This window comes from Biomphalaria glabrata, chromosome 9 (genome assembly GCF_947242115.1).
Source record: "Biomphalaria glabrata chromosome 9, xgBioGlab47.1, whole genome shotgun sequence".
In the NCBI taxonomy this organism is placed as follows: domain Eukaryota; kingdom Metazoa; phylum Mollusca; class Gastropoda; family Planorbidae; genus Biomphalaria; species Biomphalaria glabrata.
Genome location: NC_074719.1, coordinates 12,537,924 through 12,610,012, shown reverse-complemented (window position 1 = coordinate 12,610,012; position 72,089 = coordinate 12,537,924). Strand labels below are relative to the sequence as shown.

The 72,089-nt window shown below is 37.8% G+C and overlaps 4 protein-coding genes and 1 long non-coding RNA gene across 5 annotated transcripts in view; all 5 read right to left on the bottom strand.

Annotated features, from left to right (window-relative positions):
• LOC106074028 (uncharacterized) overlaps positions 1-5,042 on the bottom strand; it is a 6,919-nt gene extending 1,877 nt beyond the window's left edge. The window contains exons 1-4 of the mRNA XM_056041782.1: positions 4,884-5,042; positions 3,604-3,708; positions 1,146-1,324; positions 397-504 (exon numbers count right to left, since the gene is read on the bottom strand). Coding sequence (XP_055897757.1) covers positions 397-504; positions 1,146-1,324; positions 3,604-3,682 — 366 coding nt within the window. The 5' untranslated portion in view covers positions 3,683-3,708; positions 4,884-5,042. The remainder of the gene's footprint in view (positions 1-396; positions 505-1,145; positions 1,325-3,603; positions 3,709-4,883) is intronic.
• Positions 5,043-14,136: 9,094 nt separating this feature from the next.
• Positions 14,137-22,103, bottom strand: LOC129928293 (uncharacterized). Its single transcript, XR_008779883.1, has 2 exons — positions 19,872-22,103; positions 14,137-14,621 (listed from the first exon to the last, which is right to left on the bottom strand). It is a non-coding gene; the product is annotated as an uncharacterized LOC129928293 (long non-coding RNA).
• A 16,252-nt stretch (positions 22,104-38,355) lies between these two features.
• On the bottom strand, positions 38,356-39,489 carry LOC106052493 (uncharacterized). The gene has a single exon (XM_013207888.2). The coding sequence runs from the start codon at positions 39,487-39,489 to the stop codon at positions 38,356-38,358; it is 1,134 nt and encodes a 377-aa protein (XP_013063342.2).
• Positions 39,490-48,115: 8,626 nt separating this feature from the next.
• LOC106051794 (uncharacterized) lies at positions 48,116-49,249 on the bottom strand. The gene has a single exon (XM_013206997.2). It carries the CDS (start codon positions 49,247-49,249, stop codon positions 48,116-48,118), a length of 1,134 nt encoding a protein of 377 aa, XP_013062451.2.
• A 6,948-nt stretch (positions 49,250-56,197) lies between these two features.
• Positions 56,198-57,888, bottom strand: LOC106051795 (uncharacterized). Its single transcript, XM_056041201.1, has 2 exons — positions 56,839-57,888; positions 56,198-56,362 (listed from the first exon to the last, which is right to left on the bottom strand). Exons 1-2 carry the CDS (start codon positions 57,886-57,888, stop codon positions 56,198-56,200), a joined length of 1,215 nt encoding a protein of 404 aa, XP_055897176.1.
• Between the last annotated feature and the right edge of the window lie 14,201 nt (positions 57,889-72,089).

Below are 72,089 nucleotides of genomic sequence, written 5' to 3'. Positions count from 1 at the left end.
GGGGGGGGGGGGGGGGGGGGCTAGCGCTGTGGCTCAACGGTTAAGCGCTTCGCTTCTTAAACTGGAGTACTGGGCTTGAATCTCAGTGAAGACTAGGGTTTTCAATTTCGTGATTTTTAGGGCGCCCCTGAGTCCGCCTAACTCTAATCGGTACCTGACTTTTGTTGGGGAAATTCAGGATGGCTGTTGTTGTGCTGGCAACATGACACCCTGCTCGTTAACCTCTGGCCAGAGAATCAGATGACCTTAACATCGTCTGCCCTATAGATCGCAAGGTCTGAAAGGAGATCTTACTCAACTAATGGACTAAGGCAAATAAGAGGAAGTCAACCTTAGTGACCAACTGACCCCTGGATATCGTTCTAGGGGTGACGATGATATAATCTGTGTACTTACTGCAGTCATGACGTTTCCTTCTACTGATCTTGTGACTGTCCACTTGAGGTCCTTATCACCGTAGTAGTAGGACTCGACTGATTTGCCGTCTTCGACTGTCAATGTCAACTGCAAGGAAGGAGATCGAATAGAGATCAAGTTTTAATCCAATAATGGGAAGTGACTCTTTGTCTACATATTATGCGGTTGTCTCTCTTTGCAGTTCTCTTCTTTCATTTATTTTCATTTATTGAATTCATTTTAAGTTTTTCCTTTTAATTTGACAAGGCGTTATGATTAGAAAATATAATATTCAATTGACTTCAGAACTCGATCAGATCCAAAAAGCTTTCGAATAAAATGTGTAAATGAATTAGATTACAATCTACATAGTGATTGAAGGCATAGACTTCTTACTACCAAAAACTTTACGATAAGCTTTTTGTAAATGTATTTCTATACAGGCTAGTTATAATAAATCAGAATGTTCAGATTGTGTTATTCAACTGTGAAATAATGCTAATGCCCGTCAAGATTGTACGATCTAACTTACTTGTTAATGACCTATGTTTGTCTTTCCAGTTTGTGCGATGTACCAGTAACGAGCTAATAACCTATCTCTCTGTGAAGAATTTTTATTGACCTGTATCGAGCTAATGACCTAGTTCTGTCTGTCCAAATTGTGCAATGCACCTTTATCGATCCACTGACATAGTCTGTCTGACCAGATTGTGTAATGAACAAGTAACTGTCTAACACTCTTAACTTACTTTGGCTGTGTATCCATCGATTGATTTGTAATCGACCTCTTGACCCAACTGAAGCTCATACACGGCGTTGGGGGCTTTGCCTTTGAAGTCGATCTCAATTTTGTAGGTGTCTCCATCTTTGCTGATGGTGAAGGAGTAGACCAACTCTCTGTACAGGGCAATCTTCTCCTCAGAGAAACCTAGACATGAGAACATTTAGGTTTTAAAACAATATTCTCATCAGAGAAACCTAGACATGAGAACATTTAGGTTTAAAAACAATCTTTTCCTCAGAGAAACCTAGACATGAGAACATTTAGGTTTTAAAACAATCTTCTCCTCAGAGAAACCTAGACATGAGAACATTTAGGTTTTAAAACAATCTTCTCCTCAGAGAAAATTGTTGCATGAAAGTGCTTATAGTACATAACTATAGTTCTCCTCATTGAGAAATAGACATGGAAACATTTACATTTTAAAATAACCTTCTCATCGGATAAAGTGTCATTGGAAAGCGTGTTATGTGTAAAAATAAAATTTATCACATAATTCTTAACATGAAAACATTTACGTTTTAGAAAAGGTACACAAAGTGGCGCTAAAATTGTAAGTGAAAAACATTTTTCTTTTTAACATTAGAGTCAAAGGTTGTTGTTCTACTGGGTTACATAATACCGTGGGTAACCTCAGATTAAAACAAAAAAACAACAACACGAAATTAACATAATATGCACACCATTGATTTCTAGAACTGTAAAACGGAGCTTGAGCTTCCTACCGGTTCTGAATTGGTAAATCTCAATTTCTTGATAGAAACATTGTCGTTCTGGGACTAAATTTGTGATGACAGGATGCCATGGAATTGATGAATTGTTTCCTCCCCTTCAACTAAAGATACCGAGTACAGTGTGCACGTGCGAGTGGTGAATGACGGCACTCCTCAATCCTTGCACAAAATAAACTGTTTTTTTTTTACATGCGTTGTTCCTTTTTTTATTGAAACACGCTAGAACAGCTCATCTCATACCTTCATTGATTATTCCTCAACTATAAAGTTTGCTTGTTTATTTGGTCAATGTTCTTGTTTCTTACTTTTGATTAATATAGTGTCACCCAATGCGGTCCGCACCTCCCCCCCCCCAGTAATGCCACTGTCACTTTTTGAGGTGGGCTTGGGGGGGGGTGTGAGCTTGTATAATATTGAAACTCCTATTTAAACTGTAGAACGCAAACGAATGCCTTCTAATCCTCAAACCCAAGCGATACATCAACTTATTATCATCGTCAGATAAATTAATGAACAAGCCATTGTCTTTAATCTCGCGGAGTCAGATAAAACCAGCTCCTGATAAAGACGACCTTTGTTCCAAGTGTCACTGCACTTATCAGCTCTACTCCAAGCACAAAAAAAATATAATAAATTATCACATTGGTTCTATCAATGACCTATTTGAAGATAAGCCTACAGTAACCCTATACTATACCACTGTCTATCAGTTATCACTTGGAAATGATAGGCCTACTCATGGGAAAAGAATAAATTTTTAATTATAAGTTAATTTTTTATAGTTCTATTTAAATAGTTCAAAATAATCTTTAAAGTTTTTAGCATCACAATCCTTTGGCATTCTACTGTCTTTCACCTTTATAATAACTGTAATCTGTGGCATAAATAATGTAAATGTGTATTATCTATGTTGTGCGGCCTCGGAAATAAAAATAAAAGTAAACTTTTGACTACACAAAGGGATTGGTTGCGGATGTGCACATATATAGCATTGTGGCGTAATTACTTTAATTCATTACTAGTCCTTTACACCCCCCCCCCCACCAAAAAAAAAATGCTATGAATCATGAGATATAAACGCTTATCTTTTCTCCCATGAGTCGTGCTATCTATATAGAAGAAACAAACACTGTTGCATGCAAATAGTGAAAAATGGCCCACGTTAACACCTCCCCCCTCCCCAGCAGATAACAATAGAATTATGAGAGAGCCTGTAGTAAAAGTAAACATAATTTCAATATCGGAGGGACAGAATTATCTGCCCTGGATTACATAAAGTTCTTCCAAGTGTCCTTCGCTAGTTTCAACGTCTTAAATAAATAAATATTTCGTTTGTCTTACTGTCACATTTCGGTAGAAACTTGAACACGACTTTGATTTCTTTGGTGAAATACATTAAATTGGTAAAAATAATTTTAAAACATCATCATCATACATAATAATAGGTAGATAGGAGATCAACCAATCTCGACAGGCACCACTAACAGCTATCTCTACTACTGTAATGGTCCGAAATAGTGAGTGTGTGGGCATGTTGATGTGGTCATTATATTTCGGTTTCATAATTAGAGGCTACCCAACGCTGTAGCGTCCATCCCTGTCACTGTTACTGTTCAATAACAGTGAATGTAATCTCGTCTCATTAAAAAAAATGCAAGCCAAAGGTTCAGAAACTTCAATTTCAGTACTCACCCATTACTTTGCCGAACTCCTCCAGACCAGTGGTCTGGTCCTTGTCCACTTCCCATGTTCCAAAGAATGAAGAGTCCATTGTGTCTGATGGTTTGGCTGAGGAGACTGTGTCACAGGGGAGGCAAACAAAACAAGATAAAACAACGAAACAAAACAGAATTCACTTCAATCTCATTACCATTTGTATATCTCTACTGTTTCTATCTACTGTCTACTGTTTATATCCACTGTCTACTGTTTATATCCACTGTCTACTGTTAATGTCTACTGTTTATATGCACTGTCTACTGTTAATGTCTACTGCTGTTTATATGCACTGTCTACTGTTAATGTCTACTGTTTATATGCACTGTCTACTTTTAATGTCTACTGTTTATATGCACTGTCTACTGTTAATGTCTACTGTTTATATGCACTGTCTACTGTTAATGTCAACTGTTTATATGCACTGTCTACTGTTAATGTCTACTGTTTATATGCACTGTCTACTGTTAATGTCTACTGTTTATATGCACTGTCTACTGTTAATGTCTACTGTTTATATGCACTGTCTACTGTTAATGTCTACTGTTAATGTGAACTTTATCGAGATGATTTGTAACTTTTATTTGATTTGTTATTTATATTTCTTTTTTTTCCCCAAATAAATTGACAGTTAAAACACAATTGTGCAAAGAATTTATTACCCCCAAGTAAAAAGATGTGTCTATTGTGAAGTAAAAAAAACAAAGTTCTATAAATATTGAGACCTAACATGCGTTAAAATTTGATAACATCTCTTCTTGCACACAACAGTGCAGGGGAACAAACTTGCCAACATGGCCTCGATCTAGTTACTTCCGTAGCCTTGACATTTGGTCTCTTCTAATTTTAGAATTACAGTCATCCCAAAATATGGATGAGAAAATGCAACGAAAATTTTGCTCGTCATTTACGCTTGTGGACATGACGTCTCTAATGTTTTTGTTTAACATGTTTCGGATTTTCCTTCAGATTAGAGTTGATTACATCCTATCCCAAACCTCCCACAGGAGGGCGGTGGATGGCAGAGGGCAGGGTTTGAACCCGGGACTATCGTGACCATCAGATGACAGTCCAGAGCGCAAACCACACGACTAGGTAGCACTATCAAATGATACGTCATCAAATGAAAGTAATACATTATTCCAATATGGTACAAAACTAATTAGCTCCAAATTACATCACATTGTACTCCCTGGTCATGGGTTGTGACATGAAACCAATCACCAAACTATCACAAAAGATAAACCACAACTTACCCCGCTGTCACAAAAAGTTTCACAAAAAAAAGGCGACTTCCCTTTGGCGCAGGCCGACTTTATACTTCTAAGATATGGACCACAGGACCAAAGCGATACAGGCGCTGATAATAACTGGGGGTTAAAGTCATCAGGAGACGATCCCATTGAAAACTAAGCTAAATAGTTGACAAAAAAATACTTGCGATAGCGTCAGATACGCATAATCGATTCCGTTTCATTATCACCGACTAATACAATACTAGGCTACACGTTTCATGTAGGCTGCTTTGAATGAAAAGCATTGACCTGGTCCCACTTTGATTTCGTAATTGTTAGAGTAGGTCAGTGTTTCCCAAACTTTTGACTAAAATGTACCCCTTTCTAATTTTGGTAATGCTGAGAACCCCTCGCCTTGCATCAATCAGAAGAATGAACTTAAGAAATGGGTATTTTAAAAAATCAGCATAGTTAATGATGTACAACGCGTATCCCCCTCCAAAGTCTTCCCGTATCCATGGGGGTACGCTTACCCCACTTTAGGAAACACTGATGTAGGATGTAGGTCAGTGTAGGAGCCTACTTAAATTGAAAGGGAGACTAACGAGAGTATCCTGCTGTTGTTCTTTTTTAAATACATAATATAGACCTTTTACTACACTTTAGTAGCACTGTTGTGTACCGGAACTGTGTGATGAGCACTCTGCTATACGGAAGTGAAACATGGTCAACCTACTCAGGGCAGGAAAAAAAAGCTAAATATCTTCCTCCTCCGATGCCTAAGGCGGATCTTTAAAATAAGGTGGCAAGATAACAATAATATAACGATAAAAGATCAAATAACAAATTAGGAAGCGCCACGAAGAGCAGTGTGCTAAGACATCCGATCTGTTATCAGCAGCAGACGCCTTTGCTGGCTTGGTCACGTTCGTAGAATGCCAGTAGGTCAACTTCCATAAGACATTCTGTATGGCGATTTAACAGAAGGCAGGGGAGCCGCTGTTCGTCCACTTCTAATGTATACGGATGTATGCAAACGCGACATGAAGCTCTTCAAAATCGACACTAGCATCTGAGAAAAAATGGCACTGGATAAATCCACATGGAGAGAGAGCATGAAGGAAGGGTCTCGGATTGCAGATGCCATACACAACAGTAGTAGAAAGAAGGGTGAAAATGCAGTGGCGCCTTGTGATTACAGATGTCCAACCTGCGATCGCAGCTGTGTATCAAGGATTGGCCTCTTTAGTCACACTCTTGTTGTCTCATTAGTTTAACCTTACAGTTTAGTTATGGAGTTCAGGCTTGCAATTTAGCCTTGAAGTTTAGCCTTGAATTTTAGTCTTGCAGTTTTATGGAGTCCAGGCTTGCAATTTAGCCTTATTTTTAGCCTTGAAGTTTAGCCTTGCAGTTTAGTTATGGAGTTCAGGCTTGCAATTTAGCCTTATGTTTAGCCTTGAAGTTTAGCCTTGCAGTTTACTTATGGAGTTCAGGCTTGCAATTTAGCCTTGTGTTTAGCCTTGAAGTTTAGCCTTGCAGTTTAACCTTGCATGAGGATGACATCACACTATTTAACCATGGCAAACACTGCTCAAGAGTTTACAGCTCAGTAGTAAGGCTAGTAGGAAGAAGAAGAAGAAATATTCATAAAAAGTATTATGTAGTAGAGTTACAGGGGCGTATCCAGGCTAAAGGGTTTCATGTTAAGGGAAGTTTTTTAAAAGGTAGCTATGTTTCAATGTACATAGTTAGACTGTATTTTGAACATTGATAATTTTATCATATTTAAGATAGCGATTTTAGTTTATCACACCTGATAGAGACTCCACTACGACATACTAACTTTTGGTTATCAAAATACCAATGAAATGAATCATTAGGTTTTTGTGATGCGACATTCCTTTGTTGACGTGCACTACTTTCAGCTTCTGAAGTTGTGAGACACTTCTGACACCACTTTTTTTTAAAATATAAGTTTTCCATAAAGAAAAAAATGCAACGGCACATTTAGCTCGCTCATGTTCTAATAAATTTTTAATTACAGTAACGTAAATGCGATAAGTCACTGTGCTGGTCATAAAATTCCCTAGTAAACTAATGGCCACCACTGAACGCTGCTAGATTATTCGTCATCATTGGAACTTGATTGAGTGACTCCTAGTTTTACATTTCTGTTCGGTTTGCGGAAAGATAACAGCAGGCAGGAGGTGTAGACACTATGTGGCTTACTCCCGCCTCGTGGGTGTTAGAGAATCTTTACACTTAGTTTGTCTTACAGTTCAATTTTGACATCGCCATCTTCACAGGACGTCATTCTCACCATCTTCACCGGACGTCACTCTCACCATCTTCACCGGACGTCACTCTCGCCATCTTCACCGGACGTCACTCTCACCATCTTCACCGGGCGTCACTCTCACCATCTTCACCGGACGTCACTCTCGCCATCTTCACCGGACGTCACTCTCACCATCTTCACCGGACGTCACTCTCGCCATCTTCACCGGACGTCACTCTCGCCATCTTCACCGGACGTCACTCTCGCCATCTTCACCGGACGTCACTCTCACCATCTTCACCGGACGTCACTCTCACCATCTTCACCGGACGTCACTCTCGCCATCTTCACCGGACGTCACTCTCGCCATCTTCACCGGACGTCACTCTCGCCATCTTCACCGGACGTCACTCTCGCCATCTTCACAGGACGTCACTCTCACCATCTTCACCGGACGTCACTCTCGCCATCTTCACCGGACGCCACTCTCGCCATCTTCACCGGACGTCACTCTCACCATCTTCACCGGACGTCACTCTCACCATCTTCACCGGACGTCACTCTCACCATCTTCACCGGACGTCACTCTCGCCATCTTCACCGGACGTCACTCTCACCATCTTCACGGGACGTCACTCTCACCATCTTCTCGGGACGACACTCTCACCATCTTCACCGGACGTCACTCTCGCCATCTTCACCGGACGTCACTCTCGCCATCTTCACGGGACGTCACTCTCACCATCTTCTCGGGACGACACTCTCACCATCTTCACCGGACGTCACTCTCACCATCTTCACCACCGGACGTCACTCTCACCATCAGCTTTTGTATTTCAAGAAATGACGTTAACAACAAGAGCTTTTTCCAGTAAAAATTAAAAAAAAATATATATATATTTCTGCTCTTCTCTCTTTGTGTGTGTGTGTGTGAGTGTGTGTGCATTTTTTGAAGGAGTTTTGGAGTAGACCAAGGATTCCCAAACTACTGACCGCGGATTTTATTCAGTGATAAAAGTTATACGGCGCCTTGGAACTCCTTCCCAAAGCGCATGCGCAGAGTAAAGTGGAACGGTTCTATCGCACTCGATGTTTTTTTCTTACATATGCGGCACGTGTCCTAAGCTTAATGGAACTTAAAAAAAAATAATTGGGGACCACTGGAGTAGACAATGGCGAAGATCTAAACCTTTATCATAACTTTTTAACATTTTTTTTAAATTTTTGTTTCAATGTCTCAGTATGAAGTCAAGAGAAGTAACTCGTATGGGAGAGTTACCAAGTGGGTGTACCAGACACCGGACAAAGAACTCTTCAAGTTGTAAAGGATGGTGCATACACTGTACAGGATGATAAAGTGACATCAGACGAGAACATATCGTAACATGTAGAAGACACTTGACTCAATCACACAGACATCATCAACACGTGTACTAAAACGTCTCGGTAACGTGGTGTCCTCTAGCCAGCAATGTAATGCTTTCAATAGTATTTAGACTAGGTAATTACGTCAAAACGATAAAGTAAAGACTCATCAATAAAAGGCAATTAAAAAGAACATTCAGAACAATTTAGAAAAAAAAACAACTTAAATTCGTTAAAATAAAACTTTCTAGGACAGTTCTCAATGAAAACTGTATAAATCCAGATTTAGGTGGAAAGAACAAACTTGGTATAAATCTGTTCAAACAATGCCATCATTCTTTGCTTAGAAAAGCTTTAAAAATGATGAAGGTTTTTAAGCTTTATAAATATTGTCAACCTAAATACCGATTACATTTTGAGTGCTATTAGCATTATGGCTAAAGAAATATTACAATATTGGTGTCGATTATTAAACAAAAAAGAAATTTTCAGGCTTCCAAATATGTAAGTCAAAACCTGTCATTTGGCTAGAGAAGGGTGGCTGTTTGTCGTATAAGCTTTGTATTGTCGTCGAAATAATCCTGAGGTCTAGTCTTGCCCACCGCTTGAGATCAAGTCCTGCCCACTGCCTGAGGTTTAGTCCTGCCCATTGCCTGTGGTCTAGTCCTGCCCACTGCCTGAGGTCTACTCCTGACTACTTCCTGAGGTCTACTTCTGACTGCTTCCTGAGGTCTAGTGCTGCCTACTGCCACGAAGTTTAAACTGAATGAATGAAAGAAGTTTTTTTTTTATATAGTACAGACGTTACATCAACAGAAATATAAATATATATATATTTTAAAATTCACAGAGTTGTCTTTTCTTTAACTATTATTTTAACAGAAAAACAAAGGCCAATCATGTTTCCTATTGCAGACCAACTTATGCACACTGTGTCTATCTCTCCACTTGCCTCTACCTGTCTCTAAAGATATCCGGACAAGAGATTGCCCTATCAGTATGAGTCAGGGTTAGAACATGTAAGGTGATGCAACGTAAAGAAGCGGCCAATGTAGTCGTTCTCTCAGATTCAATCAGCCCCCCTTTTTGTTCTCATAGAAAGCAGATCAACTTGACACGATATAAGTTGAATTTTCATCCAGTTTTGATTGCCAAAGTTGAAGTTTAATTTGGACGAACGGATCTTCTCATACAAATCGAGGCATAATGTATTTGTATCCTTGCATTGTAACATTGAAGTATTTAAAGTGACAAAGATGTCTCTCAGGTCGACTATTTTCTGTAGTTTTGCTTTCTGATAAAAAAAAATTTCTTCACAACGATGATCCTTGCCTCTAGACAACCAAATCGTGGTCACATCAGTGTGAAATAGGAGAACATGTTAAACGAATCAAACTCACTACAAAGAAGTTACTAACACAGAAAAAAACAATCAGCCTACCTTCAAACAATGATGTTACACTCACTCAAAGTGCTAATCTGTATCCTCTTTACACTCACTCAAAGTGCTAATCTGTATCCTCTTTACACTCACTCAAAGTGCTAATCTGTATCCTCTTTACACTCACTCAAAGTGCTAATCTGTATCCTCTTTACACTCACTCAAAGTGCTAATCTGTATCCTCTTTACACTCACTCAAAGTGCTAATCTGTATCCTCTTTACACTCACTCAAAGTGCTAATCTGTATCCTCTTTACACTCACTCAAAGCGCCAATCTGTATCCTCTTTACACTCACTCAAAGCGCCAATCTGTATCCTCTTTACACTCACTCAAAGCGCCAATCTGTATCCTCTTTACACTCACTCAAAGCGCCAATCTGTATCCTCTTTACACTCACTCAAAGCGCCAATCTGTATCCTCTTTACACTCACTCAAAGCGCCAATCTGTATCCTCTTTACACTCACTCAAAGCGCCAATCTGTATCCTCTTTACACTCAAAGCGCCAATCTGTATCCTCTTTACACTCACTCAAAGCGCCAATCTGTATCCTCTTTACACTCACTCAAAGCGCCAATCTGTATCCTCTTTACACTCACTCAAAGCGCCAATCTGTATCCTCTTTACACTCACTCAAAGCGCCAATCTGTATCCTCTTTACACTCACTCAAAGCGCCAATCTGTATCCTCTAGCAAAATATTCGTCTTCCTTCACTGTTTTCTTTTTTATTAACTTTATTTTTGACAATCGATTCATAATTTATCAAATGAAAACTAATCTGAGTAATATGAGTATAATGATGTTCCTTTGTTGTGTTATCATAAATAAAACAGTATGGTACAAATCTGCTTGTTAGAAACCACAAAACAAACAAAAAATTACATGATAAATAGACTAAAAACCCTAATTTTTCCGACAGGCAAGAGTAATAAATTATAAATGGTCATTCAACCCCTAAAAGGGGTCACCATCCACAGGTTGAAAACCTCTGATTTAGTAATCCTATACTCTTAAGCGAGCAATTCTTGTATGTATGTATGTATATATATTTATATGTATATAAATTTTATTTCGAAAACGGCTCTAACGATTTTCTTTAAAATTTCACGGTATGTGCATAATAGTGAGAAAAAAATTCTCAACTCATTGGCCACATCGGGAAAACTCGAGTTCGACCGTTATATCATTTTGAAAATGGCTCATTATCGAAAAATTAATTTTGGCTAGAATGTTTTATGAATGAAATTTTCTACATGACGTCAATGGGAAAAAAACTTGACACCGCTTACGTCACTAGGCTCACAGCAGTACACTAAGACATTTCTTCGCAAACAAGAACAAGTTTTAATGATTCAATTGGCGTAATTAAACATTTGCGCACCATCTTATTGTACATTGATCCATTATGAAACTATGGAAGAAAAATAATGAAATTAAATATCTTTTTGTATGATTAGTTATTGTGTTTTAAAGGCTTTATAAATTGTTTACACTTTAATTACGTACACCCGTAGGTAGCTTTTACTTTGTTATTATTTTGCTGGTGAATTATTGCAATGTGTTTAAGCTTCGAAGTCTACTGTCCCATACCAAAACATAGGCAATGGTCATAACAAAGCTTATCTATGCCTTACTTGCACAACCAGGGCCGGCCCTAACATTTGCGGGGCCCTATGTGAAATGGATTTCGCGCGGACCAGTAAGGGTAGGGATAAGGATAATAAGTAAAAATGTAGATTTTGTATTAGAAAATAAATTCGTATTTGCATTACATTTTTATTAAATGAAAGCTAACAATGCCGTTTTTTTTTATATCACGCGTAGGACTGGCGTTTACCATATTGACACGCGTAGGACTGGCGTTTACCATATTGATTGACACCCCAAAATGACTATTTTGTCTTTTTAAGGACATTTTTATGAGTTTCAGGAGATTTCCAGGAGCTCCTTGAAAACAAGGAGACCACAGGAACCCTATTATAAATCATAATTATTTAATTTAATAATTTACACCTAGAATTAGCGCGGGGCTTTTGAATCTTCGGGGTCCACTTCTGCAGCATAGGCCTAAGGCTGGCCCTAATGATATCGAGCTCGCGTCAACGAATTTTCATCACGCTGCTGCTTTTTTTGGTTAACCTATAAACCTCGGTAAAACAGAAGTCATGTTCCAGAAGTCACCCAATAAAACTTACTCAGCCCAAAGATCAACGCGCATAATCCCTTAAAGTGGTAGATAGTTTCACATTATCTGGGAAGCATAGTATCAAATGACACATTGCTTAAAAGAGAGGTTGATATGTGATCATGGATAGTCGTGCTTTTGGACGCCTCCAAGCGAGAGTGTGGCGAAATAAATCGCTCCGCCTGTCTACAAAAATCAGTGTCAACCAGTGATTCTCTCTACCCCTCAATGTGGATCTGAGACATGAGAATTCTTGAACGACTTCACCAAAGACCGCAATACAAACAGCGATATTCTTGTAAAATGGTATGAACTTCTTATAATCCGCTTTGAAGGGCACTTATTCCGTATGGGGGACGAACATATTTTTGGCAATCTTTTTTTTTAGTAAGCTGAAAGGTTGTCGGAGTAAAAGAGATGCCTCACAATAACGCTTCTTTAATAATACTAACGTGATGTTTTTAAGTCTCTTAGGAAAAAATGCGCGATTTTACTTTTATACTAGGTGCACGTTTTACACTAAAACGTAGAGATTTTGCATTACTTGATGATTCTTACTAAAGCCATAATAATAAGGCTTGTCTTCGAGTTCGATTTTCTTTTGGTCTCAAATGTGTATCCCGCGGCCTTCGTGAGTGACCTCCAGCTGTCTCGTTCGGAGGCCGCATACAACCAGGTGCTCTCTTCTATGTCAGCCAAGGAAAGTTGACGCCTAAGATGGTCTTTGAAGCGTTTCCGTAGGGCGCCTCTGTTACGTCGACCACCTTTTAGCTCACCAAAAAAAGACTGCCTTTGGCAAACGTTCGTCTCCCATACGGGATACAAGCCCTACCCAGTGCAACTGTCGGACCATAAGAAATTTCTCTATACTGTCCATACCGGCGTTGGAAAGGACATGGCTGTTTGTAGTGCAGTCCTGCCACCGTATGTCCATGATGGAGTGCATGCATCTTTGGTGAAAGCACTCAAGAAGTCTTAGTTGTTTTCTGTAAAGTGTCCATGTCTCAGAGCCATAATGAATATATTAATTGCAATATTAAATGTCAGAAAGTAACCATTTTAGAAGTAACACTGCAAAGACTTTCTTCCAAGCCTATTATAGCCCAATAGTTTTACGCGAAAGAAGCAACTCTTCGGATTGATAGTCTTTACCCGATCGTTCATTTTCGTAATTACAACAATATTTCCAGAATGACTTCGGGTATATACCCTTAACTAATTATTCATCCGAGCGAGGCTCGGTCACCTGATATTGCTTATTAAACGTGTCAATAAATATAGTTTTAAAAAAATTAGTGAACAACTAAACCAGTTTAAAATCAATATTCACTCATTCATTCATGCATTTTTTTATTTTCTGTATTGCCGAAGCGCTATCTGATTCTGATGACAAGTTAACTTCTGGAAATGTTATATTTTTAGGTTAATCACTTTTCAATTGTCTATGATTTAATACTTGTGAATTATGAGAACTTACAAATAAAAACCTATTTAAAAAAAAGCCCACAAAAGAGGCAATATGGCCCATAAAAGAGGTACATAAAGCCCAAAAAAAGAGGCAAAGAAAAAGAGGCCTAAGGCCCAAGGATTCCTGTGATGATAAAGCTAAAATTGAATAGCACAAATTCTGAGGTTTCCTTTAAAAAAAATAACTTCTGGAAATGCTCCTATATCTGCGACTATGACTTCAGAATTGATGAATTCCAGCGGTTATATTACAATGAACAGAGTATTTGATCATGAACTATATACAAGTTTTCAATAACCTTGACTGCTCAACTACTGTTGAAATCTGAATGAACGTCTGATAATTCTAAAACAAAAGTAGTTTTTTTTATATAGTATAGTGTGATGTTGCTAGTTCAGGCTGTCTTGAAGTCAACCAATTACTCTGCAGTCGTTTGGGTGTAATTGTTCGGGTGTATTACGTGCAGTTGAACAACAAGTCAAACAAGAACTGGCACATCGATTATAACTAGTGAAGAGATGTAGTCAACACTGATGAACACTTGTACATGGGTTTATTATGATAAAAGGCCACAGTAGAAGTCTCTGTCACTAAACACTTCGTTACCCTGGAATGTTCTAACGCTAACTGATTTTTCAGTCTCTAACCCAACATATCCCAAACGTCACTAGTCCCGTTCAATATGCGTCTTCTATGGTGCGTCGCTAAATAACTAACCTATATAAATAAGGTGTCTAACAGATTCCTCCCCCCCTTGAAAAAAAAAATATGTCAATATTTTTCCACTACTGTCAAGTCTTACAAGGGCATTTTCAATTTAAGGGGAAGACCACAAACATAAAATCTTGATCTATTCATCTTGACATCTTCATCTTGACAGTTCCTCATATTCATGTCAATGTTCATAACAGTTCATAACATTCCAGAATCATCTTCATTGGTACATAGTTCATCATGGAGGAAAATGTGGCATCTTATGGGTACGTCCTACACATCTCAAATGTTCTTTACTGGTAGTAATCTGATAAAATACAATATTTCAAAAAAACAATTATAAACTTTATTTACACATTCAATAAATTTTTTCTTACCACCCTTTTATACGCTTTTGTCCATTTTTCTTTTATACTCACCCTTTTCCATAGAACTAACTTTCGTCAATGATATATGAAATGATTCACACAAAAAAAAAAATATCCATACTTACTTTTAAATGCTTAACATCAACTTTACTTATCTCCCTTTTTCATAACATATAAATGGTGTCAATATATTAATATATATTACATAATCAATATAATCATAGTTTATTTACAAACTTATTTCATTCCAATGTCATTCTAGACAATAGATCAGCTACAATATTCGCAGATCCACTAATAGCTTTCACTTCAAATTTATACTCCTTTAGTGCTAAGAACCATCTATAAACACGACTGTTTTTCATGCTCTTTTGCTGTATATACTGAATAGGTTTATGATCAGTTAATAAAATAAATTTCCTTCCTATTAAATAGCTCTCTAGCTTAGTAATTACCCATATTACAGCTAAGGCTTCTCTTTCAATGACACTATATTTTTTTTCTGCCTCTGACAATTTTCTGCTTACATATAATATAGGATGTAAGTTATCATAGTTCTGCATTAAACAACCACCAATAGCATTACCAGATGCATCAGTTGTGACATAAAATATTTTGTCTTTATCAGGTAGTCTTAATATTAGTTCATGACTAAAAACATCTTTAATTCTGTCAATAGCTTTCACACATTCCTCATTACAAACTACTTTTTGAGGTTTTCCTTTTTTAAGTAAGTCATTTAATGGATTCACTATTTCTGCTAAGTTCTTTATAAACTTTCTGTAATAATTTACTATTCCTAATATGCTTTTAATTTGTCTTTTTGTTGTAGGTATTTCAATATTAAGTACTTTCTTTATGTTATCTTCAATAGGGCTAATCATGTTGTTATTTACTTTATGTCCTAAGAAAATTATTTCCTCCAATCCTATTTCTACTTTTTCTGCTTGAATTGTAAGTCCACTTTCTTTTATTATTTTGAATACTTCTTTTACATCTATCAAATGTTCCTCCCAACTATTATTAAAAATACATATGTCATCCAAATAGCAAATAACATTTTCTTTGTTTCCAATTATCATGTTCATCATTCTATTAAATGTGGCGGGTGCATTTACTAATCCAAAACTCATATAATTCCATTGAAAAATACCATATGGTGTTACAAATGCTGTGTAAGGTTTTGCATTTTCTGTTAAAGGTATTTGCCAATAACCTTTAGTTAAATCCAATTTAGTAAAAAATTTTGCTCCATTTAATTTATGTAAAATATCCTCTATATTTGGCATTGGATATGGGTCAAATTCTGTGATGTTATTAAGTTTCCTATAATCAATACATAACCTTATATCTCCATTCTTCTTTTTGGCTATCACAATTGGTGAAGCATAAGGAGATGTTGATGGTTCAATTATACCTGATTCTAGTAAATTGTCTATTTCTTTCTTTACTTTGTCTTGTAAATGTAGCGGTATTCTATATGGCTTAAGCTTGATAGGTTTTGTGTCTGTTACTTTAATGTCATGTTTAATAATATTAGTTTTTCCTGGTATGCTGGAAAAAATTTCTTTGTATTCCTGTATTATTTTAGTTATATCTTTTGACTTTTCCTTAGTTAGATTATTAAGATTAATCTTTTGCCAAGTTTGATTCTCTTTTGTTTCTATTACAGGTATTTCCTTAATATCATTTTCATTGTGATTTTCATTTGTTATTATCATCAAGCATTCTTCTCTTTCTGAAAATGTATTTTCTATTTCCTCCTGAATGTTTTGTATCAACTCATCTTCTCTATCATGATATAGTTTCAAATTATTTATGTGATATGTTTTAACTTTCCCATTTATTTCAATTTGATAATTCACATCACTAATTTGTTTTATCACCTTAAATAGACCTTTCCATTGTTTACCAATTTTATTTTTCAGGTCATTTATTAATATTAATACATTGTTTCCTACTTCTAGTGTTTTCAATTGTCTTTTCTTATTTAGATTCTCATGAGCACTTTGTTTGTACTTCTTATTGTTGTTATATGCTTGAGTCCATATTTCTTTCAATTCTGTTGTGATTGTTGTTTCACTGTCATTATTTAATTTATTCTCATTGTCTATTAGATTTTCTTTAAAAACATCTAATTCATCTCTGGGTTTTCTTCCATGTATTATTTCATATGGTGAAAATTGTGTTGCTTCATGGATATTGTTTCTATGAGCAAATAGTACATAGTTAATGTAATGATCCCACTTGTTCTGATTATTTTGAATTATTTTTGTTAGTGATCTTTTTAATGAACCACCATATCGTTCACATAAACCGTTACTGTCTGACGAGTATATGTGTTGTATATTATATTGTTTAGTCCATTTTTTAAATTGTTCTGACTTGAACTGAGATCTCTGATCACTCAATATAATTTTAGGTATACCATGTCTTGTAATTACTTTTTGAGTTATGGCATTAATGATATTTTCTGCACTTGTATTTGATAATGGGATTGCCTCTGGGTATCTACTAAACATGTCTATTACTGTTAGAATGTATTTGTTATTATTTTCAGTTTGAATTAAAGGACCTATTAAATCAATAGATACTTTCTGAAATGGTGCTGTAGGTTCATCCATTTCTTGAATAGGTGCTTTATTCACTAGACTTTTGTTAGATCTCTTTTGACATATGTCACATGAGTTTATGTATTTGTTTATTGTTGCTTTCATTTTGGGCCAAAATACTTGTTTTGACAAATTCCTATAACATTTCTTTACTCCCCTATGTGCTGCTAAATTATTATCATGTGTCATGATTAAAACATCTTTCCAATATTTCTGTGGTAAGACAAGTTGTTTTATTTTCTTGTTATCATTACTTGTTTGTCTAAATAATATTTTATTCTCTATACAAAATTTCTCCATTGGATTATTATTGTTTTTATCTGATATTCTTGAATAAATTTTCCCAATAATATTGTCATTCATTTGTTCTAATGCAAATGTGGGTATTGTTTCTTTTTCACTTTGAGATATTTGTGTTTCAAGATTATTTTGTGTTTCATTTTCTATCTCTCTTTCCTTAACATCTGTATTTTCTATTTGTATTACATTACTGGTTTCTTTTTCTTTATCATTACTTATTACATTTATTGTATTTTCCTGTTTCTCATCTTGTTTATCCATTGATCTTGTTATTACCATACTTGTTATATTTTGTGTTTCTATGTTTTCATGATTTTGTCTTATGTTTTTGTATTTGTTTTGCCAGTCTTCTAATTCTTTTCTTGAACATTCTTTAACTCCTTTTATGTTCCCTACTAACATATCATATCTCATTTCTGGTATTGCAATGCCATCACAATAACCAGTGAAAAATGGAGTTTCAATGTATACTCTTATAGCTTTAAATTCCCTTACTGTGCCATCTGCTAATTCTACTTTCCTAGTAAACCCTTTATACCAATGAGGTTTGACAAATTTAGTTTTTACTGCCAAAGTGTTACAACCTGAATCCCTGATTAATTCCACCGGAATTCTATCTACAAACCCTGGGTACACTGCAATATTGTTCCTATTTCCTTCCATGAAATATACCCTATCTGTACCTTTATTTTTGTATTCCCTACTGTAACTCCTATTTCTATAATTTCCCCTGTCATTCCAATCTCTACTCCTATATCTACTGTTATTTTGTTCATTGTATCTATTTCTACTTCCAGACCTACTATTCCCTCTTCTACAGTTAGCTGCTATATGACCTTTTCCTTGACATTTAAAACAGGTTATTTCACTATATTTTCTATTTCCACTATTTGATCTGTTTCTATTTCTACTTCTATCAACATTTTCTTTGGTGTATCCTATTAAATCTACTTTGCTCTTATCTCTATCAGAAAATGGTTTATTTGGATAGGCATTTTTGTATACTCTCATTATCTCTGTTATTTCATCTATAGTTTTTGGGTTTCTTTCTCTAATAAAAGATTGTAATTGAGGATCACATTTATTTACAAAGTTGTCCACTAGAATAAAATTTTTTAATCCCTCATAAGAGCTATTCACTTTTTCTAATTTTACCCACTTATTGAAAAAATCCTTTTCCATATTAATGGTAGTTTGGGGTTCTATTCCTAATGATGGTATATTGTCAAAGTATTTCTTTCTAAAAGTTGTAGCATTATGACCATATGCATTCAATAATTCTCTTTTTAAAACCTGATAGCTATCATCAATATGATGGTCATGATTTTGACATATTGTTAGAGCTTGACCATGAACAAAGTCTATCAGTATTTCAGACCATTCTTCTTCAGGCATATTAAATGTAGACATTTTTGCCTCATATCTTTTCAGGAAATCACCAATGTCATCCTTCTGTTCATCAAAACTTTGTATCTTTCTCTTTAGCCATGTTTGCGAATTAGGGTTGTCTCTTTGTGTGGTATAATTATTTGAGTTATTTCCTTGTTCAGTTTGAGCTCTGGCTTGTGCTGCATCCAATCTCATCTTCTCCATTTTAGCTTCATGTTCTCTAATTTTTTCTCTTTCTTTGTCTTGCCTTTCTATCTCTTCTTTCTGTCTTTGACGTTCCGTTTCTTCCCTCACAACTTGCTGTACATAAGCTGCTAAGTCCTTTCCTTTTAACTCCATGGCCTTTCCGTCCTGCATAGCTGTTTCCTTAACCTCCTTAAGGTCCACATATGATGATGTAGCCATTGTATTTTATATTTTATATATATTTTTACTTAGCCTATATTAGTTATGGCTATACTTTGTACTTATTTTATATTTTACAAACTTTTATATAAGTTTTAAGTGTTATGTCTCTATCTATAGATTTAGTAAATGTATAAATCTAGTCTGAGTTATTATGGTTATATTCAAATCTGTATATTAGGTCTAGTATCACACAAATTTAAATCTAGTATATTATAGTATGTATAATAATACTATTTAGATCTATAGTTATCAAGAGCACTATGACTATTAGATCTAGTATGAATAACTATGATCAATTTTAAAACCTGGTATGACTGAAGTGTCTAGAGTACTCCGTAGACTCTAAGTCTAAGACTGTCTAGAGTAGATAAGATAGATCTAGATCCAGAAATTATGGTTCTATTTAACCATGCGAAATAAATATGTGTATACAGTGTCAAATATATCTTCAACAAGATATATATATCTAGAATGTACTACCTTCATTCATCTTTCAATTAATAATATTTCAAATTAGAGTCTAGATGATTTAATTGTACCAAAGAGATGTACAACAATTTGCAGATCTAAATTTAGCCAGACGACAGTGTTTGACTACATAGCCAGTTTCGGCATTATTCTCATGGCAAAATCATATTTGATTTTAACCGCTCAAACTAAAATTATTTTAGTCTGATTCACAGTAAAAGAATCCTACCCGCACTTTCTATCATTAAGTGAAAAAAAAATACAGATCTAATTAAATTAATAAAAATAAATAATTTAAAATAATATAAACAAATGAAATAATTAAAATGAGACTATCGCTATGGGTTGGGATATGACAATATGGCACACAATGATAACGTCACGAAGTAACCAGGCAACAACGGATATGACGTTTACACAAACAAAACAAATTACAATCCTAAACGTATAATATAGCTTTTCATCTAAATTACGTCTTCTACCCCGACGGGTTTTAAGGCGCACCACCTGATTTTACTCAGGCTAACGTACCAAATTTAGACAAAATCTATTTCTAAGGGCAATCTAAACATATACTAATAAGAAAAATGGCACTTAGCTTTTGATAAGAAAGATCCCTTTGTTCGGACTCCCGAATATGCTAGATCACAACAAATTCCACTGCCTCTCTTCCAGTTCTGACTCTGTTCTCCGGTGCTACCAGTATCCCACGTAATGCCACAGATGTCCTGATATGCCACAGCAAAATGTTCTAGTTTCTTCGACGACTGTTGATGACCGTATGTGTAGTTCCGACGACCTTGTGTACACAGTTACTGACGAATAGGTTAACGGTTCTTCTGGCGATGACTTGACTTGTGTAGACGACTACTGACAAATAACAGTCTCTTGACGGCAACTTGATCTGGACGACTGACGAATAACGAATTTCTTGACGATGACTTGATCTGGGCTGACGAATAACGGCTTTCTTGACGATGACTTGATCTGGGCTGACGAATAACGACTTTCTTGACGATGACTTGATCTGGGTTGACGAATAACGGTTCTCTACAATAGTTCACTGCTTCTGCTGCTACTCTGGTAGTACGACGAAGTTTGCTGTTGTACTCTGCTTCACTAGACCAAACTGTCCAATGTAGACTAGGTGAAACCAAGGTCACCTCCGACGACGTTCCGTTAGACGATTAACGGTTTTCAACGAAATTAAGTGGATGTAGCTGTTTCCACAACTTCAATATCAGCACGTCTAGATATCGTCTAGACCGACGAATACTAGATATATCAATGTTCAGCAAATACGATTTTACTAACCTTCCAAAGGTTAAACACAGTGACCGTTATAAACGTGGCAAGCAACCGGTTCAATGAGCAAACTGCTCCACAAGAATCTCTCCAAGGGTAAGACGACAGAGCGATTTCGATTTAGTTAGCTACCAAACTTGTAGTACTCACAATACTTCTGACAGCGGGCAAACTGTCCTTCTCGAAACTGACGAGGTAAAACTTGATACTCGATGTGGCTCCTATGACGACGAAAAAATATGTCCAACAGGTTCACTAACGATCTCTCACCCGTTATGAATGAACGGTTTCTCTGGTTGTAGGTCGATTCAGCATATGAAGATCAGGCGTTGCGATGATTACGGTCCTGACGAAGGTCACCCTGAGTTAACGGCTCGTTGAACGTACGATCAAGAACATGTAGATCTAGAACAAAGTCACTCTGCGCTGATGTTGTGTTCAGCCGTACTCCGATGAAATCTTATATCTTCGAGTGCACGACCCTCACCTGAGTAAACGTTCTGCTCCGATGTCCGGTTCGATGTTCGTCGGGCTTCGAGGTTCGGGCTTCGAGGTTCGGGCTTCGAGCGTCGGGGTCGCCACTGTGATGTTGCTAGTTCAGGCTGTCTTGAAGTCAACCAATTACTCTGCAGTCGTTTGGGTGTAATTGTTCGGGTGTATTACGTGCAGTTGAACAACAAGTCAAACAAGAACTGGCACATCGATTATAACTAGTGAAGAGATGTAGTCAACACTGATGAACACTTGTACATGGGTTTATTATGATAAAAGGCCACAGTAGAAGTCTCTGTCACTAAACACGTCGTTACCCTGGAATGTTCTAACGCTAACTGATTTTTCAGTCTCTAACCCAACATATCCCAAACGTCACTAGTCCCGTTCAATATGCGTCTTCTATGGTGCGTCGCTAAATAACTAACCTATATAAATAAGGTGTCTAACAATAGTTACTTCCAAAATTGAAAAAAAAAATAATTGGATCTGAGCTGTATTTGTGGACTTTGTTTAACACTTTCGCTGGCGACTATTCGGACTGCAACTGGTTTTGGACATTACTTTAGAATATTTATATATATATTTTTATATATATTAAATATATTTTTTTTAATTCACAGAAAATTTAACAGAAAAAACAACAAAGGCCAATCATGTTTCATATTGCAAAATCATTAACTATGAATAATCTTCGATCTTGTAATAGACTTGAAAAACTGAATCTTGTTTGGACCACTCGCTATGCCCCTATTTACAAGATAACAGAGCCCCGTATACACAAGCCTCCTAAACAGTTTGAGAATGATTGAGTACTGACAACACTCCATCCATAAAAACCTCTGTGTGTGTGTGTGGTTTGGAAGTGGATGCATTAACCTGTTTGTCATAAGTATTAGTTAAAATGACAGTATAATCTGAATAAACTCCATTAAAAAAAATATCTGGAAACCGGTGCCGGTCTGTCAACTTGTGGAGGTTTCTCTTCTAGTAATTTGTAAAAAGTGATCTTAGTAATAAAGTTCCTTTGGACCTTTCAGTCTGTATACAATGGCGCAGGACACATGGCTTATACACAAGATGATAATGACTGAGTGATGTACAGGAACATTTTCTGCGTTGATTAGCACCAGTTCTGAGTACACTTTGTTGTACATAAATACAGTTACATTAGGAATTAAATCTTGTCCACTGGTAAACGCACCAACAAATACATATATGTTTCTTGGAACATTTGGGCTTCCATAGGAATTAAAGACAGTTCCTTTCGAAAGAATCCCAATATCAAGGACTTCGTTCAAGTACGTCCATTTGTCTACACCAGAGGACAATAGACAACCAAATGATCGTCAAGTTTGAACAATGTCTGAACAATGTTCACCTGAATTGTTGTGAAAACATGGAACTGACGGTTTCGTCTAATGTGCTTTTGGCAATGTAATCTTCTACTGAATAAAAAAAACAACATTTGGGCTTCCATTAAAACTAAAGACAGTTATTGTTCATAATAATCCCAATTTCAAGGACTTTGTTCGTTTGGCGTGTGAGCAAATGTATAATAGATGTGTCTAAAACAGAAAACAATAGACAACCTAATAATCAACAAGTTTGAACAATTTCTAAACAATGTTAACCTTAACTGTTGTAAGAACATGGAGCTTACTGTTTTGTCTTGTGTGTTTTTGGACAATGTAATCTTCTACTAGGGAATACAAAAAGTACTGCAAATAAAAAAAAATCAATCAGGAGGGAAATAAAGGCAGGTCTCAATGCTGCATACTTGTGGGGATATATTCAACTGTAATTCCACCACGAGAACGATTCAGATCACACTAAATAACTTCTTTGAAAGTTAACTGGATTTGAGTAGTACTCCGTTTTAGAAAGTTATGCTAAGTACCTAAACACTAGGTTGTAGAGAATTTCAAAAAACGTTATTACCATTTAGTGAAGCAACAGTAGTTCTTGCTGGCACTCTTACTAGACGTCTTATTATGGAGTGTGTGTGTGTGCGTGTGTGTGTTTCTATGGTGACAGTGGGAAGAGGCTAGTGATTGGTTGTGACTGATGCAACATAGGTGGCATTGTCGTCATTTGGTTTTAGTTAGGACAGACGACTCCAAAACGTGAGACTGAAAGCAGGGGCGTAACTAGGGTTTTGGGGGCCCGGGGGGATTGACCTCTTTGGGGGCCCCTTGCATTTTGACATTCGACATATGACATGAGATAATGTACGCAAAAATATATAAGCCCCAAATCAAATTGGTTCAGTATATGAGTAAACGTAACAAAAATTAATCATCAAGACTCTTTTAATAAATAATACCGTTGTTTATTAGTTAAATAATGCACAAGTGAAAAATCTAAATTGATATCGCTTCACGTCGTGCATTCTGTGCAGCAAAGACATCTATAACATTAACTACATCGATACTTTGAGCACACGTAATTCCCATATGAAGCCTGTTTCCTCAATATGTCTATTGGTGATTGTATTACTGGTTTGTTGATGAAAAGTGCTCGTGCATCAATGACATCATTGAAAAAGCGATTTTCCATTTATTTCATCATACAAACAGGAAAAATAGCACAGTTTGTCATAAGCGTGTCTTCATCTAACAGGTGTCTTGGTTCAAGAAGAAACCCAAAGGTATCCATTTTCTTTCCAGCCTTTGGAATCTGCCCTTCATCTCCATATGAAATCTGTTCAGCACTTCTGTCGCAACACGTTTGAATGGCAGTTTTATTGACATTAGAACTCAACTTCCCATCAAGTCTTTTCTTTCTTCTGATTGTTTTGATTACAGGGAATCCATAGTATTCACTACCTTCTTTTGCTTTTTCGATGGATTGGGTTTTTGTCAGTTTCTCATCATTTTGCAGAAAGCATGAAAGGGTACTAATTTCTTAGCAGCTTCCCGTATATGCAGTCCAGACTTTTGTAGTTTCTTCTGAACTATATTAATTGGGCGCAGGAGCTTTGACCAGAATTTCAGATAGGCAAAACATTCTTAATTTTCCACTGCATGAAGAGGATTCTGTGCTAATATTATAATGGTATTACGTCATTGTTGGTTGTTTATGTTTTGTGCGAAAGCAAAAGTATTCAAAGCATACAAAAGTGGGAAAGATCCATATCTCGTTATGCTCGAGTATAGAAATACTCCGATAAGTGGACTGCCGTATTCACCATCACAACTGCTGACGAGTAGAAGACTCAGGGAATCATTCCAACTGATCCCAAACTATTGAAACCATCGGTAGCTGAAAATGCAGAGACATTACTCAACGAACGACAGATAAAAAGCAAAGTGAAATACAATGCAAAAGCAAGACTACCTAAAGATTATTCTGTCGGAGAGTTCGTCTAGGTCAAACATGGCAGAAAGCAGTTGTCATAAAAAAAAAACATTTAGCACCCAGATCTTACATCATAAAGACAAACGATGGAAAAACATACAGAAGAAATCAACGCTTTTTACATAAGAGTTTCGATGAAGTCATCTCTGGGTACTATGATACCGATGGAGACAATGAACTGCAAACTGTTGGAACAAACGAAACAGACAGTTATAGACCAACGTCTAGAGAACTTGTTGTGCCAGTCAAGACAACCAGAAGTGGACGAATTAAAGTTCCTAGTAGACAGGGCCGGCCTTAGGCCATGCAGCCTATGCGGTCTCAGTGGGCCCCGCGCTTTCATAGGCCCCGCGCTAATTCTAAGTGTACATTATTAAATTAAACCATTATAACGTATATAAAATAACAGGGTTTTCGCGACCTCCTGATTTTCCAGGGCCTCCAGGAAATCTCATGAAAAGGCAAATTATACGATAAAGTCCTGAACTTTTTTTGAATTTATTCAACTCTCTTAAAGAATAGACGAAATTGACATTTTGGGGTGCCAATAAATAAAAAGTAGCATTGCGAGCTTTCATTTGATAAAAATTTATTGCAAAGACGAAAGTAGGCCTATTTTCTAATTTAAAAAAATAATAATTTTGACATTATGCTTATCCCTACTCAGAATAGGCCCCGCGCGATCCGTTTCGCATAGGGCTCCGCAAATGCTAGGGCCGGCCCTGCTAGTAGATATCACTCTTAAGAACTTTAAAAGGAAGGGTGTGATAATAGCTTCAAAAGGAAGGATGTGTTAATATTATATGATATTACGTCATTGTTTTTTGTTTATGTTTTGTGCGAAAGCAAAAGGATTAGATGGAAATAAAAAGAGAGTTTCCATTGGATTGAAGAAAGATGAATAGAAGGGTAATAACTCGAGTGTGAAGTTTAATTCTGAAGTTATAGACGCCACACCCTATTAATGGACTATTCTAGCATTATTAAGAATAACTTTTAGATCTGTTATACTAGATTCTGTAAATTTTGCTTCAAGGTTAATTAGTGTAGCCATAAAATAGGCCCTACTCGCCATTTAGATCTATTATTAGTAAAGGTAACAAGATACCTGGAATTCGCTGTATATCATGCAGTTTTATTCGTGGCAACAAAGTTCAAACTGTAGAACTAACTTTAAAAAAAAATTTGATCTCTTTGGGAAAAAATATTTTTAAAATGTCAACAAAGTCAACGTACTGATAGATCTAGATTTAGGTTTAGTCTTTGTGATAAATTTAATCCATAAATGTTGAAAAAAAAAAAGACACCCGTTGACACTATTTGTCAATCAAACATATTAATTTATGTATTTACAAATAAATTTCGGAAACCCATTTGGATTTTAAAATTCTCCCCCCCCCCATCCCCCCCCCCTTAGTTACGCCACTGACTGAAAGGTTGTGCTATTATAGTGAGTTTGATGTTGCTAAAAGATATTATTACTTTTGACTAAGGTCCACTACATTCATATGATTTGATCACATGTTGATTTTGTCTGTATTATAAATAAAGTTATATTTAGTATTGTTAAAAAATAATTTAAATAATGTGCAGTATGTATATCACTCTTCATGATTCAATAAGGAGGCTTCAGCTCTTAGTGCAGTGAACAAGGCCAATGAGTACACGCTTATGATTCCCGAAACTAAACTATTGTTGTAAACTTGTTCCTCCCGACTGACCATTTTTTTCCCACTTGAGAACTTTTTGAATTTTTGTTTATGTTTGGAGGTGAAACTGACCTGAGCAAGTGTGTTGATGTGTAAACTAACTGGAGTTATGATCGCGGATTTTTCAACGGAGGATTGTTTTTCTTGAATCGGTTTTTGTGAATAGTTGTATGTACATTTGATTAGGTGAACTGTGAAATTATTTCGATTACTTGGATTATTGACTGTTCGTAGTGGATTGTGCTTCTGCAACCAGAAGGATATCGGCGACCTGACAATCGGTGAGTTCACTTTCTTTAGTCTACTCCAAAGTCGTAGCACTATGTTCTCTAAATGTTCCATTGTGTTCTCTAAATGTTCCATTGTGTTCTCTAAATGTTCCATTGTGTTCTCTAAATGTTCCATTGTGTTCTCTAAATGTTCCATTGTCTCTAAATGTTCCATTGTGTTCTCTCTTGTTCTATTATTTTTCTACATATTTCTATTCACATTTTCATTTACCATTTTTCCACCTTTGGAATATCTCCCATACTCTCCTTTAATGTGCCGCCCTCGAGATGCTGCCGTCAGGACCTTTTCCTGAACACATTTGACAATTGGGGCTCTACATGGTTATAGTTACGACAATACGGCCCCTTTATACAAAAAGTAGAGACATCCGGTATCCTCTATGCATTTAGAGAATTACATTAAGTGAGCTAGGTCCCATACAAAGAATTGCATGAAGTGAACAAGGTTCCATATAGAAGTAAGGATTCAGAAAAACAAAAGAATCAGAGTGTTTAGGACATTTCAAATGTATTCGTCTATTTACTTTAATTAATTTCGTTTGTCAGGTTCACAATGACTCCGCAATCCTTTTGTCGCAGCTTTTTTTGTTTCCTTTTTTGTTTCCAAGAAAAAAAAAACCAAAACGTTTTGTGATCTACGAGTCGTTGTGTTAACTTGCATAAGTTTCTATATTTGCGACGCTGAATTCATAATTCATTAACTGGTTGGTCAATTAGTGAGATTGACAAAGAAACAAGTGATGAAGTCATTTAGTGAGGCTGTAAAAAAATGAACTGATTAAGTCAACTAGTGAGATTGACTAAGAATAAATTAGTTATTTAGTCAAAGAATTAAATATTAGTGACTGACAAAGAATCAACTGGTTAAGTTCACAAATAAAATATCAAAGAAATAACTTGTTAAGTAAGTAACATGGACAAGGAATCAACTGGTCACCAGGTTATCTAGTGAGACCGACAACCAATGAATCAGTCTTGAAAACATAAATCATACGTTAGTATGACTAGGAAAAGTGTTAAGAAAATGTATAATTTATTTGAATGCATCGATACAAAAATATTATTAAACATCTAAACCAGTTTTGTTGCTGATACTATTTAGTATATATAATCTCACTCATTATAATTCTTTATTGTCGATCACTTTTTTGTTCATCGAAAATCTTTAACGCAACTTGTCCTCAGTGTTCAGTATAACATTGTTAATTAACTATTTTTTTTCGGAGAAAAATATGTCAGGAAGGGGTTCAATGAACCCGGGCCCACAGCCGGAGGAGAAGCAACAACGACGTAAAGGGATTCATTGCACTTGAACCCATGCCTCTTGACTAGTTGAAGCCCACGTGAGAACCCATGCCTCTTGACTAGTTGGGGCCCACGTGAGAACCCATGCCTCTTGACTAGTTTGGTCCCACGTGAGAACCCATGCCTCTTGACTAGTTTGGTCCCACGTGAGAACCCATGCCTCTTGACTAGTTTGGTCCCACGTGAGAACCCATGCCTCTTGACTAGTTTGGTCCCACGTGAGAACCCATGCCTCTTGACTAGTTTGGTCCCACGTGAGAACCCATGCCTCTTGACTAGTTTGGTCCCACGTGAGAACCCATGCCTCTTGACTAGTTGGGGCCCACATGAGAACCCATGCCTCTTGACTAGTTGAAGCCCACGTGAGAACCCATGCCTCTTGACTTGTTGGGGCCCACGTGAGAACCCATACCTCTTGACTTGTTGGGGCCCACGTGAGAACCCATGCCTCTTGACTAGTTGAAGCCCACGTGAGAACCCATGCCTCTTGACTAGTTGGGGCCCACGTGAGAACCCATGCCTCTTGACTAGTTTGGTCCCACGTGAGAACCCATGCCTCTTGACTAGTTTGGTCCCACGTGAGAACCCATGCCTCTTGACTAGTTTGGTCCCACGTGAGAACCCATGCCTCTTGACTAGTTTGGTCCCACGTGAGAACCCATGCCTCTTGACTAGTTTGGTCCCACGTGAGAACCCATGCCTCTTGACTAGTTTGGTCCCACGTGAGAACCCATGCCTCTTGACTAGTTGAAGCCCACGTGAGAACCCATGCCTCTTGACTTGTTGGGGCCCACGTGAGAACCCATACCTCTTGACTTGTTGGGGCCCACGTGAGAACCCATGCCTCTTGACTAGTTGAAGCCCACGTGAGAACCCATGCCTCTTGACTAGTTGGGGCCCACGTGAGAACCCATGCCTCTTGACTAGTTTGGTCCCACGTGAGAACCCATGCCTCTTGACTAGTTTGGTCCCACGTGAGAACCCATGCCTCTTGACTAGTTTGGTCCCACGTGAGAACCCATGCCTCTTGACTAGTTTGGTCCCACGTGAGCACCCATGCCTCTTGACTAGTTTGGTCCCACGTGAGAACCCATGCCTCTTGACTAGTTTGGTCCCACGTGAGAACCCATGCCTCTTGACTAGTTGGGGCCCACATGAGAACCCATGCCTCTTGACTAGTTGAAGCCCACGTGAGAACCCATGCCTCTTGACTTGTTGGGGCCCACGTGAGAACCCATACCTCTTGACTTGTTGGGGCCCACGTGAGAACCCATGCCTCTTGACTAGTTGAAGCCCACGTGAGAACCCATGCCTCTTGACTTGTTGGGGCCCACGTGAGAACCCATGCCTCTTGACTAGTTGGGGCCCACGTGAGAACCCATGCCTCATGACTAGTTGAAGCCCACGTGAGAACCCATGCCTCTTGACTAGTTGGGGCCCACGTGAGAACCCATGCCTCTTGACTAGTTGGGGCCCACGTGAGAACTTACGGATGGCACTAAAGTCCTGATGTTCACGAATTAAAATTTCGACACAGCTGTAAATTATTCAATTTTCTCAAAGCTCAATCAGTTTCTTTATTTTTCTGTATTTAAAATGTGTTATAATCGACATTGTCGGATATCGCAGATAAACAGGTAAGTCTTCAGACCTGGCTGAACAAATGCTCCAAGTAATGAATAATCCCCATTTATCCTTAAATAAACTGCAACCTTTTCAGTCGGAAGAGCCAAAAATTACAATTTACAAAATTTTGAAGTTTTTAAAGAGTCACAAAGATTTAAAATTTCGAAGTTTTTAAAGTGCTATAATGTTTTAAAATTTCGAAGTTTTAAAGAGCCACAAAGTTTTTCTTGCCAACTATAAATAGCTTTCACACAATGACATTTTTTTAATGGAAAAAAAAAGAAATAATACATAAGTATTGCTTTTCAGTACAAATTAGATAATACATATATGGTAATGACAATATTAGATTTTTTTTTCGGTAACAACTAAAGTAGTTAAACATTTACTTACAACTCTAACTTGTACTTTACTAAAAAACAATTGAGCAAACAAATTATAGAGTCATGTCTGCTTTATGTGGTTTTAGAAAGTTTGGATAAATTACGCTCATACGGTAACTGTTTTTTTAGTTTCAAACACAACTCTAAATATTCATTTGTTAGTTGGCTTCTTACTTTACTTTAAAATATATTCATGCAATAGAACGCTTGCTCGCACGAATATGTCTATCCAAAGATAGTCAGCACTCCAAATACCAACATTTTCACCTCACTGTAGCAATTTGGAAAATTATTCCATGCGCCGAATCAACTCGCGGCATTTCTTTTAAAGCTGTTCACTTTTGTTGCGTCACGTACATACATTTCTGGACCTACAACACCACCAACTTTCTTTTCAACTCTGTCAATTTTTCACTCCAGAAATCTTTACTTTTTAAATCGATCAATTGCATTTCTTTCTAGAGATCCAGTATCAATTCCAAATGGCTCAATGTGGATTTCGTTACTATTTGTGTTAAGGGGATTTACTAGAAATGCTAGAAAGGTTTTGTTGGTTTTGAATTGATCAAATCTGTCAAAAATGTATCTTTAATTTGTTTTTAATAACTGTGCTGAAGTAATTTGTGTCAGAAGTTGCTCTGATTTTATCGCGATACTGCTTTAGACATTCAAAATGAAGTAATTGACCGCTCTGAATATCTTATGTAAAATTGTAAAATAATATTTTTCTTCAAAACAAACCAATTCTTCTACATAGGATGGGTTTTCCTTTCCTTGCAGTTTTAGATTCAGCTCATTTAATTTCTCTGTTATATCAACCATAAAGTAAAATTTTGCAACTATTTGTCTTTCTCTAATTCGGTGTGATAAATGTTTTTTTCATTTAGAAATGTATTTATTTTATTCAAGCACAAGGCAAAACGTCTCACCACCTTACCTTTGGAAAGTCATAGCACTTTTTTGGGCAGAAGGAGGTCGGAATACTTTGTCTCCATTTCGTTTAAGTTGTAGAGTGCTTTTGTTGTTAATAATCGTGATTATCAAATTCATGACCTCAACTACTTCGGTCGGAATCGTTTTGGGCCCAAAGCGCTTCTTGGTGCATTATTCAATGAAACGTAAACATTTCAAGGTTTATTTTGCTCCAAAGAGTCGTTGTTGCCCTTTTATTTTTCCTGTCGTACTTCTGGCTCAATCAGTTGCTATTTAAATGATTTTATTTAAATCGATCTTATTGTCTTCAAGGTATTTTTGCACTGCATTAGCTCTATCGTCCTCTCAAGTTTGTCATGAGAGCGGTAGCAATCCTAAGACTAATCTATAGCAAGTAATAAGGCAGAAGAAAGTTGAATATCTTCCGCCTGCAAAAATGCTACATTTAAAGACATTTTAGCTATTTTATCTTGTACTGTTTCAGCGGATAGTGCAAATCTTTGATTTTTTTTTTCAAGATTTCTGGTATGTTTTTAAAATCACGAAACAGTTCTTCAGATGCACATAGGAAGCAGTCTCTGACATACTCATCATCTGTAAATGATTTGCCTTTTTGTGCAATTTCTAGTGGTATGCAAAGCTTGCCAGAATAGCATTAGTTGTAGATAGCTTCTAACTTTGAGAAGATAATTCACTTCTAACTCATTTACTTGAGACAAAGCTTTGTGGTTCAGATGCCAATTTGTCTTGCATCAAGGCGAATTAAAACCTACATAGAAACATCCGACGACGGCGTCATTCGAGAGCTTCTGACGGACTGACAACAGTGACGACGCATGTATTTGGGGAGGTGTGTGGTGAAAAGCGAGTACACGTGGTTGAGAGATAGAATCGGCGCTTAACCTTCGTTAAAAGATTCAGAACTATTTTTAAAAAAAATTTCGAAAAAATAATTCATGTTTGCATATGGAACTAAAGAGCCGCAGCTTCACATCCAAAGAGCCGCATGTGACTCGCGAGCCGCAGGTTGCCGACCCTGGGTCTTTACTGACAGTTTCAATGTTTCAAAAATGGAAATAACAAAGAGCATAAAACTAGGTCCACTCTTTAATGAGCAATGCAGTTAGAAAGGCCGAGCTCAACATTTTCAGCACATCAACTACAACTTAACAACACCTTCAATCTTACCTCCCTGGCCCCCCTGCATAGAAGATGCTAATGTTAAACCATGTTTGACTGGAATCACTCACATGTGAATACGACCAGGGTGAACAGTGCAAGATTACAAAGCTTATATTAACTCACTCTGTCTGTCTGGTACACATTTTGTATACGTCGTTTCTTTCACTTACCATTCTCGGATCGAGGTTACAAACTTTACACAATTATTAAAACATGAATCAAAACAAAATTGACCAATTATTTTATCAATTAATGTTGTTGTTTTTTTTAAAATAGAAACAGTACTAGCTAAGGGGAGATAATCCCTGCGTAGAGAATTACGTTGTAGCATAGAAATATGAAACTAGAAATAGATAACTAACTATAAAACTTTCTACTTTCCTAAGCCCTTATCCGTTTTATGGCTAGTAGTGTTGACTTCAACAAGAAGATTTGATCCCTCGAGTTCGAGTAGAAGTCGCGCATTGACCTGCCAGCAAAAAAAATATCTTCCAGATTTCAGACAAGTGATTGGATCCTAGAACCCTGCCTATCAACTAGCCCTAAAACAGATGCAAACACATGCACGAACTGCGGCTAAAGCTGCCTCTCCATAAGTGGCTTGATCAGTAACACCAGATTCTGCCCGTCTCAAATGAAACTAAAAGCATTGACTCATCTGGACGTATCCATTGTCTTCCGAGACTGAAGGAGACTTATAAGAGTCAATTAAACTTTTTTTTTCTTTCAAGACGCAAGCACATTTTTAGAAAACAACAATATCTTGTATCATTATCTCCGTCGAATCGCTGCGAGCAGATTCGAAGACTTAAGAAACAGTAAAGAGACGTCTTTATAAAAACAACTCAGAATGTCTACGTAAGAGAAATAACATTGAACAATTTAATATTGATACTAGTTGCACAGGGGTTCTCAACCTGTGGACGCGACCCCCTTGGGGGTCGATTGACGATTTTCCAGGGGTCGCTTAAGACCATCGAAAATATGGATTGTTACTGTCTATTCTTCTATTGCTGTGTGGGTGGGGGTCGCGGCAGAGTGGGGTATTGTAATAAGGGGTCGCCGAGCAAAAAAGGTTGAGAACCGCTGCACTGGCAGGCTCGAAAGTTGCTGGTTAAACAAAAGACAGAATTAGGAAGTGCAGTTTCCTGCGACTTTGTGCCTGAGCTAATGGAGGACATGTTAATTTTAAACAAGTTACTTTTCCTGACTGATCAACTAAAAACATTAGTCTTACTATTATTCTTCCCATAATTTGGTCTACATATTTATTCGAACTATTCTTTTTAAGTCTGAACTTTATCGAGTGTTTATAGGGAAATGTAAGCCATTTTCTGGCGAGTCGCTAGAGCTATATCATGCTTTCCTGCGCTCTGCAATTCTAGAAATGTTATGCCATATCTGCTATTCAGTGCACTTTATTAATAGACGTTTTATTTACGGTCATAGAAATTTGCATTGAAGAAAAAAAAAGGGGTGGGGGGTGTCGTAATATCAAAATTCTATTGGTTTATAATTTGGCGATTACTATTGCCTTTTTAATTTTTTTTTATTAAAGTAGGGCTTTAACCTCAGCCCCCTCCCAACCGGCTACGTTCATGGAATTTGGTTACGGTAGTTTAGCTACATGAAATTGTTTTTATACCTTCCCCCACCACCATTATTATATTGATGATGAATCGATAAGTAGTATCAATATATACTGGAGAATTTGTATTCTATCAGACATTTAAACCTTTTTAGAAACATTAATAATTGATTTAAATAAAAATTGAAATCGTCGTTTCAAGGTTGATGTAGCATTCAAATTGTACTAACATTATAATGTATGCCTTAAATTAAGGCATCATGCAAGAAAGTATTGAATGTTCCCTTCGATTAATTTCAATCTAAATACCTGCATCAAAGCATTCTAAGCTCAACTCAACTCTGATTACATAGACAGCAAATGGATGTTGGGATTGGTGAGATAATATTTCGAGTTAATTTGTTCATCCGTAAAGGAGTTTATTCTAACTGAAGAACAAGATCAATATTTAACGCAATCAGATCCCGTTGAAATTCAGTCATCCCACATTCTAGTTCAGTTAGGACATATATACACATTCACTCATCAAACTTAAATATTCAGCCATGACACACACATATTTAGTCAAAACACATTTAGTCATGACACGTACACTTTCATTAAGGACACATACACAATCAGTCATGACACATACACATTCAGTCATGACACATACATATTAAGTCATGATACATACAGTTCCAGATATTCACCCAACTGTTTTGTTTTTTTCTGACAGAAACACAATGACAACGACCAAGACTACCCCCTCCTCCTAATAAATAGTTAGGTTGTTCCCACTTTAATACGTGCCTATTCAAGGTCTGTGGAGATCTTCCATCAACGAACCACTTGCTGCCAGATCGTTTATGACTGTGTCCATACTTGTAGAACCACTTTATCAACAGCCATCACCACACTGTTTCCAAGGCTCTTTTGCCTTCGTGCTTCTCTGCCTGTCCTTTACAAATTTTAAACATGCACAGGTTTCATTCACAAGCTACTTGCCTACAAGACAGGATGGTTAGAACAAAGCATTCTACACCTTTACAAGACATCAAAATAACCAAAACAGAATCGCGCAGTCAACAAAAGCCATCGGCCAAAAATCAGACTGATGTGTTCCTTGGCCATTGTCACATTCTCGTCTGCTTGCGAATCTTGGACGTTAATTGCAGAACTCGAGAGGAGAATCCTAGCAGTGGAATTAAGATGCTATTGAAGGATCCTAGATGTTACCAACATTGACCGCATGACAAATGATTACAGAGGCAATTTGGCGTTGGCCCCCACCGCAAACAAAAACTGGCTGGCCATATCACAAGGTCATCAGAGCTTGCAAAGACTTTCCTTCAGGGAACAGTACCAGGACAGAGAAGAAGAGGCAGAGAAGTCGATATGAAGACGACATATAAAAAAATTGGCGGGGCTGTTGAAAGAGTCAATCAATAAAATGAGCATCCTTAATAGGGGCTGTTACACATTTAAACTCTTAACGTTTCGTTTCATGTTTAGATCATGTAAAGAATGCTTAGAAAAAACGTGACGCAAGGTTGGTGGGAGGGAATCAACTGCTTAGAACGGCCAGATTATTCAGATTACACAATACAACTGACTAAATGGCTTCATTGATATTTGAATGAGTCATAAATGGAGTTATTGTCAAAACCCAGTCAGGTGTTGACCCGCCCCCCTGGCCTGTTATCTAAGTCAACCATACATGGATATGTAGGTCTCAAGGGGTGATAATTGTTTAGAGATAACAGTGATATAGTGTGATATCATAAGGGCATATAAACTTCAGTAACTCTAGTAATATCTTGTAAATCAGTCAAGTTCAACTAACCCACTTCTATACAAAGAAGAAAAAAAAGGGCAAGGGAACAAACTCATTCATAAATTTATAAGGACTGGTTACCTCTCTTTGTATTCTTCTCATAGACATATATAAATATAGACTGGCCAAAGGAAGTAACTTCATGTAACTTGAAAACATGTATATCTATTGTATTCGGATTTCCGAATTATGAAAAATTGCATGATCTTCATTCTTAGAGATTAAACAAATCTACACTGCCTCCTTATTTACAATATATATAGGTGTGTGGCTGAAATATATACGCATACTTAACTTTTATACTGCTCATAAATGCTGTATAATAAAGTACACAAAATTGCAAGTCACAAATTTTCATTTGATAAAACTCTTTAATCGGCCAGTCTATATTTATTTATGTCTATGGTTCTTGTATAAACATGGTATGACAACATGACAATAATCAAATGTGTGCAACTCACTCTAAGAATATTGAAATGTCAAATAAATACATCTACATTCACATACTAAAAACAACCTACCATTATTATTGTAAAGGTATGCTTTCAATGAGAAAGACTGTGTACATTTTCTTTTCTTACTAATTAAAACAAAAATCTAGACGTTATTTAGTTCAAGCGAGACAGCAGCAAATCATTTAGAAAGGTAAATACTAGAACAACGAAAAATGTATTGAAAACACTGTATCTTATTTATTTTTTTATGTAAGCCCAAATATATATATATATATATGCATATAAAGGCAGAGTTTCTGAATCCTTTACCACTGGAAGCCATCCCCCCCCCCCTAGAAAGAAAAAAACAATGTTCGCGCCTCTCAGCCTCCTGTCTTGGGCAGTAAGGTCAAACACAATTATAATTATAACACAACATCGCTCGAAAAGTAATTAGACCAGCCTTGCGCCACTCCCCCCCCCCCTAGATTCCTGGTCAGGACATTGCACCCCTCTTGTCAGGACATTGCACCCCTCTTGTCAGGACATTGCACCCCTCTTGTCAGGACATTGCACCCCTCTTGTCAGGACATTGCAACCCTCTTGTCAGAACATTGCACCCCTCTTGTCAGGACACTGCACCCCTCTTGTCAGGACATTGCACCCCTCTTGTCAGGACATTGCAACCCTCTTGTCAGGACATTGCAACCCTCTTGACAGGACATTGCACCCCTCTTGTCAGGACATTGCAACCCTCTTGTCAGGACATTGCACCCCTCTTGTCAGGACATTGTACCCCCTTTGTCAGGACATTGCACCCCTCTTGTCAGGACATTGCACCCCTCTTGTCAGGACATTGCACCCCTCTTGTCAGGACATTGCACCCCTCTTGTCAGGACATTGCACCCCTCTTGTCAAGACATTGCAACCCTCTTGTCATGACATTGCAACCCTCTTGTCAGGACATTGCACCCATCTTGTCAGGACATTGCACCCCTCTTGTCAAGACATTGCAACCCTCTTGTCAGGACATTGCACCCCTCTTGTCAGGACATTGCAACCCTCTTGTCAGGACATTGCACCCCTCTTGTCAAGACATTGCAACCCTCTTGTCAGGACATTGCACCCCTCTTGTCAGGACATTGCAACCCTCTTGTCAGGACATTGCAACCCTCTTGTCAGGACATTGCACCCCTCTTGTCAGGACATTGCAACCCTCTTGTCAGGACATTGCACCCCTCTTGTCAGGAATTCGTCCGTCTGTTTGAGATACTATTGTCTAGTATGACGCGGAGGACGTAATCAACTTTTTTTTTTTTAAGTAACGTCTGAATTTTATAAGATAAGATAAGAATAAAATTAATACTTTTCAAGGACAGACAAATTTAATGCTTAAAAAAAAAACAAGAATGGAAATCTAGTTTGATTGAAATAAAGTTCTAGATGAAAATAAATCTAAAAGTATTTAATGTAAAAGTAAGGTATCCTTTTCAGACGTTGCAATCTATATAGCGGAGGATGTCATCTGTCATACCACGGTTAACGAAGGTGTCATGTGGCCAACATAACATCCAAACACCTTTACTTTTTCTTTTACTAATGTCAGGAACTCATTAGATCTGGGCTAAGGATTCCAAATTTAAAATTTCCAATTTTTGCCAGGATTCGAACCGTGGACCCGCAGTTCGGTAGCCAAGTGCTTTACCATTTAGCCACCCCCTCCACTCAAAATTATAAACATAATCATAGCTGTCGAAATTTTTTAAAAATAAAGTCATTAGGTTTCAATGAGTATCATGATATATTTATATACATTTCGTCGATAATAGGACATATATAGAACCTCAGTGTCTTTATGTAAAAATTATCCTGAATTCAACGCCTTTAACTGATGCGTTAATTATAGTTCTTGACTAGATATTTCATCATACTATTTGTTCATAAATAACAAAATCTGTGTTTCAATACTCTTCTAAGGCTACCAAAAAAAAAAGTTAGACTCAAGGCTTGTCTACAATAAATGCCATCATGGATGTCCTCCAGTTTTAATGTAGGACTTGATAGATCCTTGATCTAAGGGTTAGTGCGACATCCAAACAAACTTCTGGTCGTCTCTCTGAAACTTGAACTCATGAAGTAAAAGATAATCAAATTGACAGCTCCGTTGACGTAATCGAATACGAAAACAGTATAGCCCATTATAGAGAACAGGTTGTGGTATCGCCGCAGGTAGTAGTAGTCGAAGACGATGAATTTGCCTAAGTAGTTTGCAACCCTTGGAAAGAGGTTCACCATGTAGATGACAATCACCACTAGCAACATTTTGATGACCTGTTGATCTCGTTTTGAGATTCCCTGAGTCTTGTCAGACTTTTCCATTGTTTGAGGATTGTCTTTAACTTGAAAGGTTTGCAAGTTCTGATGAGTTTTGGTCTTCATTGAACTTCTTGTGATGGTTTTGGTTCTGTACCGGAACTCGGCTGCCTTTTTCAGCTTGTAGGAGATGATGACGGTAGAGATGATAATAACAACGAGACTGACCATTGGCCAGAGAGTGCCGGACATGTTGTAGTAGCCGAACAGAGCAACGTTGTTGTTGGAGAAGCTGTTGTACTTGAAAATAGCCACGGTGGTGTTGAAGTGAGAGTCAAACGTCAGGAAGACGTCATAGATGCCGAAGATGATGACGAAGCAGCCAAAAACCACAACGGAAATTGTGACGCAGATGACTAGCGCAACTTTAGGTGTCAGCAGCCACTTGACCTTGAGCGGGATGATGACGCAGAGGCACCTCTCCACCGCCACGTACGCTGCCAGAACACTTGTGACGTAACACGAGAAGGACACCAGGTAGTTGCAGACGACAAGGGAGACGTTGGTCCAACTGTAAGCCAAGGCCAAGGACACCAACTCTAAAGGTCCCTCCAGCCTTTGCAGGAATCCAGCCACGCACTTGACCAGGTCCCACAGCGAGACGGTCGTCATGGAGATGGCGGTGCTGTCCTTGAACCCTTGCTTAGTAAACACAACAATGACAATGGTGTTGCTGAAGATGCCGAAAAAACAAACAGAAAAATTGATGACCAAGTCTAAGATGATCTGCGAAAGTCTCCTCTGGTCATCGCTGGCTACATCAGAAGCCATGACAAGACTAGTGACCACAGCCTTGCACAGAGCGACCTGACACAACAGATCACTGGAATTCATAACAACTGTCTCACACCAAACTTATGACTCGAATTTTTAAAAAGCCAATTGATTAGAGATTATTTAGAGTTTTGAGATTATAATAAAGATTAGAGATTATTTAGAGTTATGGGATTATAATAAAGATTAGAGATTATTTTAACGAGGGAAACACTCAAATGTGTATTAAAAAAAAGTGTCGACTGCGCATGTAAAAGCACTGCTCTATATGAAGACGCTTTTAAAATATAGTCCTCTCAACTACCCAGAAACTATTACAACAGATGCTCTAGATTGGAACACACAGGGGGAAAGGCTGGGAGACCAAAGTAAAATCAGTAGACCGAGAAACGAAGATGCACTGAGTGGAGTAGCTCAGAATAGAGTCTGATGGCAAAGTACAGTTACGGCTCAATACTCTACTGACCAAATATGACGCATTTGTTAGTCACACACATTGGACCTGTTCAGAGTTTATAATTTTATTTTTAAGACCAAGGCATTGACATCATCCGATGCAGCGCACTGTTCTCACTATATCATCCAACATAACATTTCCCATCAAGAGATAAAATAAAAGAAAAAAAACTATAGCTATTGTTATGGCACGATTTAGGAATGGGGCGGGAAATATTATTTGTTTCATAAATAGAAAAAGTTTTGACTTAGAGACAATGACGCGACAAAGTAAAAAACATGACGAGGCTTTTAGGAAGAAAAACGAAATGTAAACAGACTACTTTCTGACAGCTGTAGAGAGAGGCAAGCTTTATGAACGTAGACATTTAGCTTGACCACATTCCACCGTTCCCTTCGATTTTATTATTAACTTCTTGTTCGACATTCACTATCAGCGTCAACTAACTTGTATTGTTTGGCCTTTTGCCTGTGTTATTGGATTTCTTTATATGAGAGTTACCTTCCTTTGACTTATCTGCATACGACACAGCGAGGAATTAACACTTTGAATCTAAACTCACCATTCTACATTTGTTAAACTTCTTCTCTACAACCTACCCCCCGACATACATCAATAGTAATAGTACATCGCAATTAAAAACAAGCCTTTTTTTTTGCAAAAAAAAAAAAAAAAAATCAAAGCGGAACGGCTGTCGCCCCAAGTGTTCCTGTAAAACAAATAGAATTACAAACTGATTAGATCCAGAGGCTTTCTACGTACTTAGGATAGATTTTTGTTTGTGTCCTCGTGTCGGTGACACTTTGTCCAAAGTAAATTGAGTTTAATTACTCCTCCGTTCTGTTTGAGTTCAGAAAGTAAACACTGGCTGTATTCTTACTCAAGTTACTCTGTGTTCATTATGTTCTTCTCTGTCCTCAAAATCAATCACATGACGCTCAATTTTCTTTTCTTAAGGAGCGAACAGCTTCATGAACTAATGAACAAAAGTGGTTCTGGTTCACAGATTCTTCTTTCTGTCAGCGTGAACGTTTTGAAAGTATTTCAGTATTTGGACAAATATATCAAATTTGTATGTGTGCATGTGTTGTTGTAAAAGTGAAAACCTCATGAAACTGGAAAGACAAGTTTTAATATATCATTGTCCAAGTACCAGAAAATGTCGTGAAAATGTCGTTTCGCTATAATACCTTGTAGTTGAGAATCATTTTAAAAGAAAGAAATGAAATTGTTGTTGCAGATTGAGTTCGTATTCACGTTATTAAAAATGTGCTAATCAGCTTCAAAAGTTTTCCTTAAATATAGAAGACATATTGTAATAACTTGAAGGGAGCATCTCAGCAAGTGTTAACAGTGCAAGAGAATAGCTCTGTTTCTATGTACATAATAAAAGAACACTACAAACATAGGTAGCTGTCTTAGAGATCTACTATTGCTCACAAGGTCGCCGCCTCTGTCTTCTTTTTCGCCTCTATCGCCTCTACTACAATGTCAGTCATTGTCTCTCTCTGTCTTTTGGTTGTCTCATGAACGGCTGCCTTCACAAACCACCAAGTAATGTCTTCCAATCACAGGAACGATCCTTCCACAGTTTCTTAGATACCTTTTTGACCAGATAACCCACGCAGAGCACATACACAGATTACCCACGCAGAGCACATACACAGATTACCCACTCAGAGCACATACACAGATTACCCACGCAGAGCACATACACAGATTACCCACTCAGAGCACATACACAGATTACCCACGCAGAGCACATACACAGATTACCCACGCAGAGCACATACACAGATTACCGACGCAGAGCACATACACAGATTACCCACGCAGAGCACCTACACAGATAAACCACACAGAGCACCTACACAGATAAACCACACAGAGCACCTACACAGATAAACCACACAGAGGACCTACACAGCTTCTTACTTTACTTGCTCTACTGTCCACTGACAATAAATCTGTTCCTAACATTTAGGCGAAGGGACCCATGTTCTTGAACAAAATGTTATCTTCTTCCTTTCATAGGCAGAAATGCACTGTCTCTCCTTAGTCATCTAAACAGTCCGTCCATGTCCAGTACTGAACAGCGCGTTGGGGCGCACCATGACCTCAAATTTAACTACACTTAGGGTACTGCAATTCATGTCTGCAGCTTGAAATACAGGAAATCGCTTAATGGAAGAGACTCGTACTTCTATGAGAAAACTCACAGCATTTCCAACGAGGAGACACTAATTGGGGCCCTCTAATTTCAGATACCGTGCCAGAACATTCACTAGTATTGACCTTATTTGTTTATACCATCACACTCTTCATCTGTATGGCTTTGTTTAATGTAGTTTAAATTGAACAAAGAGGATGGTTGCCTGGTCGAGTTGGATGCGCACGATCGTCTCGATGGTCCTGGGTTCATACCCTGCCTGCTGCCCGCTGCCATAACCCTTCGTCCTGCTGGAAATTGGGATAAGGAAGTAGATTATCTTCAACTCTGAAGGAACATCCTAAACATCTAAAATGTTTTACATTTTACAAAGCTATCTATTGTCAGTTAGATACATTATCTGATTTTGTTAACCATATCGCTCAAAATGCTATTATAATCAATATGTGTTGTTTTTTAATAGAAAGCTTACAAAGCTCACTCTGTCTGTCTGTCTGGTCAAAAGTTTGTACATGTTATTTCTGCCACACCCAATCTCGGATCAAGCTGAAATTTGGCACAATCATTTCTTGTTCCTGACAATACGAGAATCAATTAAAAAAAAAACAACTTTTGGCAATTAATTATTTTGTTTGGTATCTCAAACAAGGGAAAGAATGTGTACTTGACTGAAGTGGTGGTATAAGCTGAATTAGTCCTCTAACCATCGTCTAAGTCTTAGTGAACACAACGTGAAAAATAGGATGAGACTATAGAAACAGTAGAAACACTAAACAATCCTCTATAGGCTCTCCACTCATCACATTGACCTCCTTCAGTCGTGAAACGACCATGGTTCATCTCGAACACTCTTTCATATGACTGTGGAGCCCTATTTTGGAGAGACACTCCCGTCCACATATATAGCCAGGAAAACCAGTGACTTGGCAGAATTTAAGTCTTTGGTTAATATGCATGACTAAATGCATGACGCGTAGGACGTAATCATCTTCTTTTTTTTGAAGTAACGTCTGTATTATATAAGATAAGATAAGATATTGCAGGTCAAGGTGGCTTTCGCTTTGGTGGTAGAGGAGCTGGCCATTTTCCGTGTGGCACGCTTTTCTTCAAGAATCGAGGCCCAAGTTTTCTCGCTGTCCATAGCTTTCTTGGTCACCGTCTCTCTCCAACTGCTGCGGTCTAAGGTTTGAGCCATGAGAACGAATCCAGGTCCTTCCACCCTTTGTTTTATTTGTTATATTTTTTTTTTAAATTGTAAGTCTAGATCTATTACACATTTAATTACATCAAAATTAATTGACACAACTAACGCTCAAAATGAGATTTGCTTTTAAAAGTATTTTCTTTTCTTGTTTTATATATAATACTTATTGAGTCAAGAATTCTGTAGATTAAACTTGTCATTGTCAAGAGGTATATTCTTATTTATATTGTTTGACATTTATTATGTAACCCAGTTCTAAGACACACTTCTGCATGAGTCATAATAATATGATAATGTTCATGTCTCGCAAAAAATATCCTTTAGATATTGGGCCTGAACACGAGGTTAGTGTGACCCCAGACTTGACAACAAACTTACTACTGATTAAAATTTAAAAAAATATATACAGGCCAGGGAGAGAAAAAGAAAGTTGAAGAGAGAGAGAGAGAGAGAGTCAAAAAGAGAAAAAGTAAGAGAAAGAGAGAGTAAATGACAAAGTGAGAGACGGATAGAGAGAGAGAGAGAGACGGATTGAGAGAGAGAGAGAGAGAGAGACGGATTGAGAGAGAGAGAGAGACGGATTGAGAGAGAGAGAGAGAGAGACGGATAGAGAGAGAGAGAGAGAGAGACGGATAGAGAGAGAGAGAGAGAGAGACGGATTGAGAGAGAGAGAGAGAGACGGATTGAGAGAGAGAGAGAGAGACCGATTGAGAGAGAGAGTGAGATAGACGGATAGAGAGAGAGTGAGAGAGACGGATAGAGAGAGAGAGAGAGAAGGATTGAGAGAGAGAGAGAGACGGATTGAGAGAGAGAGAGAGAGAGACGGATTGAGAGAGAGAGAGAGAGACGGATTGAGAGAGAGAGAGAGAGAGACGGATTGAGAGAGAGAGAGAGAGAGACGGATTGAGAGAGAGAGAGAAGGATTGAGAGAGAGAGAGAGACGGATTGAGAGTGAGAGTGAGAGACGGATTGAGAGAGAGAGAGAGAAGGATTGAGAGAGAGAGACGGATTGAGAGAGAGAGAGAGAGAGAGACGGATTGAGAGAGAGAGAGAGAGAGACGGATAGAGAGAGAGAGAGAGACGGATTGAGAGTGAGAGTGAGAGACGGATTGAGAGAGAGAGAGAGAAGGATTGAGAGAGAGAGAGACGGATTGAGAGAGAGAGAGACGGATTGAGAGAGAGAGAGACGGATTGAGAGTGAGAGTGAGAGACGGATTGAGAGAGAGAGAGAGAAGGATTGAGAGAGAGAGAGAGACGGATTGAGAGAGAGAGACGGATAGAGAGAGAGAGAGAGAGACGGATAGAGAGAGAGAGAGAGAGAAGGATTGAGAGAGAGAGAGAGACGGATTGAGAGAGAGAGAGAGAAGGATTGAGAGAGAGAGAGAGACGGATTGAGAGAGAGAGAGAGACGGATTGAGAGAGAGAGAGAGAAGGATAGAGAGAGAGAGAGAGAGAGAAGGATTGAGAGAGAGAGAGAGAGAAGGATAGAGAGAGAGAGAGACGGATAGAGAGAGAGAGAGAGACGGATAGAGAGAGAGAGAGAGAGACGGATTGAGAGAGAGATAGAGAGAAGGATTGAGAGAGAGAGAGAGAGACGGATTGAGAGAGAGAGAGAGAGAGAAGGATAGAGAGAGAGAGAGAGAAGGATAGAGAGAGAGAGAGAAGGATTGAGAGAGAGAGAGAGACGTATTGAGAGAGAGAGAGAGAGGGACGGATTGAGAGAGAGAGAGAGAGAGAAGGATTGAGAGAGAGAGAGAGACGGATTGAGAGAGAGAGAGAGACGGATTGAGAGAGAGAGAGAGAGACGTATTGAGAGAGAGAGAGAGAGAGACGGATTGAGAGAGAGCTGAGCTTGAGTTCAATAGATAAAGTGTTACAAAGTACAAGTGCTGATAACACACTGAGTCATACACCTTGGTGTACACACAAACACACAGACATATACACAAACACATGCTCGCTACATTCATAAACACATGTACATGTACAGAAACACAGTTCTCTATCTCACCGTTGGAGCAAAGTAAAATAATATTTGTAATCAATCTGAGAAGGTCTAAATTATTGAAAACAAATGAGTTATCGGTCTTGCTTTCGAAAAATATTTTATGTGAAAGTGTTCTGAAGTAATTAAGCATTGTCTCCTGGATTTGAATCCTAACCCTAATCCTAATTATTATTCTAGAATAGTCCAGGTTTTCTTTTAAAAACAACAACAACCCCTGCCCCCTCTAAAAAAAAACAACACTATTTACCAAACTTGTAACTTGGAACCACATACGTCTTATAAGGTATGGTCTTGAATTTTAAACATAAAAGTAGACACTTTCCATATTTTACGAAGACTCTCTTGCGACCTGCATATTTTCCCATATTGATGCAAACAAAGCCGTTGTCCGCCGGGTTTCTATTTTAAATCTTTCTTCGTCGACTGCGCCTACATCTTCGGCAAATGCTTTTTAATGGGACTCAAACGTATGTTCCTCGACATTCTTTAGAGCTCCCCATCTGTCTCTTTCAGAGGCGTGCCTACTGTGCTGCCAGCTACCTCTATGCCAGTGAGGGTAAACTGGTATTCGAGGGCCAACTCTGTAACCCCCTTCTTTCCTTGTAAAAAACAAACAAACAAAGATCGTCTTTAGCAAACAGTTATCCCCTATACGGAACAGGTGTCCGACACAGCGCTGCTGTCGAACAGATTAATAGTTTATGCCTTTATCCTGACCACACTGGCTTCTCTCTGATCATAGTCATTTATAAGGTAGTCTTGCCAGCACAACAATAGGTTTAAAAAGTTGGGATTTATAATGTGTTCAACAGAACTAATCTCTCTCTCTCTCTCCCCTAGCTGTGTCAACCGTACACATCTTCAGTGTAGGACTAGAGATTCATTTAGGATTCATTTTATTTGTGACATGTTGGAGTGACTTTACGTTTGAACTGATTGCCCCACTGAAGTAAAGTAAAGTTCCCTTTTCAGACCATACGATCTATAGGGCAAATGATGTTAAGGTCATCTTTGGCCAACGGGTGTCATGTGGCCAGCACAACGACCAACCGCCTTTACTTTCCCCAACTAAAGTCACGTACCCGTTAGAGTTGAGTGGACTCGGAGGCACCCCGAAGAAATTCAAAATCTCAGTTAGTAAGAAGATTCGAACCCAGGACCCCAAGTTCGGAATCCAAGTACTTAGCCACTCAGTGACTGCGCCCCATGAAATGACTTTAATGCAATAGCATTACGGAAATTAAATTGAGAGAAACGCGTTTTAAATGAAACAACAATCCCCCCCCCCCAAAATACACTTTTTTTGGCTCTTGTATATTCAGTGGAACAGTCTGAGATACAATAATTTCGCATACATTTTTTGTTCGCTTCCCTTACACGAAAGTCACAGTTTTAAACAGGTATACCCTTCTTTGAATCACCAGTTGCATCTTAGCATAGAATAACGCACCTGTTCTACACACACTTCTCACCCGTAAATTAAACAAGTACAGTCACGTGATATATTGAAGCTTTGCTCGTCCCGCGGACAATTGGACAGAACAACAAGAACATTTTACAAAATACTTTAAAAAATTATAACGGTCAAACTTGAGTCTTTTTTTCAAGTCTGGCCAACGAGCTAGTACTTCTTTTCCCATTCATAAACAGCAGCTGTCAAATTTCTAGGACAATCGTTAGAGCCGTTTTCAAGATATGTGTTCAGCTACCGGCCAATGTGTGAATATCCACTAATGTATTATACTTATTTTGGATAATAATATGAAAAACGTAATCAATAATAAACTAGTAAAATATAAACAAAATATTTTATAAAAGCAAAGATTATATTAAGTGTAGTTTTAACAATTATTTTGACTTAATTGTGTATCTGTAATAACAAAAGGCGACTGGAAGTATTGCAAATGAAAATATGTTTTATAGTTAACTATTGCTAGTTTCAATTTGTTTTGGCGACGACTTTATCCTCAACACAAAGCTTATCTCCCCCTAGCTACTACCGTCTTTATATAAGACAATAAATACAATAAGTGATCATTGTTTTGATTGATTCGTGTAGTATAGGGACAAGGAATAATTGTGTCTCAGCAAGACCATGGCCAGCCGAGTTCTTTGGCTAGAATAACATGTACTGCACAACAAATAAGTTGCTGTAGGTATTGTATAATAAGAGAAACAAAATGTTGTGTTTTATTAATTTATTTTAGTGAGCAGAGGCGTAGCATCCATGGCGCGAAGGGGTTCAATGAACCCGGGCCTAGGAATGCCTAGGACCATTAGGACCAGTGACGTCACAACGTGTGGGGGTTTCATTGCATTTTGGACCCATGGGTCGTGCCCAATTGAAGCTCACATTATCCCTTAGGGATGACACTTTGCATTTTTGTACAAGCCGATTTAGAACTACTCGCATTGAAATGTCTTTTGGTCAATATACGGACTACTCAATTTCTAGCCACACATTAAATTAGTTTATTGTGGAGAGTGGGGGAGGCCCAAAAACGTAGTTTTGAACCCGGGCCGACGGGTAACTTGCAACGCCACTGGTAGTGAGTGTTATAAAACTACGTCGAGGGTCTGATGTTAACAGTGACTCCGTTTGATTCACCTTAACCTACACCTGTCCTTAGTCAATTGGACCGTCAAGATAACACACATTATCATATTTGTCGTCCTTACATCCTGGTAATCACTACTGTCTTGAAATATGTTATGGCTAGGAACTAAGAAGGCTATTGGATTTTATTCCTAAAAGACTCAACAATTTTTGTATTACCTAAAACATGGATTTATACATAACAATGCTAAGACTGTTCCAAAGTTATAATATGTTCCCAGATCAATGCTTTAAGTGTTAGTGCGACATCCAAATAAACTTCTGGTCGTCTCTCTGAAACTTGAACTCATAAAGTAAAAGATAATCACGTTGACAGCTCCGTTGACGTAATCGAATACGAAAACCGTGTATGCTATTATAGAGAAAAGGTTATTGTATCGCCGCAGGTAGTAGTAATCGAAGACGATGAACTTGGCTAAATAGTTCCCCACTCTGGGAAAGAGGTTCACCATGTAAAATACGATCACCACTAGAAGCATTTTGATGACCTGTTGGTCTCGTTTTGAGATTCCCTGAGTCTTGTCAGACTTTTCCATTGATTGAGGATTGTCTTTAACTTGAAAGGTTTGCAAGTTCTGATTTGATTTAGTCTTCATTGAACTTCTTGTGATGGTCTTGGTTCTGTACCGGAACTCAGCTGCCTTTTTCAGCTTGTAGGAGATGATGACGGTAGAGATGATAATAACAACGAGACTGACCATTGGCCAGAGAGTGCCGGACATGTTGTAGTAGCCGAACAGAGCCACGTTGTCGTTGGAGAAAGAGTTGTATTTTATGATGGCCACGGTGGTGTTGAAGTGAGGGTCAAAAATCAAGTGGACGTCATAGATGCCGAAGATGACCACGAAGCAGCCGAAGACCACAATGGAGATAGATATGCAACTGGCTAGCGCAACTTTAGGTGTCAGCAGCCACTTGACCTTGAGTGGGATGATGACGCAGAGGCACCTCTCAACCGCCACGTACGCTGCCAGGACGCTTGTGACGTAACATGAGAAGGACACCAGGTAGTTGCAGACGGCAAGGGAGACGTTGGTCCAACTGTAAGCCAAGGCCAAGGACACCAACTCTAAAGGTCCCTCCAGCCTTTGCATGAATCCAGCCACACACTTGACCAGGTCCCACAGCGAGACGGTCGTCATGGAGATGGCGGTGCTGTCCCTGAACCCTTGCTTTATGAACACCACGATGACCACGGTGTTGCTGAAGATGCCAAAGAAACAGACTGAGAAGGAGATCACGAACTCCAAGACGATCTGTGCCGCCCTTCTTTGGTCATCGGTGGCGCCATCTGACGCCGCCACTACACCAGGAATCAAGGCAGTGCATCGCTCGAACTGACAAGTCAAATTACTGGCATTCATGACAACCACTGTGTGTCTTACTTCATAGTAAGTAAATCTATGTTGGAGCGATTTTTGACAGGGCACTTCAATGATAAAGTCAATTGTCCCAAGTTGAAGTCTTCCTTTGGAAAATGGGGTTGTAATGAGATTCTCTAAATTCAGCTTTTTATTCAATTAAAAAGAGTTAATCAAACTAATGACACCAGATAACCCCCGATGAATCTTCCGTCAAAATAAAAATTGCCCATGCCTACTTTTCCAATAAGGAATAGAACTCTACCTTAGACAGATTGCAGACGACAGTCACTAAAACGTTGTTCTATGAATCTACTCGCTTGCAGACCATTTGTAAAATTCTCATTGAACTGCAAATAATAAAATTAATAACCTATTTATCCATTTACACTGCGGAACTAATTTCTCCACTTTTATATGCTACTACAGACTTTAACCCTATTTTTCCCCCTGCAAACCCCGTGACATTAATATTGGTGCATAAAGTTTTATTTTTAAAAACCTACTTAATTACCGCCCTTGTTCTTTTAACATTACTAAGTATAATTTTCTCGCAGTAATGGATGATAAAGTGCATTAATATGTCTCTTAATTGATACAATTCGGTGTAATTGAAACTAATCATAGCTTCTAATTGTTATGACTATTAAAACAACGCAGCAGTGTAATTCACCTCTTAAGTGAGGAGAAATTTTAACTCAGACGCGCCATTTCTCACAACGATCGAACAAACGCTAACAATGAATGCGAAAGAAGGTCACGTCTGAAACAATGTCAAGGACGCTAAACGGAATGTCAATGTTGCCAACTAAATTTTAAAAAATTGAGCTAGATGTCAATGCTTGACAGTTGATTACCGCTAGTTAGTGGCCATTTTAATACATTTGAAGTCATAGACTTTAAGGGTGAAAGTGTCCTGCTTCCTAGTTATTAAATTTTTTTGGTTTGCAAACGTAACAATTTAGAAGATTAAATTCAGAAATGCTAAAAAGTGCCAAAAATTATCATCTACATTAAAAAACAACAACTATATCTTATTAACAATTTCCTTATTTTGTTCACCAGATACACCAGAAGGCCGCCATTTATACGTTTTCTGTTATGCGTGAACATCTCCAAGTGTTTATGACACGTACCATGTTTCTAAAGAGTTCGAACCAAAGACTTATACATAGCCTACTAAATCAAGACTGGACAAAGAGATTTTTTAACACTACAAAAAATGTCGTGAATTTTTTTTTTTAAAGTTGAAACAAAGCGTTGTTTTGTAAAGTAGTTATAAGAAGTATTGTTGTATTTTTTTCAACCCTAACCCATGTAACATATAATTTAATTTTTAGATTTAGATCTATTAATTGAACATGAAAAATAAGAGTACTCACGTCTCATAATTATTATTTTGCAACTTTTAGATACATAATCTAGAAAGATCTAGGTAATCAATTATATTTAAATGTACATAAGATGATTAAAATCAACAGACATGAATTATTTTGATCTAGGATTTTTTAAACATTATCTCAATGGAAACTAACAGGAAATGGCTTTGTTTCTTATTTTAGCGTGAATATATGTGATTAGTAGCCCATTCTAAAGAAAATCCGAGAAATGATTTCTGAACTTTGAAAATTAAAGATCATTGCTTTTCTAAAACAGAAAAGATTGAAAGGGTCGACTTCCATTAGAGCTTGAAAAAGAGTTACGTACATAAAAATATATATGTATAGGTTTGTGAATCGATCAATCACGGATAAGAATAGGTTTCCGGTTTCCAGTCTAGATATAATATATAAGTCTATGGTCGGAATTTTGTTGTCAAGAATACAATACTAACAAGATCACGTGATCTGATGGCAGAAAGCACCATACGAGATATAAACTAGAAGGAAAAAGTCGATTGATGAAATTTTGTTTTTCTTTTTAAAAACTTAAACCTATTTCAGGATTTGAACTGAAAATAAATGAATCAAAACCTAAAATAATGTATCTTTTAGTTCACGAATTCACTAACAAATAAAAGGATGAACGGCGACGATTGCTGCACTATAACGTGGTCTGGATTTACAGAAAAAAATGCAAAGTATTTAATACCATCGTACTTGTTTGTTTATAGTGTTTTTTCTTTCTTTCGATTGAATACATCGACCTTTTCGCATAGTATCGATATGCTCATATACCTTGATTGTCAGAACTATTTGATGGTTGTAGTGACTGCATTTACGTGATGTTACACTGACCCATTTATCAAGAAGGACTTCTATTTAGAGGACTATTATTAAGAGGGCACTCTGCTAACTACGATTGAATCTTGGTCTTAAATGATTCCGTCAGCTGTGTTCAACGTCGCAGATTTCTATGACTTGGTATGTGGTTTTTTGCTCACAGCATCTCAAGATGGGCACGTTTTGAATGCAATAGGAAGAGCATAGTTTACATTTACACTCAAATACTTTTGCCCGCAAGGTGGTCTTCAAGGAATGATGCTCTAACAGCCATGAGATTCAGATATCTTAATGTACTAAAGATGTTAATACAAATTACTTTGTGTTCCTCAAAGGAAAAACGCTTCTGGAAGCTGCATCACTTAAAAGAAAATAAGACTCTCTCTCGTTGTTGTTTTTGTTGTTGATTGTAAGCGCAGCCAGCGTTGCATGTTTGGAAGTGAGCAGTAAGATCCACACAAAGCAGAAAATATAGGAATGTCTTTTGGTTAATGTACCTGTCAGGTTCCTTTATTACTTGGCTCGTCAGGCTCGTTACTCAATAACAATAAAGTAATACTAGATTAAATCCAACTTTAACTCCAGATATCCATGGAAATACAAATAATACTTTAATATCCGATAAAGCACAAATAATGACATCAACTCTTAATAAATATTAATACACAAACACCACTCCAGGAAGCGACCATGCAACCTTCCTGGACCGGGAACAAAACCTCACTGACTAAGACACTCTCTCTCAGATTCAAGGAAGACTTAACCATTTGGTTCATAACACGTGCAAGACTATTCACATTCATAACCTGGGCCTGAGAGTACATATACAAAGGGATATAACTTTCATACCAAAATATTAAAGTAACAATCACTCTCGCCATACCTACCCCAAACAGTACCCATACATTGAGATTAATGAATTATTTTGTTTCACACACTACATTCGTCTTATTTTGGGATATTCTTGAACCCTGGCCCACGGATACCTTGCTACGCCACTGGGCTACATTATAAATTTAATAAATTAGGGTGGGGTCTACATCAATGTCTTAATAAGCTCTGCACTTTCAGATCCTCGAGCAAGGGAGAGAAAAACGTCTATACATTTCAATAAAGGAAACAGTACTCTATCCCACTTTGTCCTCAGGAAACTATTTCTATTCTCTTGTACTTGATTGAGTGGAACACCAGACGTCAGAGTTAAAACATAAAGTAGAAGGTTGAACCACTTGGATCACGTTAATGAACGCTTCTGTTATAAATAGTTTGTTAGATCAGAGAACCTAAACTACGACCTGCAGGCCACATCTAGCCCGTGACGCGTTTATTGGAGCTGTCGCATTGTGGCGGGGGGGGGGGGGGAAGGGAGGGTGATGACGCGGTTATGCTCTAACTCGTGAGGGAGAGCTGGCCATGCCCACTTTCGTGACCCCAGGTACTTTTCAACATTATACAACTGCCATACGAGAGTGGATACATGAAAACTGGTTGAAATCCTGGAATGAGTCCAATAAAGCCAGGGGAATCTGGCAGGGCCGCCCCCACCGAGACGACCCGTGATGGAGTTAAAAAAGGTCAGAACAATCGATAATAGCGCAGTGGCGTACGGGACTTTTCCCGGTTCCGGCCAAAATTTTGATGCCCGTTGCCGACACTGAGGGGAGTCAGAGGAGTCATTTCTCCATTCCTCTATCTTTTACTCTCTTTCAATGAAATAGCTTATAGAAAAAGGAAAAAAAAAAGATTTAACGTTTTGACCTCTCAAGAGAGAGAATCCTAAAATCTATTGAGATTTACCACAAAGTTTCCTTCTTCTCTTCCTTCTTGAAATAAACAACTATAGAGAGAAAAAAAAAAGAATATACTTTGTTTTTAAAAGTATTTCATGATCTGGTAATGTCTTCGATTTAGAAAGTATCGTACGTTTGTCTTTTTGTGATCTCCATACGTTGAAGAAGTGGCTTGTGTCGTCTGTCTGTGTGTCTGTTTGTCAGACGTGCTTAGCTCACAAACATGATAGGCCACTCTAAAACCGAGTTCACATTATGTCTAGATTACACATCGTGGGTACAACGACAAACTTCTGTCTTCAGAAAGTGAAACATTTTTTTTTAAATTAATTATACAATCCTTTTTTTTTCATATGATACACAAACTGTTAGTAAATTCGTAAAAGAATATGCATATAGTTTTCATTACGTCAATAACGGGAAGTATAGTCATCATATTGTATGTTTACTTTGTAACACTTATACAAAGAGTTTGTTATTTTTCATAAATGTTATTGAATAAGTGCTATTTATTATTATAATAATAATTACTGTGGTTTAGTTTTTTTTTTTATTATATAAAATATTTTCACTCTTCCATCGATGGAAAGACCTACCAAAGGTGACACCAAGAGGTCAGACTCTCCACGTGTGGTATTACATCAAGGAGGTAGCAAAGTGCTTCTTTAAATCCCATGAGAAATCATATCAGACCTACACCTTCCCCTATCTCTCTGCACTGTTATAAATCCGACGCTGCCTAGTGGGTACCTACCATCAGAGGCGGCATTCGGGGGTGGCGAGTGGAGCAACCCGGGCCCAGTAATAAAGAGAATCTTTTGTCGCCGTCAGCTCATGGTACAAATAATCCTGGCCCTGATATGACATTCTGGCATGCGACTGACCACATGAAATGTCAGGACAATGTGTCCTGGTCTCACTGATGATCTTACGCAGGTTGACGACGCAAGTCATAAACAACGAGGTGAAAAGGCTATACAATGAAATTGCAGCCCTATGCCCCCACACTATGTTCGCTTCAGGAGGACAGTGACACGTTCTATGAAGACCTCAAAGAAGCCATAGCGAACATTCCTCAAAAAGAGCATATGATCCTTCTATATGCAGGGCACTGTACAGTTTGAAAGTTCCTCCTCCAGGTCATTCTGTATCAAGAGCGGTGTAAAACAAGGATGTGTACTTGCTTCTACACTATTTGGCATCTTCTTCTTAGTCGTACTAACCAGCGCTTTTAAATCCATGGAAGATGGAGTATATATCCACAGTAGATCCCATGGAAGGCTTTTTAAGGCCAAAACGAAAAGACGTTGTATCTTGATTAGGGAGCTGTTGTTTGCCGATGACGCAGTACTCATATCTCATTCACAAGGTCTACAGAAGCTAGTGAATGCCTTGCTTGTCAAGAGTTTAGCCTTACAATAAGCCTCTCTAAGACCGAAATCTTGGCACAAGACGTCGCAGAAATACCTGTGATACATATTGGGAACAACACCCTTACCCTAATGCAGGAATTTACCTACTTGGGATCAACTATTGCCAGAAATCTAGATTTAGACATCGAGCTGACAAAAACAATAGGAAAAGCTACCACAGCATTGGGAAACTCTCCAAACGCGTCTGGGAAAATGCCAAATTGACCACAGCAAACAAAATCCTTGTCTACAATGCCTGTGTTGTTTGTTTATGGCAGTAAAAGCTGGTCAACATACATGTACCAAGAACACATATTGAATAGTTTCCGCTTGCGCTTCCTGAGACGCATAATGCTCATCTCTTGGAGAGACCATGTTTCCTATCAGGAAGTTTTGAGATAGACCAATATGAACGGCCTGTATGCTGTCCTGACACCAAGAAGACTACGCTGGCTTGGACATGTCACCCGCATGCCAGATGTTAGAATCCCGAAAGATATATTATATGCTGACCTTGTGAAGAGAGTCAGACCCAAGGGCCGCCCAACACTAACCAATAGAGATGTCTGCAAGGGAGACATGAGAGCCACAGACACCAACGAAAGTATATGGGAAGAAATAGCCAAAGACCGCAGTGCATGGAGACTGCGCGTGCTGGGACTATCCTCGCTGAGAGCAAAACAAACGAAACGGCCTTAATCAAGAGGGAAAAAAAGAAACCAGTGACTCAACTGGGCGCATCCATTGCCTTCCGAGACAAATGGGAGCCATATAAATCCAACGCCTCCTAGTGGTTACCAACCATCAGAGGCGGCATTCGGGGGTGGCGAGTGGAGCAACCGCCCCGGGCCCAGTAATAAAGAGAATCTTTTGTCACCGTCAGCTCATCGTACAAATATTCATGGCCCTGATATGACACTTGCTCAGGGCCCCTCGTACTGCTAATGCCACCTCGGTCCGCCATATCAAGGCTGTGCAGTTCACTGGGATGAAGGGAAGAATATCGAGAGGGTCAGTTGTCACGCGCTTAATATACTTACATCGAGGCTTGTGTAACAAGAAGTCAATTATAGAACTACTTTGATCAAGGGAGTGGGGAGGGGGGCAAGTACAATCAACTGGCGAGCTGAAAAGAAAAAAAAATTGGTGGGGGGGGGGGGGCGATATCAGATTTGTACTTCTGAGGATGTTCAAGAATTTAAAAAAATTAAGATATAAGTCCAACTGTATAAAGTTTGATGAGCAGATAAAACCATTACGATCTGATACTTCACATGAAACCAAGCCACGTATACAACAAGTTTCTGTGTCTACTTTAGAAAATTAATTAATATAAACTCCATATAAGCATTAATTATTGTAATCCTGCTAAAACCTCAACAGAATGAATTTATTTAAGGTTGAAATATCTCGACACATTCTCTCACAACAGAGTAGCAGATAGTACGGAGGAAAGGGGAGGAAATATTTACTATATATTAAAATAGCTTTATTTTTTGGGTTATGGTTCTTTGCAAACTTGACCATCTACTTGGAAGCACCATCTTTTCTTGACTGCGTTTCTTGCAGTGCAGACAAAATGTTAGAAAGGAAAATGAGTATTATACTGGATAGCCTTACGCTCTCACTCTTAGCTCTGGGCACTAAGTTTTGTTTAAATACCAAGACATCTTTGAAATGATGTTTTAAAATCTGAGTGAACAACATCAAATGCTCATTTAGAAGGTGTTCAAGTGATGTCTGAACTTTCTTATTTTCAAAGCACGAAATTTTATTTTTTGTTTCTGTCGCAGCAAAACATATATCAAAATCATCGTTTGGAGACCATTTGTTCATCATTTAGCGATTATACTATAAAAACATAGTTCTTATACGTAATATTTATACAGATTTTAATATATCATCACACAGGAACAAATATCTTTGCATTATTAGAATATTTACAATTAGTTATTTGTTAAAGTTAGCTTTGGGAAATCTGCATTATCGCAAATAGTTCTCATAATCTAATATTTGTCTCAAGACAATGACGTCACTATAGCGTTACCTTCACGTGTAGAAACTCGCTCTTTCTACTATACATTCGAGACAGCTGCACGACAACCAAATAAACTCCGGGTCGTCTCTCTGAAGCTAGTACTCATGAAGTAGAAGATAATCACGTTTACCGATCCGTTCACGTAATCGAATACGAAAATGGCGTACGCCATTATGGAAAATAGGTTATTGTATCGACGAAGGTAGTAGTAATCGAAGACGATGAACTTGGTGAGATAGTGTCCAACTCTTGGAAAGAGGTTCACCATATAGATGACGATTACAACTAGTAGCATTTTGATAACTTGTTGGTCTCGTTTCGAGATTGCCTGAGTCTTGTCGGACTTGTCCACTCCTTTCGAGTTACTTTTGTCCTTGACCTTTTGGGTATTTCGAGAAGATTCCATTTCCATAGAGTCTTTTCTTAATGTCTTGGTTCTGTACCGGAACTCGGCTGCCTTTTTCAGCTTGTAGGAGATGATGATGGTAGAGATGACGATGACAACGAGACTGACCATTGGCCAGAGAGTGCCGGACATGTTGTAGTAGCCGAACAGAGCTTTGTTGTTGTTGGAGAAGCTGTTGTACTTGAAGTTGGCCACCGTCTCGTTGAACTGAGGGTCAAACACCCAGAAGACGTCATAGATGCCGAAGATGATGACGAAGCAGCCAAATACAACGATGGAAATTGTGACGCAGATGCCTAGCGCAACTTTTGGTGTCAGCAGCCACTTGACCTTGAGTGGGATGATGACGCAGAGGCACCTCTCCACCGCCACGTACGCTGCCAGGACGCTTGTCACGTAACATGAGAAGGACACCAGGTAGTTGCAGACGACAAGAGAGATATTTGTGTAACTGTAAGCCAAGGCCAAGGACACTAACTCTAAAGGCCCTTCCAACCTCTGAATAAATCCAGCCACGCACTTGACCAAGTCCCAAAGCGAGACTGTCGTCATGGAAATGGCGGTGCTGTCCTTGAACCCTTGTTTCGCGAACACGATGATAACAATAGAGTTGCTGAAGATGCCGAAAAAACAAACAGAGAAGTTGACCACAAAGTCCAGGATGATTTGAGAAATTCGTTTCTCGTAATCGCTGGCCACGTCTGAACCCGTCACTAGACCAGAGACCACAACATCGCAGTGACTGAATCGACAAGAATGGTTACTTTCATTCATGATAACTGGAAATCTCAACTCTACATTTGTACTCTATCTATTGATGATAAATGATGTTTTGTTTTTTTATGTCGTTCACGAAAACAAGAGAAACTTTTAAGCAACCATTTTGATAGACTTAAAAGTGTTAAAGTTTGTTTGCAAATATTCTTTGGTCAATGTAACATTATTTTTAGTTATTAAAAATTATCCTTGTATACTTCTGGTAACGACTACATGGACTACTTCTGGTTCGATGAAAGAGGAACATCAATTAGAGTTCCATCATCAAAATCTATTCGCTCGGGAAATTAAAACATTTACATTTTTTTTAAACTTACATTTCAAACATTGGGATATTTATAGATATAGCAATTGTGTAATTTCATTTCTTTTTATTTTTATTTTTTGATGTTAATTTACACATTTAATTACCAAAATAAACATCTTGCTCTTGCAAATTATTTATATTGGCTAGTTGCATTGGTAAAATAATTTTGCTAAAGATAAACAAGTACATTTTAAAACTGATTCAACGTTCCCAGAGGTTAATTGAAAAGAAATCTATTTTGTATTTTCCTGGGTTTCCTAGAAATGAGGCTTGCTTTCTATAACTAATTAATTCTTTGTTTAATGTAGCAATATAACCACTGTAAGATGCGTTCTCTGAGTCATATTTATTGATTAGGACAATAAGTTTGTTTCTAATTACTCTGGATCAATACCTACTAGTTAGTAAATTGTTTCTCCTATCAAACATTGTCACCTTTCGAGCGTCAATTAAAATAACCGGGAAATTAATCAAAATATTTTTTTAAAAGTCTAACACTATGACCTCATGAAAAAGTTGTTTTAGTTTGGTAATGTCAACCCAATCCATATCTTCAAACTCTGGCAAGTCACTATGGTATTATTCTGCTATGATTGTGTCTTTATTGGTTCACATCCGTTAAAACCTCATGAAATAGTTGTTGTTTTTTTTTATTCTTGTTTTTTCTTGTATTTCTTTTGAAAAGTTCATAAAAGTTTATTTAGAAAAACAAAAATATTTTCTTAATTTAACGTTTGAGATGAAACGTTCGTAAATCTGTGACAGGAATCTAAATTCTTGGCATATTTTTATTGAATCCGCAGATTATATTGCCAAATACATACAAGACAAAACTATCTTTAGTTTCTAAGGAAGCCTAAAACATCCGGCACATAATGCCAAAGGTTTTTGTAGATGTGTTTACTAGCTGACAGATCAGCGTGACTTTCTATCGTAAATGTTTAATGTCCAACACTGTGTACTTAAAGCTGGGCGAATCAACGCTGACAATGTTCCTGAGCACCATTTAGTCATCACGGTGAGGATAGGACGTGTATTAGGCGCCATTGTAGTTACGTTTTTTTTTTGTATTCAGTAGTTCAAAAAGTTTTACATCGTCAAAATTAAAGGAAACAAATTTTATGGCCTCTCATGACAAGTATCATGCTACCTCAGAAGTTGTTAATAGTTTATTTGGTTGTCCTATTTTCCGGCTGTAGACATCATGACTAATTGTTCTCTGTTGTAGACATCATGACTAATTGTTCTCTGTTGTAGACATCATGACTAATTGTTCTCTGTTGTAGACATCATGACTAATTGTTCTCTGTTGTAGACATCATGACTAATTGTTCTCTGTTGTAGACATCATGACTAATTGTTCTCTGTTGTAGACATCATGACTAATTGTTCTCTGTTGTAGACATCATGACTAATTGTTCTCTGTTGTAGACATCATGACTAATTGTTCTCTGTTGTAGACATCATGACTAATTGTTCTCTGTTGTAGACATCATGACTAATTGTTCTCTGTTGTAGACATCATGACTAATTGTTCTCTGTTGTAGACATCATGACTAATTGTTCTCTGTTGTAGACATCATGACTAATTGTTCTCTGTTGTAGACATCATGACTAATTGTTCTCTGTTGTAGACATCATGACTAATTGTTCTCTGTTGTAGACATCATGACTAATTGTTCTCTGTTGTAGACATCATGACTAATTGTTCTCTGTTGTAGACATCTTGACTAATTGTTCTCTGTTGTAGACACATGTATCCAGGTTTTTATTTAAATTTATTTTTTCACTTTATTTTCCAAAAGATACATTGAAAAAAAAAACAAAAAAAAAAAAACGAATTTGATGGTATCACAACAACAAATGTAAAAACTTTGTTCAGAAGTTGTTCATAGTTCTTGCTTTCATTTGCTTGTCCTTTTTCCCGCACTAGACGCATGACAGTCCGCACACAACCCACATGGGCTTAAATCTCACACGAAATGCATGATCTTCGAAGTTCTGAAGGTCAATGTCATTATTTACTAGTAAAGTCCAACAGTTCTGGGACACATACACGCCTAGAAGTTTTTATGGATGGTGTGTTGTCAGTACTTAGTCATTCTGAAACTGTGGGGGAGGCTTGTGTATACAGGCTCTGTTATCTTGTAGTCGCAGAAATAGGAGCAAAAAAAGTTTTTCATGTTCACTACAAGGTCGAAGATCCAAAATTGTTCCTAGTTAATGATTTTGTTGGATCGCTTACCAGCTGACAGATCAGACTGAAGTCCTATTGTCTGATGTTTTTATGTCCAACACCCAAAGCTGGGCTAATCAACAATGTTCCTGGACATCACGTTGCTGAACCAATTGGACAGACGGGTACGATTTTCTGATGTTAACTTATCGTCAACCCAGGACTGAGGCCAAACAGCATTGCAGTGAGCTCATAAGGAGTTTAGAGGACTATATATAATCTAAGATTGATTATTCTTTACAAATTTTCTCCTCTGGCGATAATTTTTTCCCCATTGAAGTCCCGAGACAACTAATCTCCACAAGTTGACACCGAGAGGTCCTGAAGTTCTGTTAGAATCACCACAGACTGAAAAGATAAAAAATAGTACATGTGAGTAATTTTATTATATTTTTTTTTCCAAATAGTCCCCAGTACAAATAAAGCTCCACGAGCCACTCCAACCTTCTTTGCTACGTAACACCTCCAATGGGTCAAACCCTTACTTTACAAAAGTACACTAATACTAATAATAAAATTATAATTTAAAAGCAAAAATATAATACTTAACTATTGAGACCATCAGAGACAGAAAAATGTTACAAGGATTAGCATATCAGGAAACAAAGTATAACTAACCAAGAATAAAGGAAAATATACACCAATATTTACATCCTAATACATGCATGGCCACACCCACATACCAAAACTTGATACATCCACAGTATCACCTTAGATATATACACACAATTATCTTGTTCATGGACTAAAGGGCTATAAAACAAGGTGTCGATGACTTCTGGGGGAGCAGTCCAACACATTAAGTGTGACTACCCAAGAACACATACAAATACATCCCAATACAAGCCCGACACTTATTTTATGTAAATAATTCCATTAAGTCAAATACATGTGCAGTTAGAAAACCACTACTGTAGACTTATACTAAAAATTACATACATATATATCACACAAACTACCTTTCCGCATACACTAAATAGTACATAATACCTACATGCATATAAAAATATACCCACAAGCGTGTATATATACATTCACCAATATTCACCAATATACAGCCCCACACTGTCAACGTTAAGTGTGCGTTGACGTAGTCTTATAATATTACACATGGGACTGGTTACTATTAATGTGACGCGAATGTCGTAGAATGCTGGGTTCGTGCTTCCTGGAGTCACACGTGATACGTGACAAACATAGATATTACAGAGTGACTTAAATCCACTTTGGCAGACAAAATATAAAGTTTATTTGATGACAATAATAATACTGCAATCCTTGGTATAATCCAATACGAAACATTATCAAATCCGCATAACAGCGGTATCACGTATATTCAACATGTTAAATTCTCTGAATAAACTACAGGTAACGTCCGCATCACCGCGGGTAGCAAATATTTCAATAATACAGAAAATAAACTACTAGGAATATATATACTGTCTCAAGTGACCACTGGCTTCGACTGCCCAAAAGATATTACTTAACTCAAAGTTACTACTCGACTCTCTAAGTCACTACCGTCAGGACCGGACCAAAAGATAATACCCAACTGACCTGGACCAAAGGATACTACTTGACTGACTAAAAGTCAATTAAGTCATTCTTACTTCCTGTTTCTATCTCAGAAGTTTCACGTGTCTTTTCACCCTCTTAACCCGAGGTAAACATTTAACATTTAACAGGCAATGTCAACCGAGACTGTGACACACACATATCATCCTTTACATTCCCCCTAAGTTCTCTAGTTCAAAGTCTACAATTCGTCTAAACATAATCTCAAGGCCATCAGGAAAGAAATTTTTATTATCTATAACAATTTTCAGTCTAGTATTCCAAACAAGTTACTTATATTCTGCCAAAATAATGAGATTAAAATTTCCAAGAGCCTTGTTGTGTAATTTGGGAACCTTGGTTAAAGGGATCGCCAGATTTACATCCACATCTGAGTCACAATTAGCATCTAACAGACTTTTAACAGTATTTTTAACCTTAGAAAACAACGGACAATCTAGAAACAAATGTTTCTCTTACAATTGACTATTGCATATTTTATATTTACAAGAGATTTCTCAAATATTGACCTTCTTGCGCTTAATAGGTGTCATGCCTAAAATGAGCCGCCTACAGATTATTTCTTTAGCCCTGGTCGCAATGTGCTTTTTTTTTTTTTTTTTTTAGGAAACCTCAGAATTTGCGCTATTCAATTTTAGCTTTATCATCATAGGAATCGTTGGGCCTTAGGCCTCTTTTTTTTTTTGCCTTTTTTTTTTGGGCTTTATATGCCTCTTTTAAGGGCCTTCTTGCCTCTTTTGTGGGCTTTTTTTTTATTATTATTATTTGAAAGTTCTCATAATTCACAAGTATTATATCATAAACAATTGAAAAGAGATTAACCCAAAAATATAATAATAGTAATAGAAATATTATTTAATAGCAAAGACATACTACCTAACTATTGAAACCACCAGAGACAGAAAAATGATACGATGATCCTCTATACCAGAACAATCAACACAATATCAAATATCCCTGACCCCCAACACCCCATTTCTGGAATACTGCCTGAGTATTGTACAAGCATATGAAAATCAAACTAGATAATTCTCTACCCTAAAATTAATAATTTTCCTAAATGTCAATTCTAAGTGATTAGGATCAAACACTTTATTATTATGTAGAGCTTTGAGCCAGCTAGCCCAAAGAATATTCCTTTATTCGGAAACAATAATCAAGTTGAAGTTATGTACCATTTTTTTTTTTTTATAGTTTTGGTAGCTTGTTTAAAACAAGCAAGCTAACTATGACGATTTATAAAGGATGCCACAAAATTACAGACCAACACATTTTGATATGAACTTTTATTTAGGCAATTTAGAATCACATAAAAATAGGTAAATATGATAATGCATTTTACTTATGTGCATCTACTAAGGATTTTTGAGCGTTGCCAAAAATCAGATCATGTCTGTCATGGTAAAAGAAACTAAGCTGTTCTAAAAACTGTCAGACTCTGGGGATGAATGTCAGAGAAATGTAAGGGGGAAAAACACGATAAGTTCAAAGAAACAAACAAAGAAATAAAAAAAAGACACAAGATCACATCTGAGGGTGAAACATGGCCATAATGAATGCATGCTCTTGGTAGGACCTTTAAAGGGAAACTCCGATGGTTTTGACAATTTTTGATATAATATGTGTTTTGATTTACAGATAATGAAAATATTATTATTTTATTTTTATTTGCAATAATAACTTAGTAATTGATATTTTTCTGACGTAATTTTCCTGCGCATCCAAAACGGTCAGACTTTCACCGGGTTTCTATGTGACGTCACACATGCCTATTAATTTAATCTATTGACTTATTGTATAACGGAAAACCATACGGTAAAGTTTACATTCTCGTCAAAGAAATACATCTGCGTCTATGCAGATTTAGATCTTGTAAGCAAAGAACAAAATGCGTGTTAAAGGAGATTTACATGCTTGACTAACCACGGCAGTGTGTATCTGATCACTCAACACACAACAAACACTATCGCTTGGTTGTCTTGTCATGGCTGACTACACGTAGTCTAGACTAGCCTTACACTGACCAGTCAGACCTGCGATCTATTTACTTCTTGGGACAGGGAGGGGCTTAGATGAAAATGTTACTTTTTTTCTCGAGTTGGTTGTCCTAATGCTTTTAAATCTATCTATCTATATATAAACCTACCAAAGCGCTTGACTAGTCCGCCACTAAGACTTATAGCTTAACAGCTACTGTAAGAATGAAGCGGTATGATTGGTTAAATGTAGTTTTCCTTTCAGTATTGTTGAGGGAAGTGACGTATGCCTAACCTAAAAACAAAATATCATACAACCCTGTTTTTTTTTTTGAGATGTCAAGAACTTACTGTCTAGTTTATTAAATATAAATGTTTCTAAGCATTTAAATAAAAAAATGGAAAAATGTTTACTACTACAACTTTTTACGCAGAATATAAATATGTCAATAACACAAATTTGAAAAAAACTTCGGAGTTTCCCTTTAATAGTACCTTGGTGAACGTATAGTGATTGAACTATCCACAAGCTGTGAAAGTTTTTTTTCTTTCTTCAGGTACAAGAACGTCAAGTAAACTTCTGGTTTGTTGTCAATCAGTTAGTCAAAGTTTTAGGCGTGCATTTATAGCACTGTGCACATTTATACATGCATACATATAGACATACATATATAAACTCCATCGTTAGGTTTTAGTTACTTGATTTTCTAGTCACTAGTCGACCCACGGCGTAGCATACGCCGTTATTTTGCAGGGTCTGCCTTAGGCCAATGCAACCTATGCGACCGCAGTGGGCCCCGCACTTTCCAAAGACCCGCGCTAATTCTAGGTATAAATTATTAAATTAAATTATTTTATAACTTATAAAAGAATCCCCGCAGCCTCCTGATTTACCAGGAGCTCCTTGAAATCTCCTGAAAGTGCAAAATATACAAAAAGGGTCTCGGAAATCTCCGGAAATTATTAAAATCTTTTGAAAACTTATACAAATCTCAGGAAATATATAGACAAAAATTGTTATTTTGTTATGTCATTCAATATGAAAACGCCAATCATACCAGCGGTAAGTAAAAACGGCATTATGCATTACCCGTAATTGTGTAATCTGGTGAAAGAAGCTTCACGCGCCTCCAACTAATGAAGAATTACTTGAGGTCAACAATTCTCGTAGATAGATTGAAACATTTGGTAATTCTATGTAGGAAATAAAATTATTATGTATGACTTCGCTACACGCAAGGCTCGTAAAATAGTTCTGTACGTAGTAGAGAATGAATAAAATGCAAAGACGAATTTATTTTCTAATACAAATTTCACTTATTATCCGTATTCATACCCAAACTTGGCCCCGCTAAATCCGTTTTGCATAGTGCCCCACAACGGTTGAGTCCGGCCCTGCTATTTTGTGACGGGTGAATACTACTTGTTCTGCCCCCCCCCCTCTTTTTTTTCGTAGGGTAACTCTAGTTCGTTCGACTTGCAGAAATAAAATAGTGATCTTTCCTTTACTTGATGTTCAAACTGTTGAGCCATGAAGAGAATTATATATATAGAGATTTTTGAATGAGTGATTATAACATTTAATATACAAAGGGAGAGAATATCCGAAAAAAGTTTTCTTTAAAATGATTAAACCAGTTATCTCCTTTTATAAAATAGTTATGATATGCAGTGTTACGTTCATACTAGATTTAAATCGTGTTTTTGTAAAATAAATAACTTCTTAGGATTACCTGACGTCCGCCAAAGGGGGGCTCTCTGTTTTGGACGTTGTCCGCCACAGCATCTACATTGTGAAAATGTCTGGCTGCAATGGGTCCTGTAATCAAATAAATTTTCTCTATTTCTAGAGATACAAACAAAGGTACTCATAGCTGACATACCATCATGTATACATTTAGAACTGGGGTGTTGGTATCAGTACTGTAACCTTTCATTTGCTGGACAAGAAACTGGTGTGTCTGAGACAGGGCCGGACCTAGGTCAGTGCAAACTATGCGGTCGTAATAGGCCCTGCACCTTCATAGGACCCGCGCTAATTCTAGGTGTAAATTTAACAATTATAACGTATATATTAATAACATGGTTACCGCGGCCTCCTGATTTCCAGGGTCTTCAGGAAATCTCCTGTAATTGTGAAATATACGAAAGTCACGGAAATCTGAAATTATTTAAAATCTCCTGAATACTCATAAAAATCTCCTGAAAAATAAACAAAATTGTCATTTTGGGGTGCCGATTCTACGCGCATAAAAAAACCGCATTACTGCTTTCATTTAATAAAAATGTATTGCAAAGAGGAATGTATTTTGTAATACAAAATCTTAATTTTGGCATTATGCTTATCCCTACCAAGACTGGGCCCCGCGCAATCCGTTCCTCATAGGGCCCTGCAATTGTTAGGGCCGGCCCTGGCCTGAGATGAACTCCGATTGGGAACAGAGCAGGAAGGACTAATCCTCCCGTAGTGTTCTGGCAAGAAACAGGGCCGTACTGCGCAATGCCTCGTAGCTACCAAACAGGTCGTGTGACTGTGTCTTATTGACACGTCCCTCTTGAGTTCGAGGACCGGGAAACACTCGTACAAAATATGCGACACTGTTTCGATGCTCTCTCCCCAGTGACGGCATCAGGAGTCATGGTTCGGACGGAACCTGGCTAAGTATGTCCCAACAAGACAGTGTTCTGTCATACACAGAACAATGATTGCTTGGTCTGGCCTCCTCAACCGCTACCTTGGATCGTCGCGATCTGGGGTGACGCATACGCTGACAGACACCAAGGACTCTGTCGGATTTTGTCCCAGAACTTTAACCACTGCTCACGAATGAAAAGCTCTCGGATTTCTGCCGTAGCTTGTCAAAAACATGCTTGGTGCTTCGAGTTGACTGTGTAGCGGCAACATTTATTTCTAAGAGAGTATCAAACAAATAAGACTTCTTCTCTTCAAGCAGAGTTGGCAATGATCAACGTACAGTCGCGGCTCAATGAAACAAGAGAGAAGTCAGTTGACACCATTGAGTCTTGAGAATCACACTTCTTACACTGTACACGCTGACGTTTAACATTTTGTTCTCGAGAGAATAGTGAACTAACGCTGCTGCAGCTGAAATCAAAATCTTTCTTCGTCTTCTAGTTCCATATATTGTATTTGATATTGTTAGTTGAAATAAATTGTAATCTTTTTTTTTGGTCCTCCTTTGTTGGTCATTGTCCTCTTTTCTGTCCTCCATTTTCTATTCAAAATATTTAATAGCGGTGAAACATTCAAAATATTTAATAGCGTTAAAACATTCAACATATTTAATAATAATAATAATAAGGATTATCTTCGAATCCCAACATTAGCTAGGAATGCAGTATTTCCCGTGGCTGCGCAGCCCCAGCTGTGACCTACATAGTTAGCCACATCCAGAGCAAGCATAATCATTGTCCGCAGGTGGTCGGTTTCTTTTCGCCGTCTGCGTTGAAACTTCTAACAAACTTAGAACGATAAAGTTGACACTTAATATTTGGGTCTGAAAAGTGATAGTTTGTAAACCTATAGGAAAAACCTATTAACATCTTCAATGAAATCGGTTTAATTAGGGGTCAAGTTTAATAATTGTTTGTTAATAAGGTCACAGCTCTCACTCACTCGACTTTTTCAATAAGATTAGAGGTCACAGCTCTCACTCACTCGACTTTTTCAATAAGATTAGAGGTCACAGCTCTCACTCACTCTACTTTTTCAATAAGGTTAGAGGTCACAGCTCTCACTCGACTTTTTCAATAAGGTTAGAGGTCACAGCTCTCACTCACTCGACATTTTCAATAAGGTTAGAGGTCACAGCTCTCACTCACTCGACTTTTTCAATAAGGTTAGAGGTCACAGCTCTCACTCACTCGACTTTTTCAATAAGGTTAGAGGTCACAGCTCTCACTCACTCGACATTTTCAATAAGGTTAGACGTCACAGCTCTCACTCACTCGACTTTTTCAATAAGGTTAGAGGTCACAGCTCTCACTCAATCGACTTTTTCAATAAGGTTAGAGGTCACAGCTCTCACTCACTCGACTTTTTCAATAAGGTTAGAGGTCACAGCTCTCACTCACTCGACTTTTTCAATAAGGTTAGAGGTCACAGCTCTCACTCACTCGACTTTTTCAATAAGGTTAGAGGTCACAGCTCTCACTCACTCGACTTTTTCAATAAGGTTAGAGGTCACAGCTCTCACTCACTAGACATTTTCAATAAGGTTAGAGGTCACAGCTCTCACTCACTCGACATTTTCAATAAGGTTAGAGGTCACAGCTCTCACTCACAAGACTTTTTCAATAAGGTTAGAGGTCACAGCTCTAACTCACTCGACTTTTTCAAATAAGGTTAGAGGTCACAGCTCTCACTCACTCGACATTTTCAATAAGGTTAGAGGTCACAGCTCTCACTCACTCGACATTTTCAATAAGGTTAGAGGTCACAGCTCTCACTCACTCGACATTTTCAATAAGGTTAGAGGTCACAGCTCTCACTCACTCGACTTTTTCAATAAGGTTAGAGGTCACAGCTCTCACTCACTCGACATTTTCAATAAGGTTAGAGGTCACAGCTCTCACTCACTCAACTTTTTCAATAAGGTTAGAGGTCACAGCTCTCACTCACTCGACTTTTTCAATAAGGTTAGAGGTCACAGCTCTCACTCACTCGACTTTTTCAATAAGGTTAGAGGTCACAGCTCTCACTCAATCGACTTTTTCAATAAGGTTAGAGGTCACAGCTCTCACTCACTAGACATTTTCAATAAGGTTAGAGGTCACAGCTCTCACTCACTCGACATTTTCAATAAGGTTAGAGGTCACAGCTCTCACTCACAAGACTTTTTCAATAAGGTTAGAGGTCACAGCTCTAACTCACTCGACTTTTTCAATAAGGTTAGAGGTCACAGCTCTCACTCACTCGACATTTTCAATAAGGTTAGAGGTCACAGCTCTCACTCACTCGACATTTTCAATAAGGTTAGAGGTCACAGCTCTCACTCACTCGACATTTCCAATAAGGTTAGAGGTCACAGCTCTCACTCACTCGACTTTTTCAATAAGGTTAGAGGTCACAGCTCTCACTCACTCGACATTTTCAATAAGGTTAGAGGTCACAGCTCTCACTCACTCGACTTTTTCAATAAGGTTAGAGGTCACAGCTCTCACTCAATCGACTTTTTCAATAAGGTTAGAGGTCACAGCTCTCACTCAATCGACTTTTTCAATAAGGTTAGAGGTCACAGCTCTCACTCACTCGACATTTTCAATAAGGTTAGAGGTCACAGCTCTCACTCACTCGACTTTTTCAATAAGGTTAGAGGTCACAGCTCTCACTCACTCGACTTTTTCAATAAGGTTAGAGGTCACAGCTCTCACTCACTCGACTTTTCAATAAGGTTAGAGGTCACAGCTCTCACTCACTCGACTTTTTCAATAAGGTTAGAGGTCACAGCTCTCACTCACTCGACTCTTTCAATAAGGTTAGAGGTCACAGCTCTCACTCACTCGACTTTTTCAATAAGGTTAGAGGTCACAGCTCTCACTCACTCGACTTTTTCAATAAGGTTAGAGGTCACAGCTCTCACTCACTCGACTTTTTCAATAAGGTTAGAGGTCACAGCTCTCACTCACTCGACTTTTTCAATAAGGTTAGAGGTCACAGCTCTCACTCACTCGACTTTTTCAATAAGGTTAGAGGTCACAGCTCTCACTCACTCGACATTTTCAATAAGGTTAGAGGTCACAGCTCTCACTCACTCGACTTTTTCAATAAGGTTAGAGGTCACAGCTCTCACTCACTCGACTTTTTCAATAAGGTTAGAGGTCACAGCTCTCACTCACTCGACTTTTTCAATAAGGTTAGAGGTCACAGCTCTCACTCACTCGACTTTTTCAATAAGGTTAGAGGTCACAGCTCTCACTCACTCGACTTTTTCAATAAGGTTAGAGGTCACAGCTCTCACTCACTCGACTTTTTCAATAAGGTTAGAGGTCATAGCTCTCACTCACTCGACTTTTTCAATAAGGTTAGAGGTCACAGCTCTCACTCACTCGACTTTTTCAATAAGGTTAGAGGTCACAGCTCTCACTCACTCGACTTTTTCAATAAGGTTAGAGGTCACAGCTCTCACTCACTCGACTTTTTCAATAAGGTTAGAGGTCACAGCTCTCACTCACTCGACTTTTTCAATAAGGTTAGAGGTCACAGCTCTCACTCACTCGACTTTTGGATTACTTTCTTAGATCAGAGAGAAAACCAAAACACTCTAAATGTTGACATACATGTTTAATCCATAGAGAAATAATCAAATTAGTTTTTGACAAGCAATAGAAAAAAGAATACTTTTTCAAAACAAAGCTTATCTAATGGAAAGAATTGCTAATTACTGCAATGTATTTGAAAATTACAAAGTTTAGCTCCTTTTTCTGCTATATAAATAACAAATTTAAAAATTAATTTAATTAATTAGTACTGAATGATTAACTACTTGTTTTGTTTTTGGATTGATTCGTATGTTGTCATCGACTATGAATAATTATGCAAAATTTCAACTTGATCCTAGAATGGAAAGTGGTAAGAAAAAAAAATCATTTCAAAACGTAATAGAGGCGACGCCTCTGATTATAACTCTTGAGTTACAAGTGAAAAAAAAAAGAAGATAAATTATAAGGTTTCGTCACGTAACTGGTTTCCTCAGTGAAAGTGTATCTTAAACAAAAATTGAAGTTCCCTTCAAAGTGAACGTCTACCTCACTTCAAAGCCAAGTGACGTCAGTCTTAACAGAAATAGTGTTCCTTGTGTGGAGAGTCCCCCAGTAAACAATCCCCTAGTTAGTCACTAATACGTTTTTATCACACTTTACTGCTAGACCAAACTATATGTGTCAGTAGTGACTGGTACCGGAGGAAACAGTCCGTCAAGGGGAGACGCTCTGACGAGATCCATGTTGTGGAAGCCTGTGTGGGTCTTCTTTTTTTTTTTTTTTTTGCAGACGTCTAGCTATTTATAAACACCAAGATTTGATAGAATCTGACCCGAAACTGCCCCCCCCCCCAATCCCGGATAAAGTGATGGTTACATTAGATGTCGAGTACAAAGGCGGCACTTGTAGAGCACATAAGGTAGGGAGAGGCGGGGGAGTTTTGTGAGAGTTTGGTGTTTGTCTAGAATGGGGACACGACAATTCGTTCACTGACATTTCGTTCACCGACAAATCGTTCACGACTTTTCGTTCACGCGACTATTCGTTCACCAGACATTTCGTTCACCCGACTATTCGTTCACGCGACTATTCGCTCACGGACTATTCGCTCACAGACAACTTGTTCACCGACAACTTGTTCACCGACAGTTGGTTCACGACAAATCGTTCACGCGACAAATCGTTCACGCGACTATTCGTTCACGGCACGGACAAATTGTTCACAGACAAATCGTTCACTGGATAGTAACATATTGTTTATATTATATATTCTCGTCGCGTGTTTAATTTATTTACATTAAAACTTTTGTAGCTATTATTTCCAAATGCAAAAAATTTCTAGAGTTCAGGTCAAATCCGAGTTTATTTAATTTCGTTGTTGTTGTTAATATTTTGTTAATGAGGACAGAATGTGGTACAAAATTATACTTAAAATTAAAAAAAATATATAAAAAGAGATCTTACAAGCTAGCTGAAAAATGTAAACGGGCCCTCACTTTACTATTTACTATAGCTAACATTTTTACTTTCACCTTTAATATACATTTACACCCCCTTCTTTTTGTCATCTACCGGGAATCTACCCATTCATCTGGATACTCTAGTTAACACCTAGTGGAGTGCTAGACAGACTGGCTCCTCTGGAAGTAATAAAACTTTATTGGACATTGCCTATACCCATGTTCAATCTGTTAACATTGAAAATATCTACTAGACACTAGTATAGTACTTTCCATCAAGTTTAAAAGAAGTTTTATTTTATTTTTATTTTAGTTAACTTGTTTCTATATGTGACCACCCAATGGTAGACTAATTTGATTGCTTGGACTTCAATAACAAATTTATTGAAACAATTTTATTTTGTTGTTTTGTAATAAATTAT

Bases quoted from the DNA above. Each gene is read 5' to 3' on its own strand.
- LOC106052493 (XM_013207888.2), bottom strand. From the start codon at position 39,489: ATGAATTCCAGTGATCTGTTGTGTCAGGTCGCTCTGTGCAAGGCTGTG.
- LOC106051794 (XM_013206997.2), bottom strand. From the start codon at position 49,249: ATGAATGCCAGTAATTTGACTTGTCAGTTCGAGCGATGCACTGCCTTG.
- LOC106051795 (XM_056041201.1), bottom strand. From the start codon at position 57,888: ATGAATGAAAGTAACCATTCTTGTCGATTCAGTCACTGCGATGTTGTG. The intron at 56,363-56,838 runs GTAAACGTGATT...TTGTTCACTCAG, and splicing joins TCGATTACGTGAACGGATCG to ATTTTAAAACATCATTTCAA.